At 39.1% G+C, this 67,723-nt stretch overlaps 2 protein-coding genes across 2 annotated transcripts; one reads left to right on the forward strand and one right to left on the reverse strand.

Annotated features, from left to right (window-relative positions):
* The first annotated feature begins 14,834 nt into the window (after positions 1 to 14,834).
* smarcb1b (SWI/SNF related BAF chromatin remodeling complex subunit B1b) lies at positions 14,835 to 24,210 on the forward strand. Its single transcript, XM_081391180.1, has 9 exons — positions 14,835 to 14,990; positions 17,049 to 17,160; positions 17,316 to 17,424; positions 17,757 to 17,894; positions 19,437 to 19,564; positions 20,239 to 20,405; positions 21,225 to 21,415; positions 23,535 to 23,666; positions 23,771 to 24,210. Exons 1-9 carry the CDS (start codon positions 14,907 to 14,909, stop codon positions 23,808 to 23,810), a joined length of 1,101 nt encoding a protein of 366 aa, XP_081247306.1. The 5' UTR covers positions 14,835 to 14,906; the 3' UTR covers positions 23,811 to 24,210.
* Positions 24,211 to 27,770: 3,560 nt separating this feature from the next.
* On the reverse strand, positions 27,771 to 55,502 carry mmp11b (matrix metallopeptidase 11b). The gene is made up of 8 exons (XM_081390096.1): positions 55,096 to 55,502; positions 41,507 to 41,805; positions 36,256 to 36,399; positions 34,171 to 34,304; positions 32,999 to 33,237; positions 32,706 to 32,910; positions 31,079 to 31,339; positions 27,771 to 29,590 (listed from the first exon to the last, which is right to left on the reverse strand). The coding sequence occupies exons 1-8, from the start codon at positions 55,237 to 55,239 to the stop codon at positions 29,463 to 29,465; spliced, it is 1,554 nt and encodes a 517-aa protein (XP_081246222.1). The 5' UTR covers positions 55,240 to 55,502; the 3' UTR covers positions 27,771 to 29,462.
* Positions 55,503 to 67,723: the final 12,221 nt, after the last annotated feature.

Here is a 67,723-nt window from a genome sequence, read left to right on the forward strand (position 1 = left end):
TTCCATAACGTTTGAAAAAAAGGATCAAAAGAAATGCTCCATTAACATTCGCATAACCATGTAGGCTCATCTATCAAATATCATGATTCATGACATCCCAGCAAGCAATTTTGCATTTAAAAGACATCTAATAGCCGTCCAAACACAGCCCTGACGTCTAGGCTAAAACAAGGCAATATTTGGGCTGAAAATTGAATAGATGTCTAACCCTAGCCCACGAATTGATGCACAGGCTACGCATAGAACTTGTCAAAGAAATTAAACCAAACACCTTGTAATCACTGTTGACTTTGCTTACATGATGAAAGATCATACATCCGCAAGTTATTTTGGCAAAAACAACATGTAACCAAATTCAAGGTTATTTTGGCAAAAAGTGGGTTACTCATAACCAGACTAGCGGGTCTATAGTTAACTGAGGAATGACTGCTATTGCTTGCTGGGAAGCGCTTCACAGGACCGAATCAGTGTACCAGGTGCGTTGCCAAGCAAGTGTCTGAAAAGCCACACATATGAATTTGGTTAGTTGGTTCAGCTGGAAACTGCAGGGAATTGTAGGTACATTTAGTTCAGTTTAGCAAAAAGTGTTGGAAACGGTATGTTTTTCCAAAGAGCCTTTATGTTTTTATTTTTATTTTAAGAAAACTGTTCTGAATAACCAAATAACTTCAATTTACCAGCACAGTTTGCTTATGCACCTATGCTATACACCTAAACCCTCTAGTATCCTTTGTTCATTTTAGTGTGCAGCATAGAATTCAAGTTTTAGGCAGAGGGTCTTTGGGGAAATGAAGGATTTTCCCCCCCAATGTAATCACGCTAATGGCTTCCAAGTCCACAGTGGAGTCTGTGCGAACTCTGGCATGGTTTCATGCTTTTAGACACGGCAGGCTGACGAGCACTGCCTAGATTAACATTTCATTTTCACGCTGCCAATCAACTCAGGTAAATAGACCCACTCGCTGTTGAAACCTTAGGCAGATTTATCTCGCTGTGGTTTGATCCTGCGTAGCAGTTAAACAGTCAAGATGGAGTCAACTTCTGATTGCCTCCCACTGTTATGTGCAGACCCGATCATCGAACCCCATCTCAGAACCCAGTGCCTTCTTGAAAACTGAATTGGATGCTTCCCAGAAACCAGAAGGAAAATAGGATTGATTCCACTAACAAGAAAGGTGATGGCTATAAGGCAGAACGAGAATTTTTACTTTCGGAAGCGACTGAAAATATCCTGTGGTTCACCTGGTCAGTAACAGCGGCTCCTGTCCTCACATGCTGGAATTACACCATTATGCACTTACATTTACTGTGTGTATTTGGAAAATAATTAGACTTCACTGCCTGCCATGCCTTGCCCCCCAAAAAAAAGAAAGTCGCTGTTTGGATTTAAATTGGCATCTATGATTGGATCATTATTGCAGTGATTATTATGTTTTATATGTTCTCAAAACATTCAAATCTATGGAAGCTATGGACGCCACAGAATCAAAAATAAACGACTTTTTATCTCTCAATTCGGACTTTTTTCCTCAGAATTGCGAGTTTATATTTCACAATTCTGACTTTATAACATGTCATTCTGACTTTATATCTCCCAATTGGGTGTTATAAAGTCAGAATTGGAATTTATAACTCACAATTGCGAGTTCATATTGCAATTATCTTAAAATGTTTTATTCTGTGGCATAAACAAGCTTCCATAAAAATCACAACTTTCAGTTCAATTTTAGATCCCTACGAGAATCATAAAATGGAATCAATGGAAAATGCCTGCACCATCATGTTTGCTCTCGTTCTTATATGGTGAACAAATGATGTTAACTGTTCATCCAAACATCAACTGTACACCTAAGAACGAGAGCGAACATGATGGTGGTGCAGGCATTTTCCCTGATGACTTCTGTAAAAAGCTGATTGTTTGTTTGATTCCTAGCTTCACTCCTCAGAGACATCCAATTGTTTAAATATGCTTTTGTCATTCTCAGGGACATCTGAAATTGAATTGAAGCGTTTAAAGTTGTGATCTGAATGAATATAGAAGGATCAGACATTGAGCACACTCTTGTCTATTCAAGTTAGCTGGAAACATTAGATTTAAATCCTGTCCTCATCCTGTGGATTGTGCTCAGTAAAGCAGTGGAAAGACAGTGTCAGATACATGACAGGAGTGCGAGTGGATTTGGCAAGTGAAACATTCACAAAGCCTGTGTGTGTGTGTGTGTGTGTGTGTGTGTGTGTGTGTGTGTGTGTGTGTGTGTGTGTGTGTGTGTGTGTGTGTGTGTGTGTGTGTGTGTGTGTGTGTGTGTGTGTGTGTGTGCTGAAAATTAACTTTATGACACACAACAAGTATACAGCAAAGTCTCATGTGTCTTGTGTGCTGATCTCAGAAAAAAAAAAGTGAAAAATCCAAATGCAATCAACTGGATCAAGCAGCATTAAAACAAAATCTGGAGGGCATCAATGTGCTTTTTCATGTGAAACCTCAGGGCAACTGTCCAACCTATATAAAATCATTATCTTATAATAATCGCATAAATACGTTAACAATAAAGAACTAAGAATGATCCAACATTATTATTTCACATGCTATAAATAAACAATGGAAAAGTTGTTTTTCCAAACATGCTTGAAGTAATTAGCATAAATGAAAATTAAATCCACTGCTATACCAACTTTCCATTGCCACAGGCAGTTACTTGTGTTGGTATATTGCTTCTGTTATGCTTTCATATAAACAGTTCTAAACTCAGCATGGAACATATTTGTTTCAATGCATACAAGCTAAATATTTGTTTTCCACAAAAATTTAAATGTGGTTGTTATTTACTCACTCTCATGTTGTTCTGAACCCATTTGACTTTCCTTCATCCAAAGACCACAAAAAATATTTATAAATACATTTCTTCAGTGGAATGCAAAAGGAGATGACTATGTATGTATATGTATATGTATATATATATATATATATATATATATATATATATATATATATATATATATATATATATATATATATATATATATATATATATATATATATATATATATGTGTATATATATTAGGGGTGTAACGATACACCAATGCCACGGTTCGGTTCATATCACGGTTTTGGAGCCACGGTTCGGTTCGTTTCTGTTTGCTGTGGGGGCAGGGTTCATGGCAGGGCACCACCAGCAATAATAACACTAGATTCACTTTTAACTTAATAAAAACAACAACAACAATAATTTAACTTAACTTTATTAATTTTATACATTGGCTTCATGTTTTCTTTAGAGCAGTTAGCACACCTGAGTTAACTAAAATGAAATAGCCTAAATGTCTCCACTGACTAGTCAGAAATAAACTGCACACCTGAGTAGGGTTGCCAACTTCAGAAAAGTAATGCGGGACAATTGTGGTTCTTTATAGGAAAATGAGGGACACTCAAAATATTTACTGTATCGCACAATGTACATAATTTCAGTGTCTGCAAACTGTAGTTAAGTATAGGCTATGTTTAAAAGGTTATCAGACAAACACATTTGTATTGCTTAACCTATTTATGTACAATTTAATTCTAAAAATAATTTTAATGTCATACAAAAAAATATATGTCACATTACAAACAAACCACCATTCAAAATAACCGCATTTATCTGAAATGGAAAGCTTTTTTAACATTATACATAGGCCTACAGTTCAAAAGTTTGAGGTTAAGATTATTTTTTGGGGAAAGTAATTAAAGAAAGTACTTGCCTACTTTTATTCAGCAAGGATGCATTACATTAATCAAAAGTGACAGTACATTTATAGTGTTACACAAGCTTTCTATTTCAAATAAATATCTTATGATCTTTACATTCATCAAAGAATCCTGGGGGGGGGGGGGGGACAAAACCGTTTTAAACAAATAATAATCAGAAATGTTTTGTGAGCATAATATTCCCTCAGGTAGATTACATGTTTTCTTGCGTGGCTGGATGTTGGACTCATGAACAATAATCACGTTGTTTGCATTCGCCAAAAGTGATTTGCCGAAATCAAAACGTGGACAGTAGCCGCGTTTCCATTACCCTTCAAATTGCGCAAATTGAAATTGCGAATTAAAAATACGCTCAATGGAAACACGTCAATTTCGCAAAAACTCCCGTTTATCGCAAAAAAGTTTTTACGCTCTCATGAGGTGGTTTTTCAGGCAATTCGAAAAAGGAATATTTCGCAAAACTGCAATGGAAACAGTTTTTGCGCATTTACAGTCACCTGACTAAGAAGACGCGGTGTGTTTGAGGTCCAGCTACGCAAATAGGCCTAATAATTATTTTATATTATTTTATTTTAACATTTAATAGGCTATATTTAGAAGACGCTTTTATGCAAAAAAAGAACAAAGCTGAGTGAGGAGCGCGCACTGCATGGCACGGAGGCGCGGGCGTGAACACTTGCATTTTCCTATCAACAGTGGAAACAACTTAAAAATACTCTATCATTTCTGGCCATACAGAAAATAATAATACATTATTTTCAACTACTTTTATTTGTGTAAACTCACAATAACAAAATAAAACGTTGTGCTTTTGTAAAGTAAAAGAAAACAATCAGACGCACTTTCATGATATCCGTAAACTGGAGCGCGAGAACTGAAACAAAATATAGGCTAAAGCTTGAAATGTCCACTTTAAAACGAACAAATTCGAATCGAAAGCTAATACCTTCTGATTTTGTAATTCGTATGAAAGGTGCATTTCTCTCTAAAAGCGCATCTGCTTAACAGCGGAGATGGAGATGTGATTTTAGCCAAAACAATAGTTTATTAATAATATTAATGGCTCTTCTCATTCAGCACTGCGGGAAAACATCAATTCCAGGTTCTAATTTGGCCTTAGAAAACCAGTAAAATCGAGATGTTTTCCATATTAATTTGTGACTATTTTAAATGTTTAATAAAGGGGCAAAAAGTCATAAACAAAAATCTGAAAATTCTTCGATATTTACTTTTTTTTGCGCAGCAGCTGGTGTAGCCAGTTCAAATTAAAATTTTGGTGTTCAACTTTGCGTTTTAAAAAGACAACAACCGTTCATTTTTCGTTTTTCAACTACGGGTTAAAAAGGAAAAACGAATGGACACAAAATAGCCTACATGGATCGTTTGGACAGAATACGAGACAGAGTTCTTTATTAAATTCATTAAAAAAATAATAATAATTAGACTATAGGAATACTGGATTCTAAATCTCAAAGAAATGCCACAATCAAAACCTCGGAGCAGAAATTAGGGCGAAACACCCAGAAACTCCATGTGTCGTTCGCATTAAGGGTCTTTCCCTGCCATTTATGCTTGGATAACACGCCACGTCTCCTTCCATTAATAATAATAATGTCTAATGCGTTGGCTGTGATATTTTATAAACCAACGTCAGTTGCCGTGATTTTTGGAATGACTTATCGCGAGAGAAAAAAGGACGTTTTAGTCGCATAACATCGGTTAATGGAAACGCCGTCATTTCGCAATAGTTTTTTATCGATATTTAGATAATAGCGCAAAACATTTGCGCAAATCTGTAATGGAAACGCGGCTAGTGAAAGGAAATTACCGTTAGCGCGAGACGAGTCCGGCTTGAAGCGGAAGTGGCCAGACGGCAAAGGATTATGTTCGCAAATCAAACAATGATTAAAAAAAGCTGTGATGTGTCATCATATTGGATGATGACAGGTGTCGGTGATCATTCTCAAGATTCGTGATCAGCACTGCTGCTGTTGCTGCTGTATCAATATCAGTCAGTGGTTGTGACCGCAGGGTCTTCAATCACAATATGCCGTGGCGCGGAGTTGCCATCCTGAAGTGCGTATGTAAACTCCCGAGCGTGATCGATCACCCAAATCACGTGGCATGCACTTTATTTAGTAAATAATATTATAATAATATTTATTAAAACTACAGCTCTTATTAGTTGTTAAAAGTGTACTCATTAATTACTATTTAATCAAATGTCAAGGAAGAAAAAATAGTTTTGTGACAAAGTGAAGTGAGAGTTGGGCAGCAGGGGGCAGGGGGCAGGGGGCGGGGGGCAGGGGGCGGGGCGCGTTCGGTTCGACATGATAGTATCGCGGTTCGAACCGTGGCTGTTGTATCGCGGTTTTTCGGTTCGGTTTGAATATCGTTACACCCCTAATATATATATATATATATATATATATATATATATATATATATATATATATATATATATATATATATATATATATATATATATATTGTTTTATGGTGCTTAATTTAACCCCTTGTTTGGGTCTTAAATATAGACACCTTCTACCTTATTTTGTTTATTCTCAGGTTAGGTAAAGTCAGTCGAATTCGTTCTAAACAATAAGTATATAAATTTCCATACTTACAATCCAGTCGAAAGACTGCTCTGTGGTTTAGTTCAGCTCAATATTTTGTAAAACAGAAAGTTAAGGCAGGCGAGCTTCTTAATTTTAATTATATGTATTTTTTTTTTTTATTAAATACAGGTTAACTAGTTTACATAAAAGGTACTAATATATAAAATAAAAATAAAAGCAAATCCAAACCAAATAATTTACAAGCTTTCATCTTCATGAGGCGCAATGGCAAGGCATCTAACACCGGAGAGGCCGTCCTTGGTGAATCAGCGTCTGACTGGACATGTCATTCCAGCTCTTTTAAAGTCCATCAACTTTTGGACATCTTCAGAAATCTCCTCCTGGAAACTCCCTATAACTTGTTCATTGGTCATCCTCTCCTGGAAACCCCCTAGGACTTGGTTATAAAGCCTTTGTCTCTCCGTCCTCCTTCTTCTGGACCTTTTCTTCATCGCTGTATCTTCTGTGTCTCGTCCGCAACACATAGACGGTAATGATTGCATTTTTCTTCTTTCTTTGGTAAAGCTCTTTCTAATACATTTTCAATTTCTCTCTACTCTGCCATATGCTTAATAAATGCTTACAACATTCAGTGTGGTCTGTTTTTCTTTATAAACCATCTTCTCAATAAACGACTTTACATCACCAATTGCAGTGTCTCTTTTTTATAAACCATCTTCTCAATAAATGACTTTACAAACAACAGTTGTGGTGTCTTTTCTTAATGACAATTTCTTAATAAACGTTTATAAAAACAAGTCTCAGTGTCTTTTCTAATGAACCAGATTCAAGAGTTTCTTATAAAAACTCTTTACAGTATTTTTCTTAACAATAAGGTTTCTTATAAAAACCTTTTACATTGTTTCCATATAATAAGGTTTCTTATAAAAACCTTTTACATTGTTTCCATATAATAAGGTTTCTTATAAAAACCTTTGACATTGTTTCCATATAATAAGGTTTCTTATAAAAACCTTATACAGTGTTTTCATATAATGAGGTTTCTTATAAAAACCTTTTACATTGTTTCCATATAATAAGGTTTCTTATAAAAACCTTATACAGTGTTTTCATATAATAAGGTTTCTTATAAAAACCTTTTAGAGTGTTTTTCTTATACAACACTTTTCTTACACAAAGTTACAATTATACTTAATAACCTATTAGAAGCCTATATATTATGAGGCATAAAAGAATAAATTGCATGTTTCACACAACAATATATATATATATATATATATATATATATATATATATATATATATATATATATATATATATATATATATATATATATATATATATATATATATATATATATAATTTTGAGCGTGGCATGGTTGTTGGTGCCAGACGGGCCGGTCTGAGTATTTCACAATCTGCTCAGTTACTGGGATTTTCATGCACAACCATTTCTAGGGTTTACAAAGAATGGTGTGAAAAGGGAAAAACATCCAGTATGCGGGAGTCCTGTGGGCGAAAATGCCTTGTTGATGCTAGAGGTCAGAGGAGAATGGGCCGTTACAACCGAGGTATGCAGCAAAGCATTTGTGAAGCCACAACACGCACAACCTTGAGGCGGATGGGCTACAACAGCAGAAGACCCCACCGGGTACCACTCATCTCCACTACAAATAGGAAAAAGAGGCTACAATTTGCACAAGCTCACCAAAATTGGACAGTTGAAGACTGGAAAAATTTTGCCTGGTCTGATGAGTCTCGATTTCTGTTGAGACATTCAGATGGTAGAGTCAGAATTTGGCGTAAACAGAATGAGAACATGGATCCATCATGCCTTGTTACCACTGTGCAGGCTGGTGGTGGTGGTGTAATGGTGTGGGGGATGTTTTCTTGGCACACTTTAGGCCCCTTAGTGCCAATTGGGCATCATTTAAATGCCACGGCCTACCTGAGCATTGTTTCTGACCATGTCCATCCCTTTATGACCACCATGTACCCATCCTCTGATGGATACTTTCAGCAGGATAATGCACCATCTCACAAAGCTCGAATCATTTCAAATTGGTTTCTTGAACATGACAATGAGTTCACTGTACTAAAATGGCCCCCACAATCACCAGATCTCAACCCCTATAGAGCATCTTTGGGATGTGGTGGAACGGTAGCTTCGTGCCCTGGATGTGCATCCCACAAATCTCCATCAACTGCAAGATGCTATCCTATCAATATGGGCCAACATTTTTAAAGAATGATTTCAGCACCTTGTTGAATCAATGCCATGTAGAATTAAGGCAGTTCTGAAGGCGAAAGGGGGTCAAACACAGTATTAGTATGGTGTTCCTAATAATCCTTTAGGTGAGTGTGTATATATATATATATTGTATTGCACGCTGCACTGAGTTGAGTCGTTTAGGATGGAAATTCCATTTTGGGATGGAAAGGTTATATATAGAACAAACAAATCGATTGGCCAAAGCAGCCGGCTTTGCGAGAACCAATCAGCTGCTTGGAAGAGTTTTATGACTGAACTATCTATACAGTATATACCACAAAAATATGATGCTTTTAGTTATTTTGGGGCTTGACAGCCCTTGGTCACCATCTCCTTTTGCATTCCGCTGAAGAAAGGAATGGCATGAGAGTGAATAAATTTCCGGTATATCAAATTTTGACTTTTGAGTGAACTATCACTTTAATAGCGACTTTTGTAAAGGAATAGTCCTCTTAAGTGCATCCGCTCATGCAATTTTGTCTCATTCTCATCACTGAGAGGTTCACAGATTTTCTGTGGAATATCATTGGGATTTGAGGGCCCAGAGCGGCATCATCAGGATAAGACGGGGATTCATTTTTACTACTAAAGAGTCACTTGAATGCGAGCCATCCCAAATGACATATTAAAGTGCCTCCCTCTCACTCCTCTCTTCCTTTATCTCTCTCTCTTTCTCTCTCTCTCTCCCTCTTAAAATTCATGCTTTGAATGCTCATTTGCACTCACAACAACAATGCATCAATCACTGGCAGTTGTAATTAAAAACATAATCATAATCTTCTGGATGGGTTCCTGAGTAGTGTTCAAATCAAACCCAGACATTATAATATTAAAGGTATACATAGAAAAATAGATTTATTTGAACAAAAATCAGTTTCATTGATAATTAACCAGTACATTTAATTCTCAATAGAAAATTCTACTCTGGCTTGAAATGCATTTGGATATCCACTTCCCCAGAAAATCGATTACTGGGAATCCGCAGTGTAAAGGATGGCAGCTCACAGCTGTCTAAAATGCTGAAGAGTTGAGCTGAGAAGTGAAGGGAGTAGTAGGCCAAAACATTGACAAAATGGAACTAGAAAAGAAAGGAAAGAGGAGTGAAGACTTCTGGCGGTTTTCCAGGGCCATCTTTAAAGTGTCAACAAGATCAGGCTTTGGAAATATTCACAGATGATATCATGGGAAGGGGCAGAGGTGTTATTGATTTTTCTTCTCATGGCAGTTTATGAAATGTTGGCACCTACACTAAACAACACCGAGGCTGTAGTCCCATCTGACTTGCATAGAAAAGCAGCAATGAAAACCTTGTATGCATAATATTAGCTTTAATAAGCCCTAACCAAACATCAAAAAGCAATGTCATTGTAATTCAAAGTTGAATATACATAACTCTTATTCAGTAATAAACATAAACCTTATAGAGTGAACGACAGTCATGAGGGAGAGTCATGTTGATGAAGCAAATGGAAGTGACCTCTAATTAGTGTGTCACAAGATTAAAATGAAGGCTATTTGAAACTATGCTGTCAAAGGAGTGATTTTTGTACCATAATCACACTGTTGTTTTTTTCCAGGCAATTGCACAAATACAATTTCAACTTCTATTCTAATTTGTATAATTTAAAACAACATTGTCATTGCTTTTTATATTATCAGTATAGCAATTTGAGTGAAACATTAATTACATTAATTTTTTTTTAAATGCATTTTTTTTTTTAGAACTTCTTAAAGGGATAGTTCACCCAAAAATGAAAATTATGTCGTCATTTACTCACTCTTAAGTTGTTACAAATCTGTAATGAATTTCTTTCTTCTGTTGAACACAAAAGAAGATATTTTGAAGAATGTCGGTAACCAGAAAGTTTACGGTAGACATTGTCTTCCGTAGTAGGAAAAAAAATACTATGCAAGTCAATGGCTACCGTCAACTTTATGGTTACCAACGTTCTTCAAAATATCTTCTTTTGTGTTCAGCAGAACAAAGAATCTCATACAGATTTGAAACAACTTGAGGGTGAGTAAATGACGACAGAATTTTCCTCTTTGTTGAACTATCCATTTAAGGTGCAGTCATATACTTTTGTTTGTCGAATTTCCATTTCAATAGGAATTTGCCTGATTGGCAATTGTGCGTGATTCAAGTTCAAGTTGGTTCAAGGCCAAACAAGTTCAAGTTGGTCACCAACAGAAAACTGCTTGTTTAGAAAGTGACTTCTCTGTGAGCTGTATGTCATACGTCACTACAATTAACTACAATTTCGTCTAAATTTCGCTAATGTGACCACAGCTTTAGCAGGCCAGCTGCATGAACTCCACAAGTTTGTGTAAAACCTGACGATCATGTTCTCCAGCATAATTCTCCATGAATAATCCATCAATATCTTGAGCTTCAATGGAAGCATTATCCATGAAATTAAATTACCTCAAAATAGAGCACAATCTGAAATATCTTCTGTCATAATGTTTTTTTGTTTGTTTGTTTTTTTTTCATTTTTTTTTTTTTCATTTTTTTAAATCCTTAAGCTTTCTGTTTTTCCCCCAGGCTTATTTGATTTTGAATACCAGATTTGCAATGTGGTCTCAGACATTTAGTCCCCACTATGGACGATTCCTGGTCCTTTTTTTTTTTTTTACTTGAAAGTGCTTGCCAGCACTCCAATCCATTTCTCTAATAAAGAATAAAAGCTTTCTGTAGGGTCAGAAACAATCGTGCCAGTGCGTATGTCCATATATGCACTAAATTATTATGTCAGGAATTCATCATAATAATTCCTTTCAGGAAGACGGGTTTTTATGTCTGCAATACTGAATTCATTGGAAGTCCTGCGTGCCCTGTAAAGTTTATGGCCACTGTGAGTGCTGGATTATGACCAGAAATTGGTTACAAAAAATGTTTTTCTTCAAATGAATATGCACTTACACACAGAGAAGTATAAATATAACATTTTCAGGGAAGACGCATTTAAAAAATGCTGCAAAACACACAATAGCACACTATTGACAACAGTAGGTGCCTGTATTTGGTATTTGAGAAATATGAAATGTGCCTGCATTTCATTTCATTGCTTCCTTTGCAGTTCTCTGCTGGCTTTGAGGGCTTTGGCAGGCGTTCGAGACATTTTTTATGCTGAATCACACATAAAAACATTCAAGCTGAGCAAACACTCCCTCAGTATACACATTTCAATAGTGAATAAGGGCTGACAGACCAGTGAAACTGAGTAATTTCCAGCATAGTCTCACTGAAACCATCTCAATATTATGAAAGGCATGAGGAACATTTATACAGGATTGCCATCTAGTGTTCATACTGTAGCAGACATGGACAGCAGAATCTAAAACGGGACAAGATATGCTTGGAAAATAGATGCAAATGAATCTTATCAATTAAGTCTCATTTGAATTTTCGTGGTTAGTGTTTAACAGCCTTAAATATAGAAAAGCAAAGATGTATCGTTTATAAGCTACAACTAAGCCAACTGCGGATAAAGGTACCTTCTATTCAAACAGGCAATGAAGTGTTAGATCTGTGGGATTATCCCATCATTTCATTAGGATTATAAACCAGTATGAGGGCAAATTGCTTGAAAATCCAAAAACCGACTGAGTAAAGAAACGCATATAATTAGATGGCGGTTTCTATTTCCTCTGAGGCTCAGTTCTGTCTTTTCTATTATCTTCCACTGTGTTTGAATCTCTCATGTGAAACTATCTAAGAGGAGCACTCTTGTAAAATTATGATTTTCTTTATTAATTGACTGAACAGATTGACTTTGAAATGAGGCCACATAACACTCTGGGCCTATTTCGTTTTTCAGAAACAATTATAACAGTGTAGTGTCCCTTATGTAGATTATTTAGCACATTCAGGTCTTTGCTGTATAGAACTATCTTTGTTTAGGCTCTTTTATACATTTAATTAAAAAAAAAGTGCGATAGATAGATAAACTCTAAAAAAACTGTGATGTGATGTTAGTTAATAAACATGGGGAGTTCATTTTGGGTGAAGTATATTAAATGTTTTTGCCGAACATTTTACAACGTCGATTAGTTTTGTTTCACAGTTGTTTCCCCCTAAAGGACACCAAAGGATGTGATTAAACTGCTTCAGGAAGATTATTTGTGAATCTTATTGGTAATGACTGATTATTAATGTTCCAAGCCAACGGATAATGTGAAGTTTAATGCATCATGTTTAATGAAAATATGTGTTTGTGTTAATGAAGCGAGTTCAGGCTTTGACCTGTGTTAATGGTTTAGATCAGTGAAAATGCCAGCTTCTATCCATCAGGGCTATGTTTCAGGTGTCTGGAAAGTGCTGCAGATTTAAGAGTTTCACCACCTTTTTAGGAAATACCACCACAGGAATGTAGAATGAGCAAATCTCTTCTTTCTAATGGAGATGTCACACCTGATTACCATTTTAAAAGGTCTGTTTTAAACATTTATGTCTGTACCCTGTAATCGCAAACACATTTTCCTCTAAACTTCCCAGTCTAATTAGCATAGTGACTATGCCATATCACATAGGCTACTGTAATTGCAAATAAATTCAAATAATTTGACTTTAGATTATATGACTCACAGATCTCAAGCAAGATGTTCTTCAGTGAAACCCTGGTGGGCTTAATGGATAATGCTGTTTTAACAGTCTATTAGTAAAGTAAATAGTTTTAGCAGCCTAATCCTTACTGGCCTTTCTTTTAGCGTGTACCGTGTTTTGTCTCATACATTTGTAATTAATTGATTGAATATTGAAGTAACACAACTTGAGTGAAAGGTCATGCATAAAACTGCAAGTTTCAGTTTTCCAGCAAGCGATGACAAACAAATGATGACTATACAATATAAAATGTATTGTATATACAGCCTGTGAAATAACTCTTAAGTTGGCTTGGAGCATAAAGTTTTTAGTAATTCCATTACGTGCTTTTTGTATTACTTGTTTATTTAATTTTTATTTCAGTTTTAGTTTTAGTTATAGTTTTTATTTATTTCCAGTTCATAATGTTAGTGCTTCAATTAAAAGGGACCTATTATGCCCCTTTTTACCAAATGTAATATAAGTCTCAGGTGTCCCTCGAATGTGTCTGTGAAGTTGCAGCTCAAAATACCCCACAGAGATTTTATTAAACCATGTTGTAAATGCCCATTTTTGAGTGGAAGGAAAAACATGCTGTTTTCGTGCATGTATCTTTAAATGCAAATAAGCACTTTCCAGAAGAGGGCGGAGCCTTTATAGCAACTACATCAGATACTCTGCCGAAAACTAAAACATCTGTTTGGTTTTGATTATCATTTCTATTGCGGTCACGCTCACATGACATTGCAGTTCTTCCTCATCATTAAAGTTTTTTATCTGCATGCATTTTAAAGCCATATCTGTATAAACTTGGGATATATGGTTTTCTGAGCGCACATACCCGAAGCACGCAGTTACGCACCGTCCAGTGATTATTTCTTTACTTAGTTAGTAAGTTCTTTTTCACATCTTATTGCGCTTCAACTTTCAAATACACTCAAGTTTGTGTCAAAAAACACAAATACTCACGTAAACTCAGTCGGTTATGTCTGTGAACGTAAACAGCAAGTGAAGAAATTGCATGTGTTATACTGTAGTACCTACTGCTATACGCTGTTAATATGAATCAAACAACAAAAGAAAAATAGAAAATCTCTCACTGCTCTTGACTGAATAACTTTATAGCTTTAATAAAAAAAATATTTATTACTTGAATGCTACTGTTAAATGCTCTGGTGAGGAGATAAACATGGTGGACTCACTGTGTACAGCTCACTCAGGGTGTGGTCTATGCTAATAGGGCAGAGTCTATCAGCAGTCATGGGCGTGGCCTAAGCATATGGGACATCACAAATGCTAGAATATTCAAATGGCTTGTTCTGAGACTGCTTATGAAAGAAAAAAAGAGGAGTGGATGGATTTTTACCATTAGAGGGTGGTTGTGTGTACACACAGTGCCAAAAAAAAAACATTTGTTCAAATGTAAAAGTGAATTTTGCCTAAAGGTCCCCTTTAAACTTATTTCAGTTTATTGCCAACTTGGCATCATTTCTAGTTTAGTTTGGTTTAAGTTTTTAATCATTTATAATAAATATCCTACTGCAATATTCCGTAGAAAAGTAGACTGTTTTAGGGCTTCCTAGTATTGTAACATATCCAGTGAGGTGTCCTCCAACAGCAGGCATTACTGCACGCCTGCAGCGTTGCGCCCCAGAGCATGAGCTCTTCCCACCTCGCTGCTTCCTTTATACGCATGCGCGTTGTCGCTCATTGTGTTTGCAAAGATGGCGTTGAGTAAAACATTTGGACAAAAACCAATAAAATTTCAACTCGAGGAAGATGAGGATTTTTACATGATAGGTTCAGAGGTACGTTTTCTGTCTCACAGAGATTTATGCGTATTTTTACACCTGATATGCATTAATGTAGCCATCGTATTAACACTAAAACATCTTTGACTTGTCTTTGTTGGTTGCTGTCCAGTTAAAGATGCTGACATCTGCATATCGACGTTATGAATGAATGATTAAATTATCAATAGAGCTTGCAATCATCCCTGTTCCACTATAAAGTGAAGCACTTGCCTTTCTGATCTATAAAAGTAAGATTTGAAGTGCGATATTTTTGGTCCAGACAAGTTGGCAGATAACGTTATAAATATAGCGGTTTTTCATTTCAATAATTTTTTAAACATGTTAAAGTGAGTTCACACAGAAAGTAATTCTGTGATTATTTACCCTGTTGTTTCAAACCTTTATGCTTTCCCCCATTGAAACACAAAAGGAGATATTAAGAACAATGTTAGGAACTGACAGCCTCAGTCTCCATCTACTTTCATTGCTTCTGTTATCACAATAAAAGTGAATGGTGACCTAGAGTTTGGAATAACATGAGTGTGAATGATTTTAAAACTCTTTCAGCTGACTTAAACATTATACTCTGACACACCATGCACACGGAAACGCATACTAGTACACTACTCTTACTATTTTTAGCACATCTTTCTATGGCAGAGATAGTAAGAGTAGTATGTGTTTGCGAATGCATTTCTTTTAAAGGGATAGTTCCCCCAAAGATGAAAATTCTTTCATTAATTAGGCTACTCACCCTCATGTTGTTCCAAACCCCTAAGACCTTCGTTCATCTTCGAAACACAAATGAAGATCTTTTTGATGGAATCTGAGAGATTTCTGTCCCTCCATAGACAGCTACGCAACTACCACTTTGAGTTCATAGAGATTGTTAATCTGATCCATGTGAATAAAGCGGTTTAGTCCAAAATGTTCTGAAGAGACACGATTGCTTTATAATGAAAAGATTGAATTTAGGCTTTTATTAACATAAACATTCATCAACTCACACATCAGTTGTGGTAAACGGAAGCTCAAGCGTGTTCGTTTGACGTGCAAGAACTAATGAGGTTCATTCTCGTGTTGCGCAGCACGTTTGAGCCTCCGTAAGAGGTTTGTTCTTGTGCGCCAAGCAGGTTCGGTTGAGCTTCTGTTGATGTTCACTGATCAATGATCTCTTCCGAAATTTTTTGACTAAATCGCTCAATTCATATGGATTAATTTAAGATCTCTTTATGAACTTTTTGAAGCGTCAAAGAGTCAGTTGCACAGCTGTCTATGGAAGGATAGAAAGCTTAGAAAAAATCGTGTTCTGAAGATAAACAAAAGTCTTACAGGTTTGGAACAGCATGAGGGTGAGAAATTAATGACAGAATTTTCATCTTTGGGGGAACTAACCCCTTAAGACAAGACCCCACATGTGGAAAGTGTAAAAACTAGATATCAATCTATCTTAAGACAATTTTTCTTTTTGTATTATAACAAGTTTTCTGAAATGTTGTTTAAATATACAAATGAGGCATTATCGAATGAAATATGCATTAATTGCATTAATGTGCATTCATTTTCTTACATTTCCAGAACAGAAATCTGAACATTGGATAAAGCCAGGTCCAAAATTCCAGTTTCATTTTGTTGACATAATTTAAAGGTTTATACAGAGGGGATTTTGGATATCTCTTTTTATTACTCTATAAAACGAGAAAATAGTGTCGACAAGAAAGAAAAAATCACTAGGCCTATATCTGAACTAACTAGCCTACTATAATATAGGTGTGGTGTAAGTGCAACTGAAGTGGAGATTTCTGCCTCAGTGCAGGAGAAAAAAAAAACTAATTTTAAGAATACAGCCTTTAAAGATATGTATTGTAATTGAAATCTACAGATGCAAAGAGAAGTGAAATAAAATAAACACTTAAATGTGTATTTTGGATGTTTTCTTTTCTACTAGTCTGAACCAAAGTCATGTTATGGGAGCAAAATAGCCCAAAATCTCAAAATTGACCAGTGAATGAAAAAACAGTGTAGTGTCTTCCTTTAAACACATTTAGCATTTACTTTTTCTTTTCTTTTTAGGTTGGCAACTACCTGCGAATGTTCAGAGGCTCTCTGTATAAGCGGTACCCGTCACTATGGAGACGCCTTGCATCCGTGGAGGAGCGGAAGAAGATCGTAGCATCATCACACGGTAAGTGATTCCTTTCCCTTTGAATGATCTTTTCAAAGTCTTAGGTCCAGAAAGCACCAGTAAGCAGCACCTACCTCATAGTCCCTTAGTCCTGCTTCTAGACAGCAGTTTGTGCAGTGTTCTTTTTGTTTTAAATCATGGTTACACAACTTTAGCCACCAGTGTGACCCTGCTGAAGGCGTCTGAATGTGAGGAGATCTTCGAGGGGAATGATGAGAAGTACAAGGCAGTGTCCATCAGCACAGAGCCGCCGGCGTATCTCAGGTGAGGAGTCTGGTGGTCCTCGGTTATGTGATGTACAGGTCTAAATGGAGAACAAGAAGTGATAAAAATATAATAAATACAGCACCAAATCAACTGGGGTTGTTTTTATTAAAACACATATGGACACTTCCAGTCAGTTTTGTGGATAGATTTTTTAAAAAGTATTTTATAGCAGATTTTTATATTCTGTATTCTATATAAATTATTTATAATTATTTTTTATGTGTTTTTTTTTATATATATATATATATTTAATATTTAATATGTATGTCCCCAAAAATAGAATTTTCTGTTGGAGTTTATGTTGTTGTAACTTTGTATCTGAAATTTAGGGAGCAGAAGGCAAAGAGGAGCAGTCAATGGGTGCCCACCCTACCCAACAGCTCCCATCACCTGGACGCAGTGCCTTGTTCCACCACTATCAACAGAAACCGAATGGGACGTGACAAGAAAAGGACATTTCCATTATGGTAATATGAGTAATGAGAGTTTGACAACTACACACTCTGTTTATGGCTTTTCGTCCACTTCTGTTAGCTTTAAAAAAACAAAAAAAAAAACATTCACTAACATTCATAAGTTTTGGGTCAGTAAGATAAATTATATATTTGCTAACCCCAAACTTATGAACGGACGTGTAAGTGTTTACGGTTTTAACGGTTTTAAGGTTTCGCTTAGCTTTGCTGCTCTTATTTGTGTTTAATGTGTTGTTATGCAGGTCTTACTATCTTTTAATCTGGTTGTTCTGTAAAGCACTATGGTCAGCCTAGTGGCTGTTGTAAATGTGCTATACAAATAAAGTGAACTTGAACTTGAACTTGTTCAAAAGTTTTGGGGTCAAAAGTCTTCATTGCCACGACACTTCATAAATCATTCTTAAATGCTGATTTTGTTGCACAAGAAACATTTCTTATCAAAGTTGAAAACAGTTGTGCAGCTTCATATTTGTGTGGAAACCGTGATGCCGGAAACCGGAACTTTTGATTGGTAATGTATATGCTTGCGTACTTCTAAAGTACACACAAAGCCAATTTGATGCTGTCTGCCTCCATTTTAAATATTTCAGTAGGAAAAATGTCAACACAGGAAAGAAAATGTGCTCATCAAGCCATTTCACAGGTCTTTAAACATTTCTTGGGTTCGACCTGTCAACAATCATCGACATGTTGCTCAATCTAAATATAATTAAGAAATGTAAAACTCTGGATAATTATTTAACAACTGTTGATTAATGCATGATGTTATCAGAACAATATCGAACCAAAGGATGTTTATGAAGGAACCAAACCACATTTCCGCTATATACTTCCCGTGACTTAGTTGTTTTGGGTCAGCAGATGAAGCAATAGTCCAAAACACTGGCTTGTTATTGCGAAGAGGTTCTTTCAGGATATGTTGTTTATCGCTGACAGAATCTTTTCTGATTCTTATGAAAAGCAAATACCCTTGATAGGCTAATTTTCCTTTCCTTCTTCCTCATTTCCTACACGAAAAGATAACCTGATAAAGGTTCAAACGCTCAAAGTCCCAGTTTTGAAGACAAACCGAAATTAGCTCGATGCATTTGTGTTTTTAGGTCCTCAATTGACCTACATCATCTTATCCCAAGAGGAAGTCATTTGGGGATATTTAGCTGAATGTAATGGCCCTTGCAATTTTTCAGCATACCCTTCTGAGGACTGTGGTAAATGTCAATGATTGGCTTTAAATGAGACGGTTCAGACTAGAATGCCACCAGACAGCTGTTGGTTTAAAGCAATGCTCCAAAACAACTTCATTCTGCTGTCATTACTTACAAGACAAGCATTTTAAATCCCTCACATAATCACATATGTAGGTTGTTAAACTTTCAGGCATTTGTTGTGTCAGAAAAGGGCAGGACATGAAGGAAAAATGTGGGCAGTTGTTCAGAATCAGAGCCCTGGTGTGGAGTTGAAGAGCACATGCTGCGCACATGGTTCTAATTAATTTTAGAGTGTGTTTATGGGTCTCTGCTTTCTTTCAATGCATAGTTTCGATGACCACGACCCGGCAGTCATCCACGAAAATGCATCCCAGGCAGAGGTCCTGGTGCCTATCCGCTTGGACATGGAGATTGATGGGCAGAAGCTCAGAGATGCCTTCACCTGGAACATGAACGGTAAGGCGACAAAATGCAAAATCTGTTCAAAAAAAGTTTTTCTGAAAGCTCACATTTTATGCACATTGTTTTCATGACAGTTACGCATAATTTCCCCCCAAATAGTCATTACAGTAAGGTGCAAAACTCTCATTCTCATTATTAATCTCACTTTAATAAAGAAATGAAAATCATTAAGTTCAGACACAATCTGTCTGTGTGTGTTTTAGATGCTGTGACATTCTTACGATTTAAAGTAACTTTTCTATATATTTTAGTATATTTTCATTTGCAGTGTCTCATGGTCCTCCAGAGATCATTCTAAGTTGGTGCTCAAGAAACATTTATTACTTTTAATAATAATATGTTGAAAACAATTGTGCTGCTTCATATTTTTGTGGAAACTGATCAATTCTTTCAGGATTCTTTGATGCTTAGAACGTTCAAAAGAACAGCATTTGTTTGAAATAGAAATCTTTTGTTACAGTCTTTATGGCACTTTAATGCTCAAATTAATGCATCCTTACTGAATAAAAGTTTTTTTTGTTTTTTTTTTATTCTTCAAAAAAACAAACTCACTGACTTAAGAGTTTTGAATGGTAGTGTATGTTTTTGCTTTTCTTTTGCTGTTGAATGCAAGATGCATTCATGTTAAAGACATTTAAGTGCACAAGTGTCTGCTTTTGTGTCTCCAGAGAAACTTATGACTCCAGAGATGTTTGCTGAGATCCTGTGTGATGACCTGGACCTGAATCCTCTCGCCTTCGTCCCTGCCATCGCCTCAGCCATTAGACAGCAGATCGAGTCCTACCCTACCGACAGCATTCTGGATGAGCAGACAGACCAGAGGGTCATCATTAAGGTGTGTTTTACAGTAGTACCCAAAAGCAAAATTTTAATTTTGGACTAAATTAGACTTAATTAGCTGTTAAAAGTGATACGACTTTTCCATTTTTTGGACGTAGTCACGTCGCCATCTTTGATATTACTTTGGTCACTGTGGTTACTGGTTAGAGAATACAGGCTTGCCTCCCATTGCATATTCATACAGACAGTATTCGAGGCTATACGGTAAGTTGCTGTGTGAATGGGACATTGAGACTCACACCTGTCAGTGAAACCGGTTGTCAATCCCAAAAATTAACAGTGTAAATTTAGTCTATGTTGAAAGCCAATCATAATGCATGTGGCTAATTCTAGGGATGCACCGATATCGTGGCCGATACGATAATTCTTTATATTTAAAAGCCGATATCCGATATGTTGGCCGATAAATCTAAATCCAAATTTTTATATAATTTTTGAGAGCCTACAAAAACAAAACTCACACCATTAAATCCATGCCCTAAGCACACAATTAGAATGATATTCTCATTATATTTTTATGTAGCCTTCGCCAATATGACATACTTGCATTGCACATCTTGCACTTAACTGTATTTTCCTTTTTGAAGTGATTCCAATCATATTTCAAGCAATTCAAAACCATCATGGCGAACAGTGTGCATCTGAAGTGTCTCAGCTGAAGGAAATAATCCATTATTTACCGGCTTTAATATATCGGCCAAGTTTTCTTATTGGGCCGATAACGATAATATTAAAAATGAACAGATAACGATATGGTGGCTGATATATCGTGCATCCCTAGTTAATCCATTGCTGACCTGCATTGTGCTTTCAGCTAAACATTCATGTGGGGAACATCTCTCTGGTGGACCAGTTCGAATGGGACATGTCAGAGAAGGAGAACTCACCAGAAACGTTTGCTTTGAAGCTCTGCTCTGAGTTGGGCCTCGGAGGAGAGTTCGTCACCACCATCGCCTACAGCATCCGCGGACAGCTCAGCTGGCACCAGAGGACGTACGCCTTCAGGTGGGCAACACGCATACACTTCCAATACTGGCTCCCCTCAAACATCAGTTTGAGTTCTAGTTCAATTTTTATTCTTTTGCTTTCTCATATGGACAAGCAGTGCTTCACAGTTTGTGAAAACTATTGATAGAAAATTCATGTGCCTTGGGGCTTTCAGTTTCAGGATGATGATGGTCCATTTTTATGCAGTAGGCCATAAATGAAGTGGCTTGATGCACAATCCCCTCTAGAAACACTATATTCCCCGTAGAGTCATTTTAGGACAGTTTCTTGTTTTCAAAATCACTGCTTGCCATGATTTATATGTGCTGTCATGATCTCCAAACTCATTTATAAACCGAGTGAGTGTAAAGGAAGACTCGCTGTGGTTTTCCCTCTGCGGCTCACTGTTGAGACATGATTTGTTCTTTAGTATTTATACCGCCACTTCACTGTCATAAGGCAGAGAATGAATTATTTCCCTAGCCTGTAATATTGCCTTGGAATTTACCCAATAATCAGTAGGTATTTTGTAAACAGACTAAAAACCTATTCACAGTTTTTTTTCGGAGAAGAATAAAAAAAAAGAAACTGCATGCCTTGACAATGATCCAACTTCTTTGCGTGTAGGTTGGATTTTTTTTCCACTTGCCACAAAAACCTATTTACCAGTGAGAAAGATGCTTGTATGGGGTTATGTGTCTGGGATGGCATTCTAGTCACTGTCAAGCAACAAACTATAAAACTCATAGCAGCAATAAACAAGTGGAGTGAAAAAAATGGTTATGGATGAGTACAGAAGGTTGTATTTATTAAAACATTTTTAGAAGGAATAAGTTAATTAGTAGTAATAAATGTTTAAATAAACTTATTAAATAAATAAGTAATATATCTTTTAAAGAAATTAATTATATTCAGCAAGTATGCAATAAATTGAAATCGAAAGTGACATACAACCCCAAATTCTTTGGACGGTAGCATATGTCTCACATGTATGGTGTTCTTGCATGTAATATTTACATTGATATCTGTGTTTGTTTGTGCTGTACTGTATTGTTTGACCTGTATCTATATCCTGTGTGTCTGTTGAGATGTCTGGGGCCTGGTTCCATTTTAAACAATGATTTATAGAAGGTCGTATTAAGTGGAATTTCCATAATGTGGTCATATACACACAAACACACGGCATGTCTTGTTTACGCCATGAAATTGAGACCATCCTTAATGCGTTCTGGGCCTTTACAATCTCGTTTATTTGTCCGACAGCAGGCAGACAACCGTTTATGCCTTGTGACTTCTCTTTATTATGCCCTGAAGTAGTTTTATGTGTTTCTCTTTCCTCCGTTAGTTATAAAGTAACAACATTTTCTCCCTGCAGTACAGTTTACATTGATTTTTGCTTCCATAATGATTCATAATTCAGTTGCTTTTCTCTTGCATGGCTTGCAACCTTACTTTTGCCTTTTAGAGGTTGGGGTTTGTGGGGGCGTAACCAGTTAGCATTACATTTTCACCATGAGATCATGCTGTCTGTAGGTCATAGGTGAAAATGGCACATTATTCGCTTTGTGCTTTAGTTAAAATGTTACTGAGTTTTTGTTTCATTCTTTGTGATTAACTTCATTGCTTTTTGTTTTTGCTTTGCTATAACCTTCTAATTGTTTGCTTCTCCCACTGTCTGTTCCAATAGGTCTGATTTCAGGTCAATATGCTTCAATATTTCTTGATCTTCTCTCCCTCTTACCCCCCCACGTTTCATGCCCTGGGAAGCTGAGTACTTTCATATTTTCTTAATTTTTATATCTTTGCAGGACTTGTCCCTGTATATTGACATTCCGATAATGCCTAATTCAGTTTTCCTCCTAAAAATGACGTAGCATAAACCTAGTGATGCCAGAACAGACTGTTCTGTTTGACCCCTGCATGTGCTGCCACAGCCTGGCTTTGATATCTCTATGACGGTTAAAAGTAAATCGTATAATTTATGTAAACCGTTTTTCTTAACAAAAGTTGAATAGGTATTTCTACATATCAGTCATCACCTTTGTGCCTCAGTGGTCATCAATCATGCATCATTGGTCTTCCATGATGTTTAAGTGATGCTGTCCACTTCTGACCCCATCTGGCTCATTTCCTGTAGTGAGAACCCATTACCAACGGTTGAGATTGCCATTCGGAACACTGGTGATGCCGACCAGTGGTGCCCTCTGCTGGAGACCCTGACAGACGCAGAGATGGAGAAGAAAATCAGAGACCAGGACAGAAACACAAGGTGACAAATTAGACCTTGCCTACTAGACACCTTTATTCGTTTTTATATATAATGAATTCATATGTATCGCACCTGAATACTATTGCTTTTTTATTATTTCGCAGGCGTATGCGACGACTTGCCAACACCGCCCCGGCCTGGTAAAGACAAGACGTTACTGATGCTGCCACTCAATAAGCTCAGTCTCTCGAGTGGCCTCAGGGTTGCTGGAGGCCTTTGCACAGATCCACACAGCTCTAGATAACATTCCTCCAGCCTTCTGACCTCCTCAACCCACACAGCATTACACACTTTCTTAATACCAGGCCTTTAAACTCTGATCTGGCAACCTCATGGAGGCTGTTCGGGACGTCTCATTAGAATGCCTGTCGTTGCCGTTTATCTGGTCTTCAGTTATAGAGACCTCTGTCTAGTCTGGTTGTAAGAACAGGACATTGTTGAGAAGGTTTGATTGAGTATTGTGTTTTTCGTTAAAGGTGCTAATGCATACTATGAACTTGACTTGCTTTTTTTTAAATAAAGACAATGGCAAATTGTATTCTTATAGTTCTCTGTGTATATATTTATATAAATATTATTATTATTTATTAATAAGTACAATGATCTCAGTCATTAAAAACCTCTTAAGTAATAAAAAAAAAAAATGATAATTAGAAAATATTTTAATAATTAAATGTCAATGTCAATATAATAACAATTATTATTATTTCCAGGAATCATGAAAAATAATAAAATCTTAATTTTATTTTAATTTATATAGTGAATGCTGTTTTTTCTACTCTTCACTAAGATGTTGCACTTTGAGTCATACCAATTCCTCGCTTTAAAGCTGTGGGAACTATGAATTTGTCTTGGTTTATATTTGTGTGCTTACAAATAATTTTTTCAATGTCTGTTTCAGCAGTCATTTATGTTTAAATGTTCTGTCGTATGCAGTCTCATTCTGTGCATTAGTTCATCAGCTGGGCCCAGAATCTGTTCTCTTAACCAGATACGTCATGCACAAAGGACCGCTTGCTTCAGTTTCCAAAGCATTCTTTTGAAATTTGAGGTGATGGGTCTTTAATGTGTATGGAAACTGGAAGCAGTTCAATCAAAATCCAGAAAGCCCTCATTAGACGATGCCTGTGATAGATTATGCATTCCTATAACCCTGTGCCAATCCATCACAGCACACGCAATTCGTGGTTCTATAAAAAGTAATGGAAATAATAAATACAGTAGAGTTCCAACCCCCTTGACATTTGTTGTGCGCTTAAATAAGAATCAATGATATTCATTTTTTTTTAGAAAAGTTACTGAATCCTTTTAAGCAAGCACTAACGTACATTGAGTAAACAATAAGTCAATTTCAGACTTTTTACTGTATATTATTTGTTCACTGAATATTTGAAACCTATAAAATAGATGTAAATAGAACACACTGATGCAATGTAACTTTACCTGTCCTGAACATGTGTTACTGCATGCCTAAAACTCTGGAAAGTCATATTTACACTTTTTTTTTTAATTTATTATTATTAGGATGTTTTTCTTTCTTGCACTTGAGCACTAAAACCAAAGCACAAGCATCTCTGTGTGACTGTGACGGGATTTTATGCGTGACTAAATTAAGTATAGGCTAACAAGAAAACACTAATAGGCGACTGAAGTAACTTACTAGTGCTGAACCACAATGAAAAAGATTTTTCAGACAAAGCATTTCTATGTTTGTCAAGTTAATTTTAAACTGTTCACTTAAACCAGTAAACAAACGAATGGGTTTGTAAAGAAATGCTGCTATTTTTCTGTTATGTACATTGCGGCTTTGACAAATATCACCTTGTAAGTTTGAAGGTGAATTCCACGTGCGATAATCAAGAGGTGCATCATCGCTAATCACGGAACTTTTTGAGTACGGAACGCTTTATGTAGCCTGAGGTCATGCTTGTACCAAGACTCAAGAAATAAAGCTTCGCATCCAATTTGGTGTGCTCTTCGTCGGATTCGTTTGCACATTATTCGAGAATGGTTGGGTTTATCAAAAAAGGTTTTTAAAACTTTTTGCCAGCATGGTCTGAAGATGATTGAATTGTCTTGAGCCAAGGAATAAGCTGAAAAAAAAAGAATGGTTCAAAAGTTATTAGTACAAACATAAGTGAAACTTTGGACAGTTGGTGGCGCTAGAGGGATTGACTTATAGACTCCAAAATTGCTGTGGTTAAAGTTCACACTGTCCTCTATCTGTGTGCCAAATTTCACAACTTTTTACCATACTGCCATAGACTCAAGATCGGAAGAGAAGAAAAGAAGAAGAAAGCTAGCAGATACAATAGTTGCCTATGCACCTTTCGGTGCTTGGCCCCTAATAACAGTAGGCTACAACCCAATGAAGAGATGTAGCTCCTTACTCAAACAAACAAATTGGACATTCCAGTCTTATGAAGATCAGCTATCAGGAGAGGTTGTCAGTACATGATTAACAAACTGAAAATCTGACTCTGTTGACTTTTAATCAGATCAGGATTAGGGATAGGCATGATTCTGAAAAGTTCTGCAGCAATCATTAAAAACCACATGTTTTTCAGTTGAAATGTTCTCTGTGATTCATTGGAAATATGTCGACATACAAACAATCTGCTTTTTAATTTAATGAGAGAAATATTGCAGGGGTTGATCGGGTCAGCTGTGTGCGCATGCTTGTGGTTAGACCTGTGCAGGCTTGTTTTATCCTAAAGGCAAACGTCCTTCTTCAAGTTCAAAATGCAGACATGTGTTTTACAACATACTCTTAGAACAAGTACATGTGTATGCGTAACAGCAGCACTTTAAGACGTCTGGCACAGTGTCTGGTCTCGGTGACTACTGAAAAAGAAAACAATGCCACTTTATTTCTATTGCAAAAGTTAGTCTTAATTCATGACAACATGAGTGGTGTTGACGTGTGCAATAATCACTAACTTAGCAACTGATATAATGGGTTCTGTTTGTTTGCTAGTCAGTTGCTAGAGTGTTCTGGGTGTAAGAAAAGGATGTAATATGCATAAACAGAACTAGAGGCTCTTGAATGAAAAGCATGAAAAATAAAAATGCTTCTGAAATGTTTTGACTGTTAAAGAGCCCGGTAATCTTGGTGTAAGACTTTCTATAAAGGTCAGAGAAGTGACTTTCTTATGTGAAAAAACACAAAGCCACTCATGACTCTGGTGAGCCCATTTAGTAAACACGATTATGAACCGATTCTGTTTCAAATCATTGATAACGCAAGAATCTGGGTTTGCGTTTCGTCCAAAGAAGCCCGACATATGTAGTCACTAAAGTGAAACCCTACAAAACGTGTTAACTTGGCGAAGGATGGCGCCAACAGATGCTTCACATAAAACGGAACTGAAATAATGATGTCATCATGTTGCAATGTCATTGTGTTACAAATTTGCTCTGTGTGATAGAAGCAGGGGAAAGGGGAATTTCAGTCTGAAAACGAGCCAAGACAGCAGGATTCTGGAATTGTCTCGGCAGGAGGGTCTGCGGTACAGCCGTCTTCCATTTCCACCCCAAAGCCTCTGATAGAACATATTAGAACCAGACCAGAGAGGGTGGGATGGACACTTTTGGCCCTTTTTACTTCACCATAATGTTATTCCCATCGCATTTCACGTGATGTATTGCGTCTGATAACATTCTGTGGTGGAAATGACGTTTGAAATGGTAGATTATCCAAAAATTGTTAGAATTAAATACAGTATATTTTAAATATAAAATTAATGTTTTCAAATATTATTTTTATATATTAAAAAAATATATTTATGATGGATTGAGCTCAATAAAATAAAAGTCTGAGTCAAGCACAAGAGTAAAAAATAAATAAATATATAAAAAAACAGGTTGCAAAATAATGAAGGCATAGTGAATTATTTCCAATATGTTATTCTCATAATAAAAAAGTAATCTGTTAGTTTCATAAAAATCATAAAAGTGGCCAAAGTTTAAGAAACACACAAACACTGATAATATTACAAGCTGTAAAGTAATTTAGGAGCAAAAGCTCTATGCAGAACCTTTGATTATTCATATTACCAAATTATCTCTGAAATGAGCCGAGACAACAGATAATTAGACAGAATACAATAAACGAAGAGAGGCTTTTATTGGAGCTGGAAATGTAATACAGTTCTTTTTACAAAATATTTACACAGTAAATGGATCATTAAAAACAATAACAAGAGAAAGAACTGATTACATGTCAAAAATTATAATAACAGTGAATGAGAAGTGTACAGTTTCCTTAGATCAAAAGCCATCATTGCCCAGGCCATAAGGATTATATACCTCAGTAGCCCCACTATGCAAAAAGTTTGATTGGAATTACACAACATGTGCACCAGTGACCTGCACTGTAACATAGACATTATCACAATTGAAGAAGAGGTCTTCATAAGTCCTTTACACACACTGACAACCATTGTGAAATCGCCATTTCTCATTGAAATGAATGAAATCGCTGTCGGTTTGAAGAGCACTAAATGCTTCAACAAACAAAATTGAATAAATGTTCAGCTAGATCTACAAAGTCCAGTAAACATTGGTAACAGAATTTGTATCACCTATATTTGTGTATATATCACCTAAAAGTGCCACTGAACTTAAACTGCTAATGTAAGTAGATATGTGGACTTTTATTTTGAAATATTTAGGGCATTAAAGGAACCTTCCAGACTTAATACACATTTTAGCAACAGCACCTGACACGCTGTCTATTACCAGTTTTTCAACGCATTCCCACCACTGAAAAAGAACAATTTAGATAACGTTACAACTCAAAAAAACTCATTTTTATGGATGAATTACTCTTTCTATTAGCATAACTTTCTGCTTTAACCCCCTTAGGAATCACTTGTAAGTGAAATTAACCCTTCCATTGTAAGTGCATTATAGTTAATGCATTTTTTTTTTTGGCTTGTTTTTAAGGGCACAATTATCTTCTGTGGTAATCAACAGCATGTAACTGTTTTTAACCCATACAATTCTTTAAATTTGTCAAATAATTTATCTAATTGCATGGCACAATATGGTTTGTTAAAAAATTACTTTTTTCCTAACACTATCAATACTGTCAAAAAATATACAAAAAATAAATAATCAATTACACAATACTTATGAAAAATATTTTAAGGCCAGAATTTACTGCTTTTCCTGAGAGATGAGAGTCAATGTGTTTCCGTATATGGTTAAAGGGATAGTTCACCAAAAAATAACAATTCTGCAATAATTTACTCACCTTCATGTTGTTACAAACCTATATGAGTTTATTTCTTCTGTTGAACGCTGTGATTACCAGACAGTTGGTAGCCCCCATTGACTTCCATGGAATCTTTTTTCCTACTGTGGAAGTCAACTGTCTGATTACCGACATTCTTCAAAATATCTTCTTTTGTGTTGAAAAGATAAACTCATACAGGTTTGGAACAACTTGAGGGTGAGTAAGTAATGACACAATTTTCATTTTTGGGTGAACTATCCCTTTAAGTGGCGCAGATGTAGCATCTTGAGTGACATACTGAATAGATACACAGTATCTGCTTGAAACCACAGAAAAGTGTTTAATCCAGTGGTCAGATATGGAGACTGCATACAATATGAGACAATACAAGACACTTGACCTGATTTTAAAAATAACCCTGCTCGAAAAACTAGAACTTGAGAACTTGAGCTTGACTGATTCAAAACTGTTTGTGGGGTACTATTTGCACTAGGTGTGTGAAAAAGATAAACAAATTAGAAACTAATTTGCTAGTTATGCCTAGTTGCACCCATGATTCATCGATACAGGGCTGCAGAACAACCGAAGAAATCCATGCCAATATATCGTGGGTATCCCTCCAGAACCCTCACTTCCACTGGGTCAAACTTCCAGTACTGCTTCCCTCTCAAGAAGTGGGCGAAGCCTGTGGCGAGAAAAGGAACAGAATGACTCTAAAAACTCTTCAATTTCCATCAATTTCAAAAACATTTAAGAAACAATGTTTACATGCACCCTAATAATGTGTTTATAATGAGATTTAGGCAATACAACGTATTGCAATAACAACTGTGATGTGAGTGAGGGAGTGTGTGTGTGTGTGTGTGTGTGTGTGTGACTCATGTAAACACAATACCTAGATCAAATTGACTAATCTCATAATCATAGAACCTATAATCATAGTAAAATGTGTGGCATCAAATCACAATATACGGGCATTTTAACATTTTAATAGCATCTCTTCCATTCTGACCAAAGTGTGCATGTGCTTGTGATGTACACGATGACGTTGTCATGCACAGATTCGTAAACATAGTGGTAAAGGTATTACATTTTTGGGTTGCTGAAGAAACCGAGTTCATGTTGACAATGTTGCGTGACATGAATATAATAAAGTGTATTGATGGTCAAACACATTGTAATGAAGACATTTGTAGATTAAAACCAGTAGATTAAATTTGTAGATTAAAACCAGCTACTGTGTGTGAGGTATGGGAATAACAGTGGTAAAAATAACCAAATTTTTTTGTGAATAATGAAAATTGCATGTAAAGCATGAGTGAAGAAGTTTACTCGTGTCACGTAAACATCTTACTGCGATTAAAGGGTTAATTATCTCATCATTTACTCACCCTCAAGCCATCCTAGGTGTAAATTACTTTCTTCTTTCAGCCAAACACAATTATATAATTATATAACACAATTATAGTCATATATAAAAAAATATATATCCTGGCTCTTCCAAGATTTATAATGGGAGTGAATGGTACCACAGATTTTAAAGCCCAAAAAAGCGCATCCATCCATCATAAAAGTAGTCCATATTTTTTACTTTATAAACTATAATCACTGGCTTCCGGTAACGGCCGTACACGAGTCTAGTTCCGGCAGAAGAGTGAACTCTGACCCGACGCATGGCGTATTGACGAACACGGAAGCATAGAGGATAGAGCAAAACAAAACACCGTTCACAAATTAGAAGTCTAAATTGTTCACTAGAGGCATCTAATCCCACCTAAGCTTACGCTACTCCAACATCCTACGTCATGCTTCAGGTCAGAGGTCACTCTTCCGCTGGAACTAGACTCGCGTACAGCCGTTACCGGAAACCTTTATCAACCCACTGGAGCCGTATGGATTACTTATACTATTAAGATGAATGGATGCTCTATTATGGGCTTCAAAATCTCAGGTACTATTCACTCCCATTATAAAGCTTGGAAGAGCCAGGATCATTTTTAATATAACTCTGATTGTGTTGGCTGAAAGAAGAAAGTCATATACACCTATGGCTTTGAGGGTGAGTACATTTCTGTATAATTTTCATTTTTGGGTGAACTAACCCTTTAAGTCCTTAACTCTGATTATTAGAAGAAAAAAAAGAACTTAGTCCATGTCTCAGTGGCAACCGTACCGAATCGGTCCTGGAAAGCAGCATCAATGTCACTGGGTATGCCTCTCCAATCTCTCATGCTGCGAGGGTGGATGCTGTCTACACGGTTTTCCTTCAGGTTGAATCGCCAGTAGCTTCCTTTTTTGAAGAAGTAGATCTTCTGGGCCTTATCTTCCCCCCACATAAGGGCTGCCTGGATGTCGTTCACTGTTAGACCAAGTCGGCGTACAGAGTCCGGCCCTGTGATCTGCCGCTCTGCGTCAAACACCCAGTAACTCTGGCCTACAGAGAGAATAGTGGGTGAGAGAAGTTACATTAAACAGCGGCTTATGAATTTTCCATTCATCTTGAACCCCTGCTAAGGCTGCTCAGTTTACTGGATTATTAGGGCACCAAAGGATATCTGGATTATAAAGTGCAATGCATGAAATGCATGCTTGGAATTGGAGAATTGCATGGATTTCTATATTTATATTTAAGGAACATTAAAGGAATTTTAGGGGTTTAATCCGTCACAGCATCTGTGACATGATATAAAAAATATAAAAGCTAATATAAATTTGTAAAATAACAAATGATAAACTAACAAACATAAAAATATATACGGTTTCAAATGTATAGCTGCAAAACTTAAAATGGTACATGATATTAAACCTGTCCATATCCCATACCCCTAGCCCATATTTCAACTCCTGTCATAACCATGTAAAGCAGTCAATTTCATGCAGTATGCACAAATACTTCTACCAGAAAATGACTGTTTACATGAAGAGAAATATGCCAGAACACATAGCTAGCCGATTCCCTCATACCCCACCTCAGTCTGTCTCTTTCTCTATTATCTTCTTGATAAAAATTGTTGGATAATTTTTTGTAAATGTTATTTGCTAGGGTTATTCCCAGATCTATCTTGTAGTCAAATTGTTTTGAGTAATTGAGCTAAAAGTTTGCTTAGAGCAATTTCTTAATGATTTGTTTTGGCGCCAGTGCTCCCATGAGAAACCACCACAGAATCCATAATTTTACACATACACTACCGTTCATTCATTCATCCATTCATTCCACTCACTCATTGAAATACTTTTTTTATTCAGCAAGGTCATATTAATTTGATATGACAAGAAATTTAAAGTGACAATAAATACATTTACAGTGTTACAAAATAAATGCTGTTATTTTGAACATTCTGTTAATCCCAATTTGCACAAAAATATTAAGCAGCACAACTGTTTTCAACATTGATTATAATAAGAAATGTTTTATGCGCAGCAAATCATCATTGAAAAAAGGTATGGTAGAGGAGCGCTTCCTGGACTCCAAAGTTTGGTTAAAATCAAGGTGCTCTTTGGATGGGAAACTAAATGCCACAAATCAAAAAGGAAAAAGGAACTCCAAGGCACTCTCAATTGCAAAAGTTAAAAGAAATCATCATATTTGAATGATTTCTGAAGGATCATGTGACTGAAGACTGAAGTAATGGCTGCTGAAAATTCAGCTTTGCCATTTGAAATTGTAATAATAATACACAATATTACTGTACAAAACTCACTTGGTGAGCATAAGAGACTTCTTAAAAAAAAAAAAAAAAAAAGAAATTTCGTACCCACCCAAAACCTTTGTATGTCTAATTTATTTTGAGACAATTTACCTTGGAAAAACCAGATATTTCCAGACTTGTCCTCAAAAGCAGCATCAATGTTGCCTGGGATTCCTCTCCAGTGCCTGGATGCCAGTGCAGGATATCCAGCCTGGAGTGTACCATCACGGATCCGCCATACATAACCCGACTTAAAGAAAAACAGCTCGCCTCGGATCATGGATACAGCATCAAAGTCGGTTTGGCAAGCATCAGGCTGGAAAGATAGGAAATAAATATAAAATATTAGAAGGATTGCCAAGATTCCCAAGATCAGACAGAATCAGCCATACTGTATAACTCACCACTGTACTTTCAATCTCATTGGTCTCTGTGACTTTGGGAGGTCTCTCTTCCTTCTTCTTTCTATCATCCGAAAGTTTGGATCCATAGAGGGACTGTATGCCACGCTTGTCATCTTCACTCAGTTGGAGCGGGTAGGAGAAGGTGTAGAAAGGAGACATCACTGCGCCTAGTTCCATGGAGTGCTGCAATCCTAAAACATGACCAATCTCATGAGCAGCCACCTGGAGGAGGTCAGTACCTAGTAAAAAGAAAGAGGATTAAAATATGTATATATATATATAGAAAGAGAGAGAGAGAGAGAGAGAGAGAGAAGGTAATTTCTATATACTATATATATATATTTCTGACAAATATCATTGAGTGATTCAACTGATTCGCTTAAGCACACTGATTCCTTCGAAATGAGTGACTGGCTTTATGAGGGAGTCTTGAACCATTCTCTTAACCTATTAGTTCGATTCATTCAGGTACAAAACAAGTTTCAAGCTGCGTCCGAAAGCTTAAGAATGTTGCCTTTGGAGGATCAAGGATTGTCTGAATGTTCCATTCTGTGACAGATGAGCTAAAAAATAAAGATGGCATCTGAAAGTTGGTGGTCAGTTTGTGTGTAAATACAATATTGTGTATGTACGCTTTTGACCAACGGTTTCCACTTCTGACGTCATTTCTAGCACGAAAATGCTATTGTAGTAATTAAATATTAGCTTAGTTATCACCAAAGCTCTCTCTATTTTGAGCCCTTTAAGCATTCACTCAAATGATTAAAAAACACTGATTCAGTCAGAAACAAAACACCACTACAGTGTGTTGCTCGGATATGGGCTGGGCTTATATTTGCTTGGACTTCGTTTGGAAGCATTTTCGCACAGTAAAAATTGACATTTTGGTATTTTGGAAATATGGAAATATTTTAAATGCACAAGAAAGTTGTTCAAACTTCCTTTTGTTGAATAGAATAAAGATGCTAAATTGTTAAAAAAGTATATTTTCTCTAGTACACTGAAAAATAAAAATGGCTAAATGCCACAAATAATTACAAAGAAACACAACATTTTTGAGGTAAAAGATTGAAATAGTATTTTCTTGTAAAACATACATTTTTTACAACAACGAAAAATCTTCTTCTTTTTTTACAGTGCAGGGCACCAAATGAACCAGGATTCTCACTAACCCATACTGTTGCCCACTGTCCAAGACTCATCGTAGTCAAAGTGAATCTCTCCCTCCCGGTACGTTCGGGGAAAGAAGGCATGAGCCAGAATTCCTCCTGGACCATCAAAAGGAAGATTGTCTCCATGCCAGTACCTGAATGTGAAACACAGTCTCTCAGGCAACGGAACAATACCAATGACTCTCATTTTCTTATTTCATCAACATGCCTAATGAGCTGATCACTGAAAATAATTTTATAAGCACACTTCGTATGGAATGGGTGAGAATAATGGCCTGCATAGAGGCACTGCTGTAATAACGTGCAACTGTTCCACATTATAGTACTGTAACTTCCACACCTCAGTAACTTTCCTGATTCCCTTGTTTTTAATGGAATGCCAAATTCCACCCTGGCTGAATGGTACTGGATAAACCAAACTTTCCATTGTGAAATGTAGGGAGGTTAAATTACGCACATCCTTGCAGGATCATACATCTTTAAATCTTGAAGACCTGAAAGGTAGAGGAAGGCCACTATTCTCGCTAAAACAAACCCTCAAATGTTCGGTTAACTGCTATCCCATTGATGGAATCTGAGATTGAGTTAGAACAAATGAAATTGGCATGCCTAGAGCTCCACACTTAACTACACAAATCGACCCAGATGTTTTGCTTTATGCGAGATGGATCTAGATATTTCACTCTGCTTTGCAGAAAAGCGCTATCCCTCATTGGAGCTTCAAAACGTGTGTATCTCAGAAAAACAATGACTGTATATCCGTGCTTTAATAGAAATCCAAGTTTTTATATGAACTTTAGTTTGCAAACTGAGAAAATGAAGTGCTGCAGGGAGCGAGAGCCACTGGCTTGAGCAAAACAAAATACACTGTTGAAAAAGAGGACATTTATATTGGTCTGATGTGTTGTGTAAAAAGCATTAAAACACCTCAGCTTTTTAATGACAATTACTGTGTTTCTACTCCAAATTGTTTATTATGCTACCAGGTGGTGAGTAATCTGCAACCAACTAAAGTCATTCTTTTTAACATTCAGGTTAGTTTTTCAAAAAGAAAGAAATTGTGGGATTGATTTTGAGCCGCAGTGTTGCGTGTCCATGTTTAGAGCTCAACCCCACGGGTGATCCGAGTTATGACTTTTCTTGTATGGGAATTTAAAACGTAACACACGTGCATGAATGGACGTGCAGTGTAAAATTTCAACCTATAATCCTAAACCGACACCCTCTCTAATCTCCCACTTCTAGAGGAGATGAAAAGCGTCTATGTTTGACTAGTGAAGTGGAAACTTTTCCTCTTTGTGTCAATGAACACACATCTCTCAACTGACAATGTGGTGTTACAAACTCAGTGAAATGAGAGCCAGAGAAACAGTTTTCATCAATAAAATACAGATTTTTAGAATATAAAGTGAAAGTGAGCCAAATTGAAAGTAGTTGCTTAATGTGTTCTTTTTTTCACTGCAACATTGTCTCTGAAGATTCTTGGAATGCAACTTGCACACTTTAAAGGGATACTCCACTTTAAAATGAAAATTCTGTCATCATATACTCACCCTCATGTTGTTTCAAACCTGTATGAATTTCTTTCTTCTGCTGAACAGAAAGGAAGATATTTAGAAGAATGTCAGTAACCAGACAGTTTCTGGTACCATTGACTTCCATAGTATATTTTTTCCTACTATGGAAGTCAATGGTACCAGAAACTGTCTGGTTACTGACATACTTCTAAATATCTTCCATTCTGTTCAGCAGAAGAAAGAAATATGATGACAGAATTTTCATTTTAAAGTGGAGCATAACATAAATCAGAATTGTATTAATCTTTTTAAAATAAGAGTTGCATGGACTATGAAACATTCTGTAGGCTAATTTTCAGAGCTTTTTCTTCCAAATTCAAAAAGATAATATAAGACTATTGAAATTAAGCTGCAAATGTGACTTATTCAGAAATATTTCTCCCCATAAACAAGCTCATTACATATTCAAGGACGTCAGCCAATCACAACAGAGCACATTTAGTGAGGTCATCATGGATTCTGACACATGCAAGGCACACAGTGGACAGTGAAAACAACTTTTTTTTACCTGTTAAAGTCGATCATGATATCCGCCCGTCCGCTGACGACCTCAGTAAAGGTGAGAGGGGTGACGTCACTCCAGGCCCGCAATGCCTCCTGCAGCACTCCTCGGACTTTCTCTAAACTCATCTGCCAAGGGGTCCGCATGATCCTGTAACACGAGCGCAAACTCTCATAAACGCTCATTACAGACCACCCATTTGGATGAAAGTGCATGACCTCCATAATCCCCTTTATTTAAACATGTTTGCTACCCTTCTTGGTTGTGAACTAAGGAACTGGATCAGAATCTGTCTTGTGTGAAAAGTCAAGCACAGTCTGAATGTTTGCCTAGTTAGGCACGATACCCACTACTACTACGCTCTCTGACCACAATCACAAAACAAATGTGATACTTGATCAGTGTGTGACAGTGATGGCACCCCTATCCAGGATTGTTTAAGTGCTTAAGCATTGAAGAAATACATAGCATCATATTTCACCATTCTTTTGTTTCTTGTCATTTAACAAGATCTTAATTCAAAACAATTCACAATTGACTGCACTAGTGACAATTTTTTTGAAGAGGCTTTAGTAGCATTCTTCCTTGAATTAGATTTGCTTCCTCCTAAAAACAAACAATTGTTCTTTCTATTCTTGATAAACAGCTAAGATGTTTGAATGCTGTTTAAAAATTAAAATGCTACTTTCATCCCTCATGGAGTGAGCCCAGAGGATTAACTTCTCTCAGATGAAAGACGACCTGCATCATAAAGCTTGCTGAGTGATGGAGACATGCATGCTTATTTTCACAAGCTGAATCCCCACCGAGCGCATTTAAACTGGTGGACCACAAGTCTGTATCATGTTCCACAAAGCTTCCCTCTGGTGCATTTCATTAAAAAAAAATAATGAAATTTTTAAAGCAGCACATCTGAAGTATTGTTTAGCTCCTGACCTGCAGCTATAGTGACTGGTGCCTCTATGTTGTTTTCATGCTTGGACACCTTCATGCTTTGGTCATTGTTAGCTTTGTGGGATGGGGGATCGCTCTGGGGTTGCGTGTTGGAGCCACAGACCATCTCAGATCGTGGGGCCTCTGCCGTCTGCAAGCCCAGACAGGAGCTATGACAGCAGGAGAGAGCCCAGTGTGGTAGTCTGTGGATTAAAAAAAATGTCCTGCCATATTCGCTGTTCCAATTAGAATTCTAGGATCATGTTCTTAACTCTTGACTCTCGCTACAGTCAAGGTTTAGACTAGTGACTTTTACAGTGGCCCCAAAAAACATAAAGTCAATGGTTTTTAAACTGGGGTCCCCCAGGGGACCACAAAAGGCCTCCATATGGAACTCGCACAGGTGTTGTTCATTATTATCAATATCCACTGAAGGTGCACTTACACTAGACTTTAAGGGTGTATTCACACCAGGAAAGTCCGCTAGTTCACTTGATTTGGTCCGGACCAAAAACAGTGTTGATTTTTGTTTATGTGGTGTGGTTCGCTTTAACACTGCCCTTTTTGTAAACAAAACCTCACGTGTGCAAAGGTCATCCATTCATTGGACAGAATTTCGAACCAGAGTTTGTTTGGAACCGGACTGAGAACACCTCTTCAGCTGGATCTCGGTACGGTTGTTTGGTCCGCACCAGAGTGCGATTGCTGTATTCACATCTGCCCAAAAGATCCACACCAAGAGGGGAAACGACCTTAAGTTGGATTCAATCGAACCAAACAAGACAGATGTGAATACACCCTAAGAGTGTGTTCACACTTGGAAGGTTTGGTTCGATTAAAACAGACTCTGTTGCGATTGTTCTGTTAGTGAGGTTAACTTGAATAAGTGCAAACACTGCCATCCAAACCCTGGTGCGGAGCAAACAAGCGATCGAGACCCACCTTTTTCATACAAACTGTTGTGCGGTTCGACTTAAATATGAACCCAACACGGACCAAAGACATCTAAACAAAGCAAAAACAGGACATTACATCACAAGATGCAACCCTAAAAAAGGATAGAAGGCTCAATCATACCTGTTTCTAGGAGCTACAATGTCCATCACAGTTCGGTACATGCACCTGAACCGCCATCTCATTGCAGTAGATCTTTGTTTGTGTGTGTGATGGAGGGATTCCTACCACTGTTTTGATTACTTTGCACATTTTATAAGCTCTTCACAAATTTTCAGATGGTCAAAATATTATATATGTATGCACATACAATGAGCGCATTTAGCCCAGAACACAGCATTGTTTTGGATGTTTGTTAATTCCGTCGCAAAATACGTTTTTTCTTTTTCTATTTTATCTGTAGGTTCTGTCTTAAAAATGACAGTGTGAACATTAAGTGAACCAGGACAAAAGGTATTATTTTGTTTTTTCACACCGTAAGGGCGTTTTCCTGGCTCATAGCATTTTGCCCTGGAACCTGGTGTGTTTTCTCCCTTAGTTTGGTTTGTTTAGGCATATATGAACATGGCAATTGAAAAGGAAAGGGAAACTCCTACAAATGCATATGCAATAAGGTCAGCCACAAGAATAACTGCGTCCACGCCATTTTTCACTGTGTGCCTTTAGTAAATCCTGACAGTATTTTAACGCCAAAAGAGTTGTCACGACAGCTACAGATGAAACCACAATAAACCCGCTGAGTGAATGTCAATCCATCTTGATGGATCGGGTGAAAAATGATGAAAAAAATGACGGGTGATAAACAGGTGAAATCTGACCAATAAGAGGACAGTTTTACTCACATGTGACTTGCATAAACACATTTTGGTACGCTTTGAAATGTTGCCTTGGGAAAGCGAACCGAACCAGGAAGAAAATGCAACATTGTAACAAATTATGTCCCTGTTTCGGAAAAAAGCAAACGATATATAGGTCTGAAAACGCCCTAAGATGTAAATTACTTCAGACCCCAAAAAACTGACATGAGAAACACATACTCATTAAAACAGTCATTAAAGTAAAGACACTCAATTGAAAGCGTGGGAGGGGGGTAGGACGGGGTTTGGTGTTTTTGAGCTCACTGTGCACATGTACAGTCCATCATTAAGTGAGGGGACAAATTACAGAGGACAGTGAGGTGCTAGCTCATAAACAACCTTCAGAGACATGAGTCATGACAGCACATAGTGGCACAGCATTAGAATGGTGCTGACTGGGATATGCTGGGGATAAGGTATGTGTGTGTGTTGTCTTGTCATCAGATTCTGATGAGGCAGCATCTAGGTTACAAATTACACAATTTCGGACGGGAAGGAATCTAATGGTCATTTTCAGGGTGCAACACGGTTAGATTTGTCTCGCTCAACCCAGTTGGCCAAACATCAACTGAGACTAAAAAAAAAGTTTTTTGCTATATATTTGTTATATTTAAATTTTAAATGTGGTTAAGAATGGCAAGGGATGGACTAATATTAAAATTCTTCCTTTTCACTTTAAAGTCTTTTCACGTTACAAAATTTCACGTTAATCAAAATGCACCTCAATGATCTTAATGCGAACAGTTCATCCATGCATATGTTTTTTTAGTTTTTATTGACCTTATAATTTTTTATTAAAATGTCATAACTCGATCTTCCAGTAAAATTCAATTGGACTCCAATTGTTTATTCTGTTTAAATCCCACTTCTTTCTTACAATAGACAGAAAGCTTGCATTCAGATCTGCCTCCATCCAATAAATAACCGATGGGTAAATCCAAGACCCTATTGTAATTTTTTTTTCCTTTTCCGATAATGTAGTGCTGTATGTCACAATATGGAAGAAAATATGTGTCACTACTTCCCTGCTACACAAAAGACTATTTTTCTGTTAAGACTTCCGTCTCTACAGTATGCAGACGTAAAGTTTGCCCTACAGCAAAGTTGGTTGATTTGGATGGAGAACCACGGGAGATTTATGGGCTGTGATATTTTATGGGAAGGGCCATAAATCAAGGGGCAGTTTTAATCATGGTTGTATGCCTGGTTTTCTTTGTCTGGGCCCTCATCTCACCCCCCGCTGAGCAGTGAAGAGAAAACTAGAAGCATTTGGGCTCCGCTGCCGTAATAACACACACGAGTGCTCTGAAATGTAACATCTTCTCCTGATCTACTGACTTGAGATTACAGAGGAGTCCTGTCCGGTGGGAACCATCTTAGACAAAGACGTATGAGGCAAGTCAGTCAAAACATGAACTGGTGAGCAGACAACCACAATACTAAGGTCATCATGTCAATCAAAAAGGGTTCTTAAAGGGATTGTTCACCCAAAAATGCATTGTGCTGTCACCAATTATTCAGCCTCATGTCATTCCAAACCTGTTTGCCTTTATTTCTTCTGTGCAACACAAAAGAGGATAGTTTGAAGAAAGCCAGTGACGTTCAAAAACGTATCGATTTTCATTGTATGAGACCATTTCAAAATATCTTTTTTTTTTCGATAGAAAGGTTTTGGAATGACATGAGGGTGAGTAAAGAGTAATTTTCATTTTGGGTGAGTAATCCCTTTAAAAACCAATAAAATTCAAGTTGACTTGAATAGCACCTCTCTCTCTCTCTTTCTCTCTCTCTCTCTCTCTCTCTCTCTCTCTCAAATACAAATACAGAAAGTTTCCTGTGATGGGTAGGTTTATAGGATAGAATAGGTTGTACAGTATAAAACCATTATATTGAAAGTCCCCATAAAACATGAAAAAAACGTGTGTGTGTGTGTGTGTGTGTGTGTGTGTGTGTGTGTGTGTGTGTGTGTGTGTGCGTTTAAGAAAATGATTAACTGTTTTAAATCAAAGTGGGTTTGGTATTTAGCTGTGTTCTGGAGCCATACAGTCCCGGGTCTGAGGCAGTTTACTGCTTCTAATTAAATGGGTGTACTGCTGGAATGAGTGTGTGGTCTTCTTTACAACTGATAAGAACTATAGGAAATGTGAAAAAATAAAGAGAGAAACATTCTGATTTATTTCCTAGCATTTCCTGTGTGGGCTGTAAAATACTGTATTTCTGCCATAAAAAGCTAATATTTCATTTAAAAACACACTTTAATAATAAAAAAAAAACTTAATGAATAGAATCAGTCAGATGTGTGTTGACTAAAGTTAGAATACTAAAAATAAGCTATATCATTGCCTCAGTGAGGCCTTTGTTGTGTAAGGCTCAAAATGGTAAGTTGGCAAATACATCAAAGTTGTTTTCCCCCATTTACGATTTTATGTTTCATTCATTTTATGTCTATCATCTCAATAAGTGTAGACACAGCAACCAAATACAACCGCAACCACCATCCGTGCAAGTCTTACTTGTATGTGAGGTCTGTTTTGTCCCAGCGTCCTCCGAACAAATCAAAGCGTTTTCTGCGATGACGGCCCCCAAGCAAACCTACTTTGTGGGCTGAGTAATGAAGGGCGTTCCCTCCCTTCTCTGAAGGGTAGTCTGGAACTCCACAGCGAGGCCTGTTCCAGAACTCAGTGTCATTCTTGGGAAGAGCCGAGTGTGGGTGCACTCTCTTATTGCCAGAGTCTTCACTCAGGGTATCCTGAACATAATGAAGTTGGTTCATCTTTTTGAGGCCATGGTGATGGGTTTTTTGAGGCCAGTCCTGTCAGCACAAACATAAGCTGTCAATCAAATGCACCTTTGACAAGAAACACCTTCATTCTTTAGATGCTACACAATTTAAATGGGTTGGTTTGCTTTGGTTTTGCGGTGGCTTTTTCTGGGTGGTTTTTAAAGGAACACTCCACCGTTTTTTGAAATAGGGCTTATTCACCTTCTTTCCTACATTTAGATAGGTGGGCAAATGCATTTTTGTCTCAGTGCATGCATTGTTTTAGTTTGACAGGGTCGGCGCTAGCTTAGCTTAGCATAATGAATGGAATCCTTTGTTGCCAGCTAGCATGTTCTGAGTAAAAGTGATATAAAAAATAAAATAAAAACACCTAATTACTTCTTGTGGCCTGCGTATTCACAGCGAGTACAAATAGTGATGCAGATTAACACTAGGCGATTTCCTATATTGACTTGGGACTATATTAGGGGGAAGCACAGGCGAAGCACTGCTACTTGGGCGCAGAGATATCACGCCCAAGTAGCAGTGCTTCGCCTGTGCTTCCCCCTAATATAGTCCTTAATATATAAGTCAATATCTGCCTAGGAAATCGCCTAGTGTTAATCTGCATCGCTATTTGTAAAAAAACGGTGGAGTGTTCCTTTAAGGTGATGCTATCAGTATTGTTATTGTTAATTAAAACTATTACAAATCTTTCTGTTAATTGAAATAAATCTGAAATAGAAAGATGCTAAACTTAAATGAAATTAGGAATGTTGCCTTAGCAACTTGGTGAAAAAAATCAAGTTGAAGTTGAAGTAATAAAATTTATAAAATTAAAACTGAAATAAAATAAAAATAAAATAAAGCTCAATAGAAATATTTTTTTTAAACTAATAAATTACAAAAATACTAAAACTTAAACTAAAAATGTAATGTAATTAAAATATCAAATAAACTAAAATAACTAAAAATATAAACTTAAACTAAAATATAAAAATAAATGGCAATTCAAAATATATAAATAATACTAAAATAACACTGTTCTGAGTGGTTTCTAAGCTGAAAATGATGAAATAAAACAATAGCTGAAATAAAATAAAATATTAATATTAGATGAAAAACTTACTAACTTCAACTTCTTTTTTTCAGTTTGTTGCCAACATTTCTCATTTTAGATTAAGTTTTTTATAACTAAAACTGAAATAAAATAAATTACTAAATAGAAATATTCAAAACATAATACAAAATATAATAATACAAAATTACTTATATATAAACCGTTTATATAAACGGTAACTTTTTATTTTTATTTTTTAAAGCTGATAAAAAGATAAAATTCAAAATAAATACTATAATAGTAAATTAAAAATGCTTGGGTGCTTGGGTTGCTAGGGTGTTCTGGGTAGTTTCTAAGGTGTTGCACGGTGGTTGCTTGGGTGTTCTGGTTGGAAAAACAGTAAGGTGAAGGGGGCAAATAAGGCTACATTGTTGGCTACATTGGGAGCGGTCAAATTATAGCTATACAGCAGTTGGTTTTACGTCACTGATAATTTGCAAGAAGCATTATCACAGTCAATTTCCTCAACAAAATTTCAAGGAAATAGTTATGTTAATGGACTGGGAGGTAAGTTGCCTGAAGGGAAAGTCAGATTGCCCCAATATCGCTCTTTCCCCAAACCTCTCTACTCCAGCTGTGCTGGTTTAACCCAATACAATTGTTTAACACAATAGTGACCGTAAAAAAGTGTTTCATTTCTAAGGCTATAAAAATGTTACTAAATGATCTATCAATGCATTTCCAGCAGATATTGAAATAATAAAGGGTCTCAATGAAATATGTGCAGTTTCGCATGTTTACTGTAAATTGTCACATGACCAGAGCTGTTTATTTCCTGTTTGCGCCAAGAGAAGAGGATGCCAGCAAGAAAGCTCCCAAAGAAAAGGGTGCTAAAGTATGTTAACATAAGGATAGGACATAGATTTTTGGTACACATAATGTTTAAGGTGTCTAGTATTGATATATGCATTTGCAATTACTCAACTTTGTTTAATGTGTTCATAGAACTCACAAACATGTCAACGGCAACAATAGTGACCGGTGGGATAACCCATTGTATCTACATACTAATACACATAGGCTAACTGTTCTACCTTACTATCTACCTAATTTTACACACACACAAACACACACACACACACACACACACACACACGGTCACGTCTCTTCTGATGTCTGATCTCCACACACACAAACACACACACACACACACACACACACACACACACACACACACACACACACACACACACACACACACACACACACACACACACAGACAGACTGACACACACACACACACACACACACACACACAGAGACACACACACACACGGTCACGTCTCCTCTGATGTCTGATCTTCACACACACACACACACACACACACACACACACACACATACATACATACACACATACACAAAAACACACACACACACACACACACACACACACACACGCACACACACGCACACACACACACACACACACACACACACACACACACACACGGTCACGTCTTCTCTGATGTCTGATTTCCACACACACACAGACACACACAGAGAAACACACACAGAAACACACACACACGCAAACACACATACACAAACACACACACACTCACACATGGTCACGTCTCCTCTGATGTCTGATCTCCACACACACACCCACCCACACACACACAGACACACAAAAACACACACACAAAAAAAACATACACACACACACAAAAACACACACAAACACAGTGCACAGGTTAAATAGACCTATATTAAATCAATACAATGGTTGATACAACACAGTTTCCCACCGGTCACAATTGTGACCGATCATAAAACACACTTTTTCACACACTTTTCCATGAAAATTTAAAAAAATTATTATTGATTGTTTCAAAGGGATACTAATGACACATGATTTGGATATTTTTGTGTCTGGGAAAAATTTGGGATTAAATGGGTATCTTTTTTGTTGCACTGGCTTGCCCCGCCCACTTTAAAATCTCATTGGTTCAAAAGCATGCTCCACATTATAGAGAGCTGCTGCCGTGATGATGTATTTTTGTAGGCCAACCCGTAAGATAGAATCACCCTGGTTCCTTCGACAAAAAACAATAGGATCTTTACATTGTCTATTGGATTATTGCAGAAAATACGTGGCCAACAAACGTTTACACGTTTTGTTCATTGAAAATCTTGAAAATTAACACAACTTTAATCACAACTTGTTCACAACTAATCACAACTAATCACAAGTTGTTAATCACAGCTTTAATCTTCACAAATTAAAACAAAATTTGAAGCCTTTAATACATTGCCAGAAGTAAAACAAAAATAAACCTAGGCTATAAATGAATGGTTGCATGGCTTCAAAGTCACCATCACTAATCTTCCGTCAACTCTTTAAGTCTTTATTTTGAAGCCTTCCGGCGTATATCAGATCGGCACAGTCCTTAACTATTTTTAAATCGTCTCTTAAAACTATTTTTCCCCCCTTGGCTTTCAATTCACTGTGAGCTTTTGTCGTATTTTGTGTTGTTTTCCTTTTCGGTGTGCATGACGTTTAATATCCCGACAACCTCTGTAGTCCCATTTAGCCACTTGTCAGCAACCACCTATTAAAAACTTTTTTTTTTTTTTTTTTTTTTTTTACAAAATCTGATGTTTTTTATGTCATAGAATAAGACATGAAAAAAACTTGAGCTTGTGTTTACCACAGACTTTATTTCAAGCATTTAACAAAAAAAAAAAAAAAACATTTGACTTCAGGACTATGGAACTGGAAAGGCGTAAATGCTAATTTCTGGGTTTTCGTCTAAAAAATATGTAATCCCTACAGCACTCTATACATCAAACATCAAATATCATCTGATTGGCTACAAACAAACAGTTTCCCACTCAGTGCAAAGAGACAAATTGCTTATTGCTTGACACTTGTTGCGTAGCATCTGGTTAGAACACGCTGTAAATCAAGACAAATTCTAACAAATAAAAGGAAAAACAACCAAATATTTGTGGGCAAGTTGAGACATAGTACCTTGGTAAAAATCCACTGACATGTGAACTTGATAGCGTTGCTAAAACATGACCCCACACCCCCGGCAATGAGGAACCGCACAAATTCCACAGATAGAAGTGAAGAATTCACCGCACTTTATCTACTCTCAGTTTGTTTCTCAAATCCGCTGAGTGTGCATGGACTTTCCATGGGCTGAACCATCATTAAATGGTCATACATGTTGAAAGCATGTAATTTAAGCAGTCTCTAAACAACCTGGAGACAGGCAAGTTTTTTGTACAACAGTCAAGATTGTTTATTGTAGAGCAGTCAAACCTTTCAGACATGACAAACTGGCCTCAAGACTACTTAGAGAGCGACGGAGGTGGAAGAAAAACACCCGGGTGTCTCAGGTTCAACGGGAGTCAAGGGTCAAAGGTTAAAGCCTAAATCAATAAAACAGACCCCTTGGGCCAAAGTAAACACGCATACTCCCATTTCAAACCAAAACTCAGCAGACAGCCAATGTTTTTTCCCCCTTCTAGAAAATTTTAACTGATAAATTCTGTGTAACCAACACACAATTCCAAGCACTCTACCGGTCAAACATTTATGGTCGTTATTTTTATTTTATTTTTTACATTTTTTGGAAAGAAGTCTCTTGTGTTCATCAATGCTGCATTTATTTAATCATTTTGATCAATGTAATGTGTCCTTGCTGAATAAAAGTTTGAATTTCTTTAAAAAAACAAACAAATCTCACACTGAATGGTAGTGTACATAAACTTTATAAAAAAAGTTATAGAAATACTATGAACTCTATGATCCAATTTTGTTACCACATTTCATAATATGCTATCAGTATGTTATACAAGGTGGAGGTGCTAAGTGCAAACAAGATGGATCAGGTTGCTGATGTAATGACACATAAGTGTATATTATATCAGCTGAAACTGCTATAAGCATAGACTCAAAGCCAAGTCTCGTGAGAAACAGCATGCAGCCAGAACATCATTATTTTCTCAACAAACATCCCAACTATCAATCTATAGATCTTATGAAACACTGCTCCATAATTGTGGTGAATCTAAGAGCTAAATTAAACTGAGACCTGTTGATATGTTCATAGTTCATGTTCATGTTCATTTTTACAAACCTTATAATTTTTCATACACATCTTTCAAGCTCCAAAAATGGTGTGGTGACCTGTTCCTTTATGACTAATTCCAAAAAAGATTAAATGTTACTGCACTATTGAGGGACTGTGCTGGGAAATCTTTACTTTTAATATTAGATCGTGCCAACAATTTACACCAACACGCACACATCTCATTTTAACAATAGGCCCATTTTAAAGAACATTTTCTCAACCAGACATTCCTCAAGTCGGGGCATATTTTACAGCATCCACCTGCATGTAGTGAAACGTGAAAATGGAAGTCCATTCGGAAACCCACTGAAACGGCTTCAGAATTACCACTGCAGCCATACAAAACAAAACTCTCTTTTTCCAAACCTCATCATGTTGTGCACATTTTTGACATTTTTATGATACCTTCCTGACAGATATATGCCTCTCATCAGCTGAGAAACAAAAACAACTGGGAATTATTTTACCTTAAGCGGTAGTAACACCTTTACACATTCAAACATCAGGCATTTGTGCCTGCGGGAAGATCTGGCATGTTCTAAATCATACAGAAGAACTATTAGTTTTAACTCCTCCATTTATAATATCAAATATCCAACATTTGGGAATCATTTTAATGTAAATGAAAACAACTAGGCTGCATTTCTGCATAAATGTAATTCACTGCTCATGTTCACCATCAGCATGTGCATCTGTAGGTCAATAGGCCAGTGGGTAAAAACTCTAACATGATACAGTATGTTATGCTGAAACAAAACACAGAGATCCTGAGCCGACGACAAGCCTTTGGGGGAAATCCAGAAGAAAAGAGCTGACATGTCAGTGCAAGAAGAAGGTTTAGAGAGAGATGGCGTGCCTGGCATCGTGCCATCTCTATAGGGTTCCTGAGGATAACCTCTTTGTTTGTAGCCGAATCTTTCTCTATGGGGCATCCGAATGATGTCACCAACTCCTGACAGATCATCCCTTAAATTCATCAGCACAGCCGGCACCAGGAGCCAAACATTATGCGTTTCCAAAACAAACTCAAACGCCTATCTACATGACTGTTTACTACTGACTCAGCAAGCCTTAAAAATACAGCCCACAGCACTTCCTATCATCCTGCTTTTCTGGCTTGGTTATTTATTTCCAGTGCAACTATACAAACATCCTGGCTCAATCTCTTTGTCTCTCTCAAGCATGCCATTGTCCAGGGAAGAATTACAAACAAGAAATTCCAGCTTATAACAGGCATTTTCTGGCACATTAAAATAGCCCACGACTAGGGATGTCACGATACCAAAATTCCAGTAGTCGGTACCGATACCATTAAAATTTTACGGTTCTCGGTACCAATTTCAGTACCACAGCAAAATCTGTTGAAACTATTTTTCTATTTTATTTAACTGTTTGAAAAAAAAAATATTTATGACGGTAATCATAAGTAAATAATTACATATAAGCATTGAAGGCTACATGCTGTTTAAACGTAAATATTGCTTATAAAAAAACAAGTGAAAATTAAGCAACCTTCTATGCACACATTATTATTATTAGTAGTAGTAGTAGTAGTAGTATTTTTAATACATGGAGAAGTGGCTAAATCTACTGTACAGTAGCCTAATATAATTATTTCTGTCAATTTCTTCAAGTTAAACCGAACTTTTATTTTGACGGGTTGCTGTGAAGATCTTTTCTGTTTCTGTTAGTTTCTGTGTGTGTATGATATGACGATAGTTTTTCTGAAATGAAACGGTAAAATGCTCATGAAGTGACTCTCAGAGCGGCTCTGGAGATGAATTTCATCATGTCATCATATGGCATGACTGAAAACAGCGCGAGCGTCACTCATGCCTCTGTGTGTGTGTGTGTGTGTGTGTGTGTGTGTGTGTGTGTGTGTGAGGTAAATGAAACCGCGCGTCTGCGCCATTCATTCACACAGAGACCAACAGAACGTGCAGGGTTAATATTTAAATAGTCTTTTTGCGGTTTAATATACACAGACAGACACTATATATATCGTGGTATATGTCGGCTACGTCGATATGCTTAGATAAACACAGAAGCTTGGCGTCGTGACGTCATACTTGGCGTGGCGGCCATGTTGATGGCCTCGCGAATGTAAACATACACCAAGTCGAACGAGGAGAAGCAGAGTTGGGAGAAAGAAAAAAGATGTTAAAATCCCGAAAAGGATGTGGAATTTACCGGGATACGTTAAATAGGGAAACCAGGGACCAGTAAGTAATGTGGACAAATTTTCCAGTAAAATATCCCGTATTTTAATAACTTACTATCATAACATTAATGTTAGCCCGTCCATCGGACCTGTCAGTCTCTGTACAGTTGTCCTGTTGCTACCCCCTTGCCCTTCCAGAAAAACAGATGTTTTCAAAGCATCGTTTTGCTTACTTGAAGGCAACCTTAGCGTGATTTTGGCCTAGTTTTTAAGATAAAAGCGTGGTTGTTGTGAGAGCACGATTTCACGCCAATCTGTAAGCAAAGTCACGTTAGACCTAGCTTCACAACTCACTTAGTTAATGCTGCAGTTTTGCAGAGGGATAGCAACAGAAAGATGAATGTTGCAATTTTCATTTTTCGGGATATTTTATAGGAAAATACTAAAACGGGAAGACAGCGGGAAAAGAGCTCAAATACGTGAGAAACCCGGAAAAAAACGGGAAGGTTGACAGCTACTAACTGCTACACTTTTTTGCCGATTTTGTCCACATACTGGTCCCTGGCTTCCCTATTTAACGTATCCCCGTAAATTCCACATCCTTTTCGGGATTTTAACATCTTTTTTTTTATCCCAACTCTGCTTCTCCTCGTTCGACTTGCTGTATGTTTACATTCGCGAGGCCATCAACATGGCCGCCCGCCACGCCAAGTATGACGTCACGACGCCCAAGCCCTATTAGTGGGTACCGGTAGGCTACTACAGAAATGCTGGTATCGTCACATTTAAAAAAATTCAGTACCGACTTGGTACCGAAGTACTGGTACTTTTGACAACACTACCCAAGACTAGAGATAATGAATGAACCAGAGGAAATCGGACTAGGGTAAATATTTACATGCAGAGACCTCCAGAGATCTGCATTCTTTTGGGGTTGTATACATAAGTTAAGTGATTACACTGAAAAGGAAGATTGTTTAGTGGGAAGTGGATAAGGATGATGTTGATTGAAGATGTTTGTGCAAAAATAATGTAGCCTAGTGCATCCAAGGTCAGGATGCATCCACCATCAGTGTCTACTCTAAAGTCAAGTCTAGGGAGGGAAAATACAAGTGCTTATAAATGTTTTAATGATTTCCACTTGTCAACTCTTTCGCTTCCATGTGGAACGACTAGCCGATATCACATCTGATGTATTGCCAGAAGCAGCCATTAACTTGAAATAAAGGTATTTCAAGAGCATAAGTTATTTTGTCTCTTAATTTCAGTAGAGATAGGAAACAGCTGGTGAGAGGTTTCTAGATCTAAAGGTCAGGTGACTAGAAAATGGGGGTTTGAATCAGAACCAGGTACATCAGGGTTTCTGGTGTCAATCATGCTCTCATGTGAGCCTACGGGCAAGAAAGCTAAACCAAACCGCTCCACAGGTGTTGTGTTGCAAATGACCCTGACCTATAGATTCGACCCTCTAACCTTGTGTGTCCTTTTTTCTGATATGTTGAGACTGAGTTATAAGGATAACCAAAACTAAATAATTGGTGCTGATCAGTGATGCGCGGGTCAATGTATAAACAACCCGCACCCGACCGACGTTTTAAACTAACCCGCCCGCAACTCGGACCGCAAAAAAAAGAAAAAGAAAATATTGTACCCGACCCGCTTCCTGACCCGCATTTTTTAAAAGTAGCCTAGTAAATGCTCATCGTTGTCGTTGGGAAAAAAAAGAATATAGCCTAGGCTATTCTAATTTTGTCAAGAATTATAAAAAATCGTCAATAAGCTCATAATTTGTAAATAGTCTAAACGTTTCGTTTTAACAACAATTTTAAAAAGCTGGCTATGTCTATTTTGATGTTTCTGTGCAAGTTTAGCAGACAGTGAGGTTCGGGTTTGTTCCGATCAGAGCTCGTGAGCGGAGAGCTGAACCTATTCCGCTCCGCTCACTCATTCCGCAGGGTCGCTCGCTCAACCCAGAATGGCCTGCTGGTTCGAAAATATGTGGAATAAGGGCTACCTCCGACTAATTTTTTTTTTTCTATTCGACTAGTAGTTTTTAATTTAAGCCATTCGTGGACAAATCGCCCCTTTATATTAATTTAATTAGCCTACTTAAATAGGCTATAGCCTATGGATAATAAGCGTTATGACCGCACGCATAAAGCTTGCCACAAAGAACCGGTTAAAGTAATGATTATGAATGTGTCTAAATTAGCAAGGAGACATTTAATTGTTTAGTAATAAACTGGGGTTTTCTGTGTCGCTGCAAAGATGAAGTTGACAATTCGGACTCGCCATGAACGCCAGAGAGAAATGCACATTTCATTTGGATTACATAATCAGAGAGTAGCCTATTTATTTTGGTTTGAATATTTTCGTTTAAAAGTAGACAATTGATTGATAAAACATTGATCAAAATTAAGATACAATTTATACAAAACAAAAATCTTTTAAAAAGAGTTTTCAATAAAACAAAACGTCGTCAAAATCATGTTTTACCAAAAACAGGGCCGTTGCTAGGAGGGCGCCAGCGCCTCTGCCTCTCAGCGGCTCTGCCTCGCGAGTGGATGATGATAGCCCTGAAGACGCCTAGCAATGATAGCCTATACATTAGTGGTAGTATACCTTTAGTTAAGTTATACCTTAAGAGTCTTCGTAGCGCGCTAATAGACAATATTTTCGGAAAATGCAGCCCAGGTATGATGCGTAATGGAGATTCCAAAGCGCTCTTCTTTGGTCAGAACCATGGAGAGCGATCGCGGATAGGTCCGTCCTATGCACCGAAACTTTTAACAATGCAACAAAGAGCATCAAGCTATTAAAATCTATATTATGTATACGCACGCACAGATAATAACAGCTATATTAGTCAATATTTTTTTTATTAAGTTAAGCAGTGATTGGATAACGTTTTTTATTTTTTTTATTTAACGTTTTTAATTTAAGGCCCACCCAATTGGTCTGGCTTATTCAAAACTGAAATCCTGGCGCCGTGCCTGGTTGGTCGTGCCAGTTTTGTGGCTATCAAATGTGTAAATAGCACCGCAAGAAGTACACATGACAAAACCAGCACTTTGGTCATCATCTTTCATTATTTCGGCAAATGTCTCCCACACTCACACAGCTTCCACTCCCCAGTCTTCACCTTTTCTCTTGCCGCCTCCATCTCTACTTGCAGACTGAGCTCGTGCGTCATCATACTTCTTGCCAGTTATTTAGCCAATAAAGTGTAGGCCTATGTATTTCAATAAAAATAGTGTCTAGTAATATATAAATTACAAAGGTTTAATTGGCATCTTTATTTCAAACGACCCGACCGACCGCGACCCGAATATCATTAAAAATATTTTTGGATGACTCGTAACCGCGGGTGACCGCGGGTGACCGCAGGCACCCGCTCATTTCGGATCAACCCGCGCATCACTGGTGCTGATTAACAAGGGTACCTAGAATGGGTAAGAAAATCTTTTCCTTTCCTCTCCCTAAAATTTTATAAAGGTTCTCTCAAACCTGGATTGTGCACGATTCAGAACTGAATTGAGAACACGTTTTAAATTGCAATTCAATTCTTGAATTTGAAACTGGATGCAACTGAAATTCAAAGAAAATAATATAACAAACTTTAAAAAATTAAAATGTTGGCTTGACAAAGACTTGTTTAAAATTTTGAAGAAAAAATCCTTGAAGTTTGAGAGTTTATAGGCCTTATGGACAGACAGATAGACCGGTGCCATAGAATGATAGAACGATAGATAGAACGGTCGGTCGGTCGGTCAATCGATAGATGGATGGATAGAAAGATAGATAGATAGATAGATAGATAGATAGATAGATAGATAGATAGATAGATAGATAGATAGATAGATAGATAGATAGATAGATAGATAGATAGATAGATAGATAGATGATTTTAAAGAGGATGGATGGATGGATGGATAAATAGATAGCTGAAAATCCTCTTCTCAAATTCCAATCAAACTTCCTTGCATTGTGTGGCCAATTCGATTCAAATTCTAGCTCATGATTTGAAAGGGAATTCAGAATTTGGCATAACCCTGTGGATTGCACATTAGTCATGTTTGGTTAGTGTGTTGACTGAGTTGTATAATGTTTTGGCAGTTCTCATTGAGCTTGTGATGCGTGCACAATGCCTTAAAGAAGGACATGAGCTTTTCTTTTTCTCAGGGGGGGTCAACAAATGCAGTGGTAGCTATCTGGATCCTTCCATTTTCCTCTCTGTCAGCAAACACAGGGTTTGTTATCCTGCTCAGCGTACCAAATGACTTGTCCCTGCCTGCATAATCTCCTGCTCCCGCTTTGTCAACATTCAAGAACAAATTGACAGCACATGCTCCGCATCAGAGCTGCCTCTCCACTTTCAAACATGAACACTGTTTTTTTTTAAACGGCTGGAGCTGGTTTGATTGCAGGTGCCATTCGTATTTGATTGGCAAAGTGGGTCAAGACAAACATACAGTAAAAGTAAGCTGTTCTGTATAACCATATGCTTTGACAGCATGCATTGTTTCATTGTCATTTTGTGGTAATGCTTTGCATTCTGAAACAAAGACAGTGCTCAGTTGTTCTCCGCCCTGTTACAACTACTCGTTTCTGCTCTTTCATTCACAGTTTCAAATAGATATGTGTTTTTTAGCCTGACATTTTCCCTGGAAAAATCTCTGTATGGATATTTGCCAACTGGGTTACAACAGCCATCTGTAGTTCTTCTTTGTCCACTTCCTCTAAGCCCTACAAGCCCTCTCTTTCTTTGTGCAAAACAAAGTTCTTATAGCCAGATTTTAGTTCTTCGAGGATCAGCAAGAAGTTTAAACCATAAAGACTACAGGACAGTTAAACATCTTTTCTGAAACCAATTCAACATAAAAGAGCTGGGTTTGGTTCTAAAGTATAACATTCAGCTATATGTATTCAAATGCATGATACTGACAAATTAATGCAAATGCAGTGAATTTATTTAACAATGGCTATATGTAATAAAAATACAAAATCAAACACTTGCACCACATCCTAAATGGCATCTGATGGAGCGGTTGAAGTGAGTTCATTTATAAATGTAAATTAACCTATTATTCCATTTCTAAACAGAAATAAGAATTGTATTAACTAAATATTTGCTTGGCTATGCTAAGGTTCATTATAAATTGTTTTAGACCCTCAGACGTTATGTTATGGTGTTTTTGGAAGCCAGTTTGAATCGGTGCATTCACACACAAAACGCTGTCTTTCACTTACTGCCAATGACTCATTGACCCAAACACACTACCTGACAAAAACAACAACATTCCAATAGTACATCCCACCCTTTAGACAAATGCAAATATGCTAAACTACACTTATTAACATTTACAACTAAATTCTCAATGGCACAGTCATAAAAATAGACTAAAAATAGACTCTTTTGATTCTTAAGGTGTATGAGTTGTTTGGTAAAAGAGTAAAACGAGTCAATAAATAACTAAATAGCCTACCTAAATAAAGAACATTAAGAGAATACTGGTAGCAGCATAAAATGTGAACGCAACTAATCAAAATTTTGCTTTTTCAAAGACAAAAAACTTAGATAATATTAATCTCCACTGTTACAACTGTGACAGTTGCCAAACATTTCACTGATGCAACTATGAGCTTTGTGATAAAAAAACAAAACAAAAACTAATCTCTGCTGGTCAGAGGTATTGCCTTCTTTTCTCATCTACACAAGTTTTGTTTATTTTAGTAGGCCTAGCATATCTTGTGTAGATCCCTGTGAAACAGGTGAATGGTAACAAACGGGTAATAAATCATGTTCCAAGAAACTTAATCACTTGTTCACAGTGAAACATAGGCTTATATGTCAATATTTGCGACTCATTAGTTTAGATATTAGTTTTTTTTTTCCCCAAGTATTTCTTTATTTCAAGTTACTTATGTTAATTGTTACTATTTTCTATAGAAATAATTTTAAAATCACTCACCGCAGCAGGTTTGTTGTACCTGTAGCTGTTTCCGTCTGGAACCGGTAGGGAATGAATGCACACTGAACAGTATAAGACTGCAGCGACAAGCTGTGCAGATCGCATCATCCTGCTGTGATTCAGAGCCGCACGCACCACCTGCATGCGCGCGGGACACTTTACTAGACGAGCGCGAGAGAGAGAGAGTGCGCGCGCCTGTCTGTCGAGCTTTACTGTGACCAAGCGCGGACTAGCCGAGGGATTTATACTCTCTGATTTCTTTGTTCTCTTTTCTTCAAATTACACTTGTCTTTCAGGGGCTGGGGTGGCAAGTTCATCGGCAATCACGTGATCCAGCCCTCCATTCCTCTGGCGCGCTCCGTCGCGAGAGGGGAGACTGTGGGTAGAGAGCAGGATTGGTTTTCAGTGATGTGGGTTAGCAGGAGAGGTTTAGATAGGCTGTAACCCTCCTCTCTAACAGTTGGATAAGGTAATAATATGCTGTTAACATTTTGTAAGTCGTTTTATTAAATACGTGTCCGCCTGCTTACTTGTTTATTATTTGTGATTTTAAGCCAATTTCTAAAGTGCACCTGTTCCATTTAACCCCTATATTATATTATCTACAGATTTAAATGATATCATGTTAAATATTTTACAAATAAAAAAAATGCAATATAATATATTCAAATAATAAATTACTTGAAAATGTACTATATATATATATATATACACTCTCAGAAAAAAAGGTACAAAAGCTGTCTCTGTGGCGGTACCTTTTCAAAAGGTACACCTTTGTACCTAAAGAGTGCATATTAGTCCCTCAAAGGTACATATTAGTACCTAAATGGTACATATTAGAACCCTTTTGAAGGGTACTGTCCCAGTGACAGCTTTTGTACCTTTTTTTCTGAGAGTGTGTATATATATACATTGTGTGTATGTGTGACCCTGGACCACAAAACCAGTCACATTGGTCCATTTTTTTTAAACTGAGATTTATACATCATCTGAATAAATAAGCTTTCCATTGATGTATGTTTTTTTAGGATAGGACAATATTTGGCCGAGATACAACTATTTGAAAATCTGAGGGTGCAAAAAATTAAAACATTGAGAAAATCACCTTTAAAGTTGACCATTTATGTTCGCGATTGTTCTGCATTCACTCACAAAAATAAATGTTTTATAATATTTACGGTAGGAAATGTACAAAATATCTTCATGGAACATGGAACTTTACTTAATATCCTAATGATTTTTGGCATAAAAGAGAAATCGATAATTTTGGCCCATACAGTGTATTGTTGGCTATTGCCACAAATATACCCGTGCTACTTGTGACTGGTTTTGTGATCCAGGGTCACATTGATTCAGAATAATTGCGTTATAAAAACTTTACTTTTGTATCACTTTTTTACCAATTTGAATTTGTTTACTGTAAGAACATTTTTTAAGAACATAAGGAATATAAGGCATTAATTTTGAAATTACTAAACAGTAACCTGTCTCATATACGTAAGGGTTAAATTCATTAATAGAGGAGATACAATACTGGAGATGAAAGGTTTATACGTGAGTAAAATACAGACTTGCTTTTTTTGAGATTGAAACAAAGGCTGTGTTCTCTATTTGGCACCGCTCAGAAAGTGGCATGCTTGATTTATCCACCTGACCCTAAAAGCACCTGACAATGAGAAGACACATTTCTCAGATGCCTCTGGTTAAAGCGCATGAACAGTGTCATTAGTGTTGAGTCCATTGTTGAGGAAATTGCCTGTTCGGGAAGCAAGCAAATTAAAGGGCTTTTGCCGATCTCTTTTCAACAGCATCAGTCTGTGGTGTCAAGAAATTTGTATTTTTCGAGGAAAGGATCTGATGTGCCAGTATCAAGTACTGACCTTATAGAACAACTTTGTTCCAACGATCAACTTTGTCAAATCTTTAGTGTCTAACAGCACTGGGCTGTTCATTTTGACTGACTCGAACAGCATTCTACATCTTTCATGTGCTTTGTTTGTTCACTTGTTTGTTGAGAAAGATCCAGCTTGATTTTTCTTCTCAAACTTTTGGCAGTTTTTCATTTTGTTTTGATATAAATCACAGCTGGGGAAATGCTGAAACTTATATCTATATCCTGTTTTAGAACTCCTGCCAAATGAGTCAGACCCTTCTTTGTCTCCGTCACTGTAACAAAGAGCCTTGTTTAATTTTGCTCCACGCATTTGGATCCAAACCAAGAGAAATCTTGCAATGCGAAGCAGTTTTTTGAAAGAGTGGGCTGATGATGGTTTTCAATAGCTGCCCTCGGAGAGACACGCACGTTTCTTCAAAACAAGCAAACAATTATTACTGTTTAAAGCCTGATTTTTTTCTTATAAACTTCACTGGAACTAATTATAAAAGGTTTGGTTTGACTGTTGGGTATTTCAAGCAATTTCAGAGATAAGCTTTTATTCAGGAGATGTTGTTTATCTCCAGCTGGAGCTCTATTTCCCCTCAGCGTTCTATAAATCGATAAGAGGCATTCATCTATTTTTTAAGATGAAGCTTCCGCACAATTTCAAATTCAATTTTACATGAACCCTCCAATCCTAATAAAACATTTTAGCACCATCCTGTGGATAAACAGAGAGCGTGTTGTTACACACTTTACTTGGTCCAGGACTCCCGAACCTAATCCACATTTGTGAGTGGATTTCACCTACAGACTCAAAAAATAAAGGTTCTTAATTGGCATCTGTGGTTCCATGGAACCTTTACATTGCATGCAATGTTCTTTTTAATGGGAAAGGGTTCTTTAGATTATTAAAATTTTCTTAAAATAGTTATTTTAAGAGATTTTTCAAGGTTCTTTGGGGAACCCAAAATGGCTTCCCTGCAAAAACCTCTTTTTGAACCATTTCCTCAAACTAAATGCCAGTGTTCGTTAACCCTTTGACCTGGGCCAACCACAACAAAGCCAATGAGACACACATATAAATCAATTATGTCTTCATATAGCTGTCTGAAAACAAAGGAAGACTGTCCAGACTTCCTTTAAAATCCATCAATCCCCCTCACTTTAGTGGAAAGAACCACAATGAGGCTGACTCATCTCAAATAACAGGGTCACTTGTAAACCCCCATTAGATGGGGGCAGGGGAAAAAAAACACGTTTTATTTCTCTCGGTTTTCTGCCAGGCATCCCAGGTGCGCAAAGCCGGAGAGATCAGAAAATGAAAAGCACAGATAGTGAATTCACTTCTGTTTGCACTGTCAGCTCCGTGTGAACGCAATATACCAATAGACGCTTCCACTTCTACTAAAGGTACGTCTACCTTAACAGCACCTATATTTACTTTAAACTCACTCACACTTTGCTGCGACAGCCCTGCGGTGAGCTTAACTGTGTATGTACCGATAGCTGTAAAGTTAAGGGCCTCCTTGTTGTAAATTATCTGCTACTGAACATTCATAGCGCATTTACAGCAGGGAGTATCAAAGTATACGCAAACAGGAAAATCTCTAGAGATGCTTCTCAAATGTGCTTTTTTGTCATTTTACGCCATTATTTGATGTTTTGGTTGTAAACATAGGTATGTCTACTCTCTCTCTCTCTCTCTTTCTCATCTGCACACCTGCAAAAATCAAAGTCAGCATCAAGGGGTCATTAGGGAGGAGATCTTTATGCTTCCCATCATTGCATTAAGCTGTGACTGAATCACATAATCACTGACACGCAGGCACATTGATCCGTTTAAGAGAGTGATGTCTAATGGTACAATTCATGCCATCATACACACTGGCTCATAAACATTTAAACGTATCAAGGACATTTCTGATAGCAAAACCCGAGCCTTAGAAGTAAATGGAATACAAATGTGTCTTTTGACATTCAACACTTGAACTCCGTTTTACGAGGTTTTCTGGTAACACTTATTTCTCGCCCTTCCATGAATTATAGTCCTTTTTTAATTCCTCCAAAAATAGTTGGGTGAGTCAATTGTGAACGACAGCTTTGGGTTCTTCCCAGGGGAGAAAATACATGTTTTATGGTAAAATACAGATTTGACACATGCTGAAAATGATTCATGTATCATCAAGCACATGATCTGAATTCATGCCTTCTCCAGCTGGTTCTCTTCCACAAGTGATTATGGCGTATCCGTACAGGACCTGAAATGACACTTAAAGCTAAACATATGGGAATAGAATATGCTGTTATAGTGTTCAAAAGTTTATGGTCAGTAAGATTTAATTTTTCAGCAAGGATGTATTAAATTGCTAAAAAGTGACAGTAATGATTTTTACATTGTCACAAATCTTTTTCAAATAAATGCTGTTAATTTCTATTAATCAAAGAATCTTGAAAAAAAGATCAGTTTCCACAAAAAAACAAAAAACATTAAGCGGCACAACTGTTTTCAACATTGATAATAATAAGAAATGTTTCTTGAGCAGCAAATCAGCATATTAGAATGATTTCTTAAGGATCCTTTGACACTGAAGACTGGAGTAATGATGTAATGACATCGTACCCCTAGTGTGACAACATGTCCCACTAATAGGACATGCTGTCATAATAGATCAATGTGTTTTTTTCTCTTTTTTTTCCACAGCAAATATTATAGAAATGTTCAATAGCTTTAAAGGAGAACTCCGGTCAATTTTAACATTGAGCTCATTTTTTTTATAAATTTGGAGTGCTGTCAGTTCAGAGAACAACGACAAAAATCGGTGTTGCCTACACCGTGTTATCCTCTTTTTAAAATTTGCACCCTGTTGACTTCAATGGGGCAATATTTAAACCTGCTTTTAGCCTCTTAACATCCTTGATGTGTCATTACAAGTGCACAGAAAATGTGAGTGATTCCTTCAGAGTGATCACGGGTGAATCTGACTGCAGTAGATGTGAAAGATATGAATAAAAATGATGTTTATTCAGCCAGCGCTCATACCTGTATTTACATCCTGTTTTCGGTTGAAGTCCAAAGTAGTCGATTGCCGAGTTCTCTTACGAGAGGTTCTCTCGTATTGCGTAGTTAGCTTACGCTACGGGAAAGCCTTTCTTTCTCGAGATACTGAAGCCAAAAATTATCCTTAATTTTTATAATCTTGTCAACGCAGTGCGGCAGCCTGCAGACCTAGGGCAAGCTAACTAGCGTGCCCATTGGCTGCCCTGCGGCAACTGCAGCAGCCTACCGCTGAGCCCTTGGCGTGACGTCACGACCAATGAGCGCGCTTGGCGCGCTTAATGCGTCACAGCCCGCGAAAAGGGGTGTGGCTTAGCGTATATAAACAGGGCTCGGAGGCTGCTTCTCTGATTTCTGTCTTTTCAGCGAAGCTCTTCGCATCGCTGCTCTCTGAGGAAGCCGCCGTCGAAACAAGCGACCAGCACGCCGAGGATCTCAGCCTGAGGACGCCGGCCGCCTTCGCCGCCTTCAGCTTTCCCTGCCTGCTTCGCTATCCGGCGATCATATCCTTTACTGCTCTGTTTTGTATGTGTTTGTGTGTTCGCCCCGCGACACACTTTTGCATCTAAAAGAGCGCGAGGCGTTGTTGCAAATGCCTCGCTCATCCTGTGGCTCGTGCAGAGCCCCGCTCAGCGATGGAGACCGCCACGTGGTTTGCGCTCTCTGCCTGGGCTTCGACCACGCAGCCCGCGCCCTCTCCTCGGGCGGCTGCGAACAGTGTGAGGACTTGCCGATGTCGACCCTGCGGGCTCGACTCGCCATGTTTGACGATCCTCCACCTTCCCCGGCTGCCTCTTCAGGGCCGCGTAAGAAGAAACGCCGCTCTCAAAGGCCTCCAGAGCCGGTGGTTATAGCTGAGCGCTCGCCGGAGCCCCTCCCGCGAGCCTCGCTTTCTCCTTCTCCCCCGCCCTTCACCGACGCGCAGCGGCCGGCTACTGCCCGCACTGCCGTCGCCTCAGGGGATGAAGCAGATGACGCCGCTGACAGCTGCTCTCTGCTTGCTTCGGACAGCGAGGAGTGGTCGGGCTCTCACCGCTCCGCCTCCTCGACTCCTGAGTCTGGCAGGTCCCGCTCCAGTGTCGACGCGGAGCTTATCCGCCTCCTCACCAAAGCGGTCGACCGACTGGGGTTGGACTGGTCCCCACCCAAGGAGCCCGCGCCTAACCGACTCGACGGGTGTTTTCTGCCTAGCCGCCGCCAAGCGCCAGCCTCTAGGTCAGCACCCTTCCTGCCTGAGCTCCACCAGGAGCTGTCGAAGTCGTGGAACGCGCCCTTCTCCGCTAGACTCCGCTCGTCTGTCTCCTCGGCTCTCTCCCAGGTGGACGGGGCCGCCGAGAAAGGCTATACCGGCATCCCTTCCGTTGAGGAAGCGGTGGCAACGCACCTTTGCCCGCCGTCTGCTAGATGGCGCTCAAAGTCTGCCCTGCCGTCTAAAGCCTGCAGGACCACATCAGCTCTCGCCGGCCGCGCATTCGCCGCCTCCGGCCAAGCTGCTTCTGCCCTGCACTCGATGGCTGTTCTTCAGATCCTGCAAGCCGACCTCCTCCGCGAATTGGACGAGAAGGGCTCGGATCATACAGCCTTAACAGATCTGCGCAGCGCGACGGACCTTTCGCTCCGTGCTACTAAGACCGCTGCACAAGCCATCGGCAGATCTATGGCCGCGCTCACCGTCATCGACAGACACTTATGGTTGACGCTGGCGGATATGAGTGAGTCAGAACGCGCTGTCTTCCTCAACGCCCCGCTCTCGCCCACCGGCCTCTTCGGCCCTGCGGTCAGCGGGATTGTGGACCGCTTCTCTGAAGTGCAGAAGGCGTCGCAGGCTATGAATCTCTTCCTGCCTCGCCGCTCGAGCCCAGCCGCAGGCCGCTCTCAAGCTCAGCCTCCTGCGCGCAGCTCCACACAGCGCTCGTCTCGGCCACCAACCACTTCGCAGCGACGCCAGGGCGGCCGCCCTAGGTCGCGCTCGACCAGCCGTCACAGACCGCCGCCCCCCCGGGGTCCGCGTCCCAAGATAACGCTGAAGTCTGAGCCCGCGAAGTCCTCCTAGCACCCGCAGGGAGGAAGAGATGGCTGAGTCCCGCTGCGGCCGGACCGCCATCAAAACGCCCAGCTCTGTCAGTCCCCTCAGTGCAGGCTACTGCAGCAGCTTACACCGCAGCCAACGAGCCAGTAATACCACTCGCTCGCCTGCACACAAACGCCGTTTTTACGGCGGCCCAAATAAATCTCAGAAAGAGTGTAAATTCGGGCTTTCCGGCTCCGGCCGAAGGTGTTGTAAGTGTAGAAAATGTGCCCACTCCCACGTGCTCACTGCTTCACACAAACACGATCCCCATGGTAACGCGTTCAGAGCGCTCTCTCATAAAGCGGTCACACGCCGCTCGAGTAATAAGTGTAGTAAATGTGCCCACAACTCTGTGCTCACATCTACCTCTAACTCGCTCTGCCACTTGGTTACCCCGGGCAACAGCGGCTCAAGCCGAGGGTGTTATAAGTGTAGAAAATGTGCCCACTCCCATGTGCTCACTGCTTCACACAAACAGGGTCCCCATGGTAACGCGTACAGAGCGCTCTCTCATAAAGCGGTCGCAAGCCGCTCGAGTATTAAATGTAGGGAATGTGCCCACAACCTTGTGCTCACACCTACCCGCTGCTCGCTCTGCCAGCCAGTTACCTTGGGTCACGGATCCTCTAAAGCTCCCAAACACTGGCCGTGTCATAAGTGTAAACCCTGCGCCCACTCACGAGCACGCGCACTCACTTGTAGACATGATAATCCCCACGCCTCTCTCGCGCCTGGGTTGTTTGACAGCAAATCACGCTCCATCCGATGGGACCGAGCTACTGAACGCTGTACAGTCGGCCAATACTGTTTACCAGCCCCCGTGTTCGAGCACCAGCGGCGCGCGCGCCGCGCCTTTCTCTCTGATACAGGCTCCCCATCCCGCGCAGCGCGGCGATCTGAGCCCAGAGACCATTCGACCCCTAGCTATGCATGCGGAAGCATGGGAAGCGATTCAGGGCGCGTCAGAATGGGTGCTGAAAACTATAAAACACGGCTATTCGCTTCAATTCGCTCGTCGCCCTCCGCGCTATACAGCACAGACGGAGACGAGAGTGAGTTCAGAAGCGGCGCACTTGCTTCAAGCAGAAATAGCGAAGCTGCTGCGCAAAGGGGCTATAGAACAGGTTCATCCTTCTTTGAGCGAGTCGGGCTTTTACAGCCGCTACTTCCTCGTGCCCAAGAAGGACGGAGCGTTCAGACCTATTTTAGATCTGAGACATCTGAACAAAGCCCTCATGAGACGGCCGTTCAAGATGATCACAACCAGAAAAATCCTCGCGCAGATTCGCCCAGGAGACTGGTTTATCTCTCTCGATCTAAAAGACGCATACTTTCAGATCCAGATAACTCCCCGTCACAGGCCATTCTTGAGATTCGCCTTCGAGGGTCGAGTATATCAGTACACAGTCCTGCCGTTCGGCCTGTCTTTGGCACCCCGTACATTTACGAAATGCATGGACACGGCCCTCGCTCCCCTGAGGAAACAGGGAATGCGAATACTGAATTATCTGGACGATTGGCTTATTCTAGCGCAGTCAGAGACGGAACTTGTGTCTCACAGAACAGCGCTTCTCAGCCATCTGGAGGAGCTGGGTCTCTCGGTCAACTGGACCAAGAGCTCGCTATCACCCCGTCAGTCAATTTCCTTTCTTGGAATAGAACTGGACTCGGTGGCTATGACGGCCAGACTGTCGGAGCAGCGCGCGCGCCGCATCCGCCTTCTCGCCGCATCCCTCCAAATAGGCAGCCGGGTTCCGCTGAGGACATTCCAGCGTATCCTGGGGCATATGGCCTCAGCTGCAGCAGTGCTCCAGCTGGGTTTACTGCGCATGCGCCCGCTCCAACGCTGGCTGAAAATGCGCGTGCCCCACCGAGCCTGGGCGGCCGGCGGCTTGCGAGTCAGAGTGAATCAGGGATGCATTTCAGCCCTGCAGCCCTGGCTGGCAGCCGAATGGTATCACACAGGAGTGACTATGGGAGTGATTTCACACCGGAAAGTTGTCTCGACAGACGCTTCCAACCTAGGTTGGGGAGCGCTCTTCGAAGGCAGACCGGTCTATGGCCGCTGGTCAGACCAGGAGAATCTCCTACACATAAACTGTCTAGAGATGCTCGCGGTCGAGAAAGCGCTCAAACACTTCCTCCCATTCCTCCACGGTCACCATGTTCTAGTCCGTACGGACAATACATCGGTAGTGGCCTACGTGAATCACCAGGGCGGTGTCAGATCAAAGATGCTCTGCACCCTGGCGGAACGCCTCCTCGTGTGGGCTCAGCACTCTCTGCGCTCGCTGAGAGCCGCGCATGTGCCTGGCCACCTGAACGAGGGCCCCGACAGACTGTCCAGGGACAACGTTCCCCCTGGGGAGTGGTCTCTACACCCCCAAACAGTCCAGTCACTGTGGCGACGGTTCGGCAGAGCGAAAGTCGACCTTTTTGCGTCAAAAGACAACGCTCACTGCCCAGAGTTCTTCTCGAAGAACGAGGACGCGCTGGCCCAGATCTGGCCCAGCGGCCCGTTGTACGCTTTTCCCCCGGTCTCTCTGCTGCCTCAGGTCATCGAGAGAATCAGGGAAGCGCGCCACTCAGTGCTCCTCATAGCCCCATGCTGGGAGAACCAAGCTTGGTTCCCGGATCTAATACAGCTGGCAGACTCAGCCCCCTGGCCGATACCGGTGAGGAGAGACCTCCTCTCTCAAGCACGCGGATCGATATGGCATCCCCATCCAGAGCGCTGGTCTCTGCATGCGTGGAGCCTCAACGATTACACGCTAATCTGCCAGACGGGGTCATGAACACGATCATACAATCTAGAGCCCCCTCTACGAGGCGGCTCTACATGTCGAAATGGTCAGTGTTTAACACATGGTGCACTGCTAAGGGGCTCGATCCACAGACATGTGGGGTATCGCGAGTACTGTGTTTCCTTCAAGAGCTACTGGACGCGGGCAGGTCCCCCTCCACGCTCAAAGTCTATGTTGCGGCCATTTCAGCGCTCTCGGTTTCTGAGCAGGGCCGCGCATTAGGAAGGAACGAGCTCGTCATCCGCTTCCTTAGGGGAGCCAGGAGGATGAACCCCCCGCGACCCCCCTCGGTTCCTATGTGGGATCTCTCTCTGGTCTTGGAGGCCCTGAGAGCGCATCCCTTCGAACCCTTGGAAACTGTGGATATGAAATACCTCACGCTCAAAACCGTTTTTCTGATAGCACTGTCGTCAGTCAAACGAGTGGGAGACCTTCACGCGTTATCTGTTAACGCCGCGTGCCTCGAGTTCGGACCTAATGACTCCAAAGTCATTCTCAGACCGAGGCATGGGTACGTTCCAAAAATTTTGGGCACTCCCTTCAGAGCACAGGTCATTTCCCTCTCAGCCCTGCCGACGCACGGCAGCGAGGCCGATAGTAATCTCCTCTGCCCGGTCAGGGCGCTGAGAAACTACATTTCACGGTCCGCCGCTTTCAGGCGCTCGGATCAGCTCTTTGTTTCGTTTGGTGGGCGCACCAAGGGTCTCGCCGCCTCGAAACAAAGCCTGTCCAGATGGATAGTGGACGCTATTGCTGCTGCTTATGCGTCTAAAGACCTGCAGTGCCCATTGGGCGTTCGAGCTCATTCCACTAGAGGCATGGCCTCGTCGTGGGCATGGTCCAGCGGGATTCCCATTCATGACATTTGTGCAGCGGCAGGCTGGGCCTCCCCCTCCACGTTTGTTAGGTTTTACAACCTGGATGTTCCCGCCTTGCAGGCGAAAGTCTTATCAGTCTAAGTCTCGCGTATGCCAGCCCACTATCTGTGCGCGGGCTACGTTGTGTGATTTAGCTCTACTGGTTGAGCTGCACTATACAGGGAATTGGCAGTTAGGACCGGCCGTGCCGCTCCTAACCCCCTAGTGTGTGCTTATGTACGGCGCTAGCCCTCTTCGGGCTGCCCGGCTCTCCGCTATCACGTTCCCCGGGCTCTCCCTGGGACTCATTCAGTGGATGCTGGGCGCGCACGGCGTTGACAAGGGCGTTCCCGTAGCGTAAGCTAACTACGCAATACGAGAGAACCTCTCGTAAGAGAACGTTTCGGTTACTCACGTAACCTCTGTTCTCTCTAGAAGAGGGAACGAGTATTGCGTAGCCCGCCGTGCTCGCGCCACGAGCTCATTTCGCTTCATGCGACAGAAACCAGAGAAGCAGCCTCCGAGCCCTGTTTATATACGCTAAGCCACACCCCTTTTCGCGGGCTGTGACGCATTAAGCGCGCCAAGCGCGCTCATTGGTCGTAACGTCACGCCAAGGGCTCAGCGGTAGGCTGCTGCAGTTGCCGCAGGGCAGCCAATGGGCACGCTAGTTAGCTTGCCCTAGGTCTGCAGGCTGCCGCACTGCGTTGACAAGATTATAAAAATTAAGGATAATTTTTGGCTTCAGTATCTCGAGAAAGAAAGGCTTTCCCGTAGCGTAAGCTAACTACGCAATACTCGTTCCCTCTTCTAGAGAGAACAGAGGTTACGTGAGTAACCGAAACGTTCACGCGCATAGGTTTAGTACCTATGATCACGCGCGTGAACTCGGCAATCGACTACTTTGGACTTCACCCGAAAACAGGATGTAAATACAGGTATGAGCGCTGGCTGAAATAACATCATTTTTATACATTTCTTTCACATCTACTGCAGTCAGATTCACTCGTGATCACTCTGAAGGAATCACTCACATTTTCTGTGCACTTGTAATGACACATCAAGGATGTTAAGAGCCTAAAAGCAGGTTTAGTACTTGCCCCATTGAAGTCAACAGGGTGCAAATTTTAAAAATAGAATAACTCGGTGTAGGCAACACCGATTTTTGTCGTTGTTCTCTGTATTGACAGCACTCCAAATGTACAAAAAAATGAGCTCAATGTTAAAATTGACCGGAGTTCTCCTTTAAGAGGCTAAAAGCAGGTTTAAAACTTGCCCCATTTACTGTAAGTCAACAGGGTGCAAGTTTTAAAAAGAGGATAACACGGTGTAGGCAACACCGATTTTTGTCGTTGTTCTCTGTACTGACAGCACTCCAAATTTACAAAAAAATTAGCTCAATGTTAAAATTGACCGGAGTTCTCCTTTAAGATGTGCACTTATACAGAAATAGTCTGGAGTATAATGAGTGAAAATAACCCCTGTCTGTCTCCCCTATTCTATACATCTAAGATAAAGTGCATACATTTTCTCTGCTTAGTCAATGTCCTTTAAATTGAGATTCCTCAGATGAAATCCTTCACTAGTAATTACCCCTCAGACAAAGTTTAAAGCAGAAAGATAGTCTGGTTTAGTAACTCGTTAGTTTCCCTGCTTAATTAGTATTTTATTAACACACACACACACACACACACACACATAAAAACACCACACAGCATTGTGCAATTTGATTACAGAGATGAACTGCGTGGTTGCAGTTACAGGTGGGTTTTTACTGATTGAGACAAGTTCTTTGTTTCAGTGCCAAATGTTTAAAGCATTTATAGCTATTTTGGGAGTGCAACTCTTTAAGATTCAGTGGTTTGTAAGAGGCGGGTATCACTAATGACGCCTATAGGGAGAGAAAGTTAACAGTGGAAAAAGATCATACAGCCAAAACTACCTGAAGCCTCCCTTTTCTTC

This window comes from Scardinius erythrophthalmus (genome assembly GCF_964197995.2).
Source record: "Scardinius erythrophthalmus genome assembly, chromosome: 17".
Classification (NCBI taxonomy): Eukaryota; Metazoa; Chordata; class Actinopteri; order Cypriniformes; family Leuciscidae; genus Scardinius; species Scardinius erythrophthalmus.

Excerpts from the sequence above, each read along its gene's own strand:
- mmp11b (XM_081390096.1), bottom strand. The coding sequence starts at position 55,239 with ATGCAGGTGGTGCGTGCGGCTCTGAATCACAGCAGGATGATGCGATCT. Across the intron at positions 34,305-36,255 it reads ATCATGATCGACTTTAACAG|GTACTGGCATGGAGACAATC; the intron begins GTAAAAAAAAGT and ends TTTCACATTCAG. Across the intron at positions 32,911-32,998 it reads ATGAGATTGAAAGTACAGTG|CCTGATGCTTGCCAAACCGA; the intron begins GTGAGTTATACA and ends CTATCTTTCCAG.
- smarcb1b (XM_081391180.1), top strand. The coding sequence starts at position 14,907 with ATGGCGTTGAGTAAAACATTTGGACAAAAACCAATAAAATTTCAACTC. Across the intron at positions 17,425-17,756 it reads GAGCCGCCGGCGTATCTCAG|GGAGCAGAAGGCAAAGAGGA; the intron begins GTGAGGAGTCTG and ends TCTGAAATTTAG. Across the intron at positions 21,416-23,534 it reads CAGAGGACGTACGCCTTCAG|TGAGAACCCATTACCAACGG; the intron begins GTGGGCAACACG and ends CATTTCCTGTAG.